This window comes from Dermacentor andersoni, chromosome 9, assembly GCF_023375885.2.
Source record: "Dermacentor andersoni chromosome 9, qqDerAnde1_hic_scaffold, whole genome shotgun sequence".
In the NCBI taxonomy this organism is placed as follows: domain Eukaryota; kingdom Metazoa; phylum Arthropoda; class Arachnida; order Ixodida; family Ixodidae; genus Dermacentor; species Dermacentor andersoni.
The window spans coordinates 85,616,365-85,669,013 of record NC_092822.1 but is presented as its reverse complement, the minus strand read 5'-3'; the positions used below and the strand labels follow the sequence as shown (position 1 = coordinate 85,669,013).

General features: G+C 45.3%; 1 protein-coding gene across 1 annotated transcript; it reads left to right on the top strand.

The window, feature by feature from the left end:
- Positions 1–1,323: 1,323 nt before the first annotated feature.
- On the top strand, positions 1,324–10,039 carry LOC126528354 (uncharacterized). The gene is made up of 3 exons (XM_050176254.2): positions 1,324–1,436; positions 2,102–2,264; positions 9,246–10,039. The coding sequence occupies exons 2-3, from the start codon at positions 2,102–2,104 to the stop codon at positions 9,569–9,571; spliced, it is 489 nt and encodes a 162-aa protein (XP_050032211.1). The 5' UTR covers positions 1,324–1,436; the 3' UTR covers positions 9,572–10,039.
- Positions 10,040–52,649: the final 42,610 nt, after the last annotated feature.

Here is a 52,649-nt window from a genome sequence, read left to right as displayed (position 1 = left end):
GCAGGCCTTATTCGGGAGAAATAGGGTCGGCTAATTCAAGGGCATCGATGTCTTAGCGCAAATTTTACATTTCGCTCATAATTATAGTCACTTTATATTGCATATATAAAGATTTGTTGAGAACCAGAGTCTCAATGTTGACCGACAGCAGTCTATCTGGAACATTAAGTGCACAACACTCCGTCATGTATCGCAATTGCCAATCGCGCCTTAACCCTATATTTTTGCAAAATCTCATAAACACTTTCCAACAAGAATATTTTTTTTTATTGGTGTTGGCACGAGGCTTTTTTGGTTCAGCGCGTTTTCGGGCTGCCGGAAACCGCTCGGTTAACGTCACTTTATGAGCTTAAGAATTAACATAACTATAAAGAAAAGCAGGAAAAAAATCTGCCAACATTTTATTGAGTCTTTGTTCCTGTCCCCCCTGCCCCCCTCCCCCCATTTTTCTTTTAGTGGGTTTGAAGAAAGTAACGCCAGCACTCATATTCGGCCAATTGTCCCACCAAAGAACTTCTCAATTTCCTTGTCTTAGCTTCAAATAAGCGTCACGCGTTTACAGAACCAGCGCCTCCTCCATATTTGGAAATGTAGAGGAGGCGATGACAAAACAAGATATATTTTTAAAAAACATCATAAGCAGTGACCATAGTTTAGTGAGGTATAGGATTTCTCACAATTTGAAAAGAGGAAGAGCAAAATTAGTCAAGAAGAAACAGGCCAACCTAAACGCAGTGAGGGTAAAAGCAGACGAATTCAGGCGGATGCTCTCAAACAAATATGCAGATTTAGAACAGGAAGATGAAGATAACATAAACGTAAACTTGACAACGACGAAAGAGCAGCCTCTGTGGTTGAGATACGCGTGGTTGGGAGCCGGTGCTCCGGCGGAATCCCATTCACTGCGCTTGGATTGTGTGCAGTAAATGTGCCATCACTGACACGCGCCCGAAAATCGAAACGCCGGTGTTCTGCTGCGTGCTCTGACTGCACAGGACTACGTCGCGCCCACCGTGGTCGTATAGCTGCGATCAAGTTCGCAGCCCCACTAGATCAGTGCGTAGGAAATGGCATTCTGGACATGTCGAGGCATTATGCGCGAGTGTTGGTGTGCTCCAGACTCTCACATAACTGTAGTGCTCACATAACTGTCGTGTCATGGAGTAGGGAACCAAGGGTTATCCGCAATAGCGACAACCACTGAGTCGGTGGCGCCACCTTGCGAGCTTGGAGTTAACACAATAAACTAGCTAACAAAGGACTTCGCGCGGTTTTTCGGAAGGCTCCGCCGATTGCAGCGAGCGCTGATGCATGCGCGAGGCTCGCTAACGGTCTCTCTTCTCGAGCCGTGCAATTTGAAACCGGCTTGCCTCGAAAAGGGCGCGTATATTGCACCGCAAGAGCTCTCAATCCGGAATTGAGAATTCGCCCTAGACGTACGTATTTGTGGATGCCTGCGAGCAAGTCAGACAGCCAGTGTTCGCTTTCTTTTTTTGTGTTCTTCGTGTGTTTCAGCACGCGCGGCAGTCGATCTTAACACACTAGCTGCGGCCTGTGCGTGGTTAATCGAACGGCAGTCGTGCATGCGTGTGAATGAGTCGTGTCGTTGCATGTGTACCTTTGCTCTCGCGGGCGTTGTTTTTCGTCCAGCTGCATGTGTTGGTTAGTTCAATTCTGTGGCATTGTCTTTGTCTGTTCTTACCCTTTCCGCGCCGTCTTAAAGCTCTCGCCGCGAGATCGCGCCGCCGTTCAATCGACCTTGCAGTGCTTTATTACCTTGACGAAAATAAGGCGCCTTGTCGAAACGTTGGTTGGGCCAGCCTGAGGATTTGCTTATTTATTTACTATTGATCACTCACTGTGAATATGAATTGCTTGGATTTCTTAAAAGTGGTTGTTTTATCCGAATTACACACTTGCATTGTTTTGAATCAATGTGTGCCTCTGTTTCCTCTGATTCCAGTTTTCGCTATAGTAGTGTCACGTTGAGGTGGAAAGCCCCGCGTTCAGAGTGCGTTACGTACGGATTACCTCCCCGAGAACGTTGTCCTTCTTCCTGAGTTTCTTTTAGGGGACAAGCTGCTTCTTTTTCACTACGCAGATGGCCCCTTCGAGAAAGGACGGAGCTGCCACAGTGCCGTCGCACGCCCCAGGACAACCGAGCACGAGACGGGCCGCGCACAATGCTGAGATTACGCCGCTCGTAGGGTTCGCTCTGAAGCGCCTGCGGAAACAAGACCACCAGGACTGGTGGTCATGGAACAGTGAGTAAGACTACATGGATTCGCGAGTACGCGGCCACTACAAGCGGCTCTCATGTCCCCTCGATTGCCATCAATTCCGTGTTTAAAGCGAAGCTTTCTTGTTGAGTTATACCCCTGTCACACGGCAAATCTAGTGTCATTTCCAACAAATGACATTTGTTGCGATTAACGTCATTATAACAGCGCACTCTCACACGGCGAAAACTAATGTCATTTGAAAATGATGACAATGACGATAGTAAAAAAAAAAGACGCCGCAGACCCACTTTTGTCCAATAATTATTTTCCAATATGCTAAATTCCACTAGAATATGTGATCGTGCTTTCAAACCGTAGCGTTCGATCACTAAATTGTCGACATTGCCAACGAAGTCGAGTCAAGCCAAGCCAAAGCTAAGGCAAGCAACAGGGCGAAGAGAACGATAGGCGCGTCCGCTACATCTGCTAAAGTGGTAAGAGAAGGGCAGTTGCATGTCATCGCCGTTGTGATGTGCATGCGGGCTCCTAATATCCTCATTCTTGGCGCGTGCCACAGGAAAACACGCGCATGCTTTTACGCCAAGTCAATTGAAGCGGCCGCGGCCGATGCTCCGGTGCGAACCAACACGACTGCTGCAGCGAAAGCTAAAGACGGCTGTCTGGTCACTGGATTGAGAGTAGTTTTCTGTATTTACGCACGTGATGGACTTCAATGTCGTTAAAGCAATAGTTAGGTAATAAATTTGGTAGAATAATAGTGATTTTTGTTAAAACAAAAAAAAGAAGCATGTACTGTTTGCGAAACACTGGTACACTCATGGTGTCGAGGATACACATTCGGCTCCAAACGAATGCGAATGAGTTTGGCGAACTCATTCGTTTGTAAATGTCATTTTCGACGAATGTCATTACGTTTTACTGTGTGACAGCACACAAATGGCATTATCAGCGAATGTCATTCGTTGTAAATGACATTCGATTTGCCGTGTGATTTGCCGTGTATGTATTTATTTGGCCTCTAACGCCGAACGCACGTAATGGGACGTTGGCGCCGTGTAGGAGCTCTTCAGCGAAGTAGTTTATAAATTACTGTTTCAAGCATAAAGTTTCCTACAATAATTACTAGAGGGACCTCTGCGGTGCTACTGTCTAGTGTTCCTGTATATGCTCCCGCAGAGAGCACAGTTGTGCATAAGTGCGCCGTTGTGTTCCAGCTCTGCAGTGAAGCAACTCCTCGAGCGCGCAGGAGGCAAATGCAGCGCGGTGTTCTATTTGCTTTCTTCCCTGCTGGTCGCGAGCTACGTGCGGCAATTGTTCGCAAGTGTTGAGCAAGATGACACTTTTTAATGCAGGCTACTCTCGAACAATTGGCGCAGCCGGAGGGGTGCCAACCCCCCGATATTTTTAGTTTGTATGTGCATATATACACGCACATATACAAACACACGCACGAACGTACATATATGAGCCCACTCGATCCTCGAAATAAAATCCTGACTATGCCCGTGTCTCGAACAGCTCGAAAATTCGCGTGCAAACGCGCATTACTTTGCAACAAGAGCGGTGCAATGTTTTTCAACATACATATGAAGTTTTCTCGCGGAGGCCGGAGCGCAAGAAATGTTTGAAAGGGCGTTTAAAGAAAACTTCGCTCAGGTGTGGTGGACTACTATGCGAGCACATTTTGGCTGCCGAAAGCACACGAATAATGATCGTAGCCAAGAGAACTATCGTGCCTGCAGTTATGTCAGTGACCGTTAACCGTGATCGTCATTCGCAGCTGCTGCACGTTTTCGATATATGCGGTGCAGACACGTAGATTTAAACGCATTTCGAATGTTCACATGCGCACATTTAATGCAACGCTTATTTTTACGGTTCATACCGCAAACTTAACAGCTGCTTTGCAGCAGCAAATCTGCGAGTGGAAGAAGATTCAAGATGCACGAGCTTCTAGATCAAATTTATTTCGTACCGGGAATGAATGAGCAATGGCTGGTGGCAGCAGGGGATGAGTGCTGGTTCTTGGAGCCTTGGGGGCAGACTTCAAACCCACTGGAAAGGCAACAAATTATTAAGAGTAACAACAGGTTATTCTTATTGCACTAATCACATAATATGGCAAACTTTCAAAGTAATTCACACATTGCAGACTGTAATATGACAACACATTTTTCTTTATCTCATTATACTACTAAGGTTAATTTACGATAACACAGCGCTTATTAAACGCACAAAAATAATTTAACATTCCTCACGTTGACTAAGGCTGATCGAACAAGCAACGTATTGCGGGCGGTAAATGCTGAAGCTATCACAGCTGTCTCATCAGCGGGAGCGCACGATGTTTTCGCATGCTACAAAACAATGAACACGAGTACATTAATCGACCTCACATGAAAAATCACAACGCCGACAAAAAAAAACAGTACAGAAAAGCCAGGTGAAGCGGGCAAATCGTATCTGCTAGTATTTACTCTGTTTTGAACACTGTTATAGAGCCGCGTAGTCAGAACAATCGTACAAGCTACACAGAGATTTGGGCGAGTTGGTAAGTTAACATTCTTGGCGTATATGTCAAGCGCGACACAGGCCATTCTTTGTCCCGCGTCTGTGTCGCGCTGCACGTATACTCCAAAAATTGCACAAATGAACAACCTCTCATACCAGACGTATGCATTTCAGCGTGTACAGGAGTATTACTCCTGTACACGAGATAAATACTGCGTTAGTGTAAAGAAGCCGAATTCACCTCTGTAAATAAGGCGAACGCACCTCGCATATCCTGGTCCCTTTCGGAGCTGGCCGGTCTCGTCCGTCCGCACGGCACCGCGTAAGAAGCTTTGCCACCTTCCGTGCGATTTGTGCAGTTTGGTGCGCTTCACCCCGTCATACTGGAATACAAGTTTCAATATGATGTGTTTCGTGCCACTTCACCAGAGTTATTACCTTAATATCGTCGGACACTGTACCTGCAACCCGGAGTCGATCGGTGCTACGCGCGCTCGACGGTCCACTGATTGCGATTTCGATGGCACCGAGAGAAACGAGTCGGCGCCGCGCCCGTAATGTTGGCTTCGCAGCGTCGCAGTTGAACATTTGACGTCATTTTTTTACCACGTGATAGCGCTCGGCGAATAGCGGTACGAGCGACGCGGGAAAAGTTGTTGTTCCCAGAGAGGAGCAGCTGCGGTAAAGGGCGGTTTGATGAGTTGACAGCTGCGCCGGCGCTGGAGCGTGAGTCATTAGCAAGGATTCCAGCTGCATAGACGCGCGCAACCAATCAGAGCCGTTTCGCTTCCGCCGGGGTGGGGAAGGGCAGGAAACGGTCTCGCGTGCGCTGCGCCGGCTTCGTTTCCTTCCAGTTCAGTCTCATGCGCGATCTCCAGAGGAACGGGCAACCTTCGACGAGCGGCGGCGACGAGAACTCGCCCGTGAAAAGGCTCACTGTCGGCGCGCCGTTACAGCCACTTCAGCCCTGTTAATCAGACAGCAACGAGAAGATCTCGAGCTGAGGGAGACGGAGGCCAAAGCGATCCAGCACCGTTACCTGTGGGTTACTTAACCGTGACGAAGGTCAGGTGCACGCAGGGCAAGCTTCGCCTACCCCCATTTTCCGGTAGGGGAAGGGTTGGTGATTTTTTTATACCCCACACACAATATTCATAGGTGCACTAGCCGATTGATTCACTTATTTCCTTGACGTGAAACAGTTTTGCGTCCTTAAAAACGACTTTTTATACGCGCGGATCTGTCTTTGTGCCACTATAGGGTGAAAGCTGAACGTCTCGTCAAATTTTATGGGTGATCCTGACGTCACTGCCCAGCCAACGACAACATCTTAGGTCGAAGCAACAAGCTTTTATTTTCCAATTGGCTATGGAGCAAGATTACCTATGCTGTGAGCATATAGAGCAGCTGGCTCAGCTCTTTTGCAGAGGGGAAGGGCAGGTGCGCTGCCTTTTGGTGAGTGGAGTTGATTCTCATTCCTTGGTTGTCACCAGGGAGATTTGAGCGAAAATTGCCTCCTTGGTTTGCCAATTATAGTCACGTGTGATGGTGAGTGACGTTGGTGGCAGCTCGTTTTACGGAAAAGCTTTTGTGCCTGCGATCTTGACTTTAGCCTGGACGCGACTCCCGCGAGAAGGAGGGAGGGCGCGCGGCGCTTGTTTTGAAATTTTAGCGGTTATCGGCGGGCGCACAGCGCTGTAATACTTTGCAAACGCTATCGTTAGCGCGCCGTGAATGTACTGTGTACTCGTTTGTTTAAAATGACCAAACCTTCCGAGAAGCGCTTTAAAGGAGCATCAGTTATTTAATGTACGCAGGGCCAATGTCTACGCTTCAGTGCCGGGCGACATGTTTATATTAAATCGCGATGAAGCATGCTACCTGTAGCCGCAGTTACGTAATGTTGTCCAGTGCTCGACGGAAACGCTTCTAGTCAGCAAGGAAAATAATGGAAGTAAAACATACAGTCGTCAAATGAAAAAAAAAGAAGATATCATGCAGATCCACCGCGGTTAATTAAATGTTTAGCAGGTAAGTGCGATGCGTGAAATTTAGTGGTGACAGGTGTAGGCACAGAAAAGTATGGCACGTATCGAGTAACATTTAAGGGATTCTGTATCTTCTTGTGTGACGTTGCGACGTGCCCATTCTGGGGGATTCGCGAAGAACGGGAGAAACCTCGGTGGCACATGCCGAATGGGTAAATCAAAGAAAGTAATGTAAATAAACTAAATCGTTAAATATAATTGAGCATTCTAATAACATATCGATGTGCTTTAGAGAGATCTGCGGGTCGACATTACATCTTCATGCTTTATGTAGGAATCGTACACAGTGGGACATGCCCACTCTGGCCGACCGACCGACAATAACGACCGACCCACCAGCAGCCGTGCCAAAACCGGGCGTGAAGGCAAAAAAAAGAAAAAAAACTTCGCTTTAAGACTAGAGCTTTTCATTGAACTATTTATAAAGCGGCTAGTTAGGGGGCAGGGTGAAGAACAAAGGAGGCAAAAGATTGATCGATTGATTTGTTACTAAGGCGAAATCCCTAAATTGCTCATGGCTCGAAAAATTGACTGTCCGGCGTTATGGCACCAAAATTGATGGAAATCGAACCCACCACATTTGGTGTTAAGGCGAAGTTCATTAAGACAGTTAATTAAAAGTGTTAAGGCACTTGAACCCATGATCTTTGGTAAGAGTCGAACCCGCGACTTTTAGTGGGAGTCAAACCCACGATCTTTGCTGTTAATTAAGGCGAAATTAATAGACACACAGTTATAAGATATAGTTAAAGCATTCGAACTCACGACCGTTGGTGGAAGTAACAAAATAATAGGAAGTAAGAACGCACTCTAATGAGAATGTCAAGAAAATTAATGAATGCCTCTTGAGCGCGCAGACTTTTCGCCTTCATTCTCTTTAGCGCATGCTAAAATGACTGTCAACTTGTTTTAGTGCAAATGTTGGCAATAGGTATGCCTCCGGCCTCCCCAGGATAATAAATTGCTACATGAATAAGAGAGCGATGAGATGTTCTAAGTGCATCCGTAAATACGACGCATTACCATTCGTTTTTTTTTTTTTTTTTATATATATATATATATATATATATATATATGAATCATATTAGCTACAGCGGCAGCCGATATTCTTTGCAAGTAACCTGCTCGATGCAGCTCGGTGGCTTTCGTGCTATGCAGCTGAGCGGAAAGTCGAAGTTTTGATTACTGGCTGCACTCAGATGGAAGCGCAACACAAAAATACGTGTACCTTGCTTTGAGTTCAGTTTTTTTTTTAACTCGCACAACCTAAATAACCCAAAGCCTCCCGTTACGGCATCACTTATGCCCACATTGACTTTGGAACATGGACCCCAGTAAGTTATCTTTTCGCTAAGACTAGCCCGCCTGTCAGTGACTATGAGGTATGCTCTGTTATCTGCTGCTGCACATTTATGTGTAGAAAGCTGTAGATGAAAAAACGTAATGTGTTTATAATCACAGCTCTGCTCGTTTTGGAAAATTAAGATAACCATCCAAACACCCTGCGTAGCTTGATGTTAAGATGGTTCAAATGGAAGTGGGTGAATTGACCGGCTAACGCTCGAGCTTTGAAGATCTTATTCTACATTGATTAAGTGGAAGACGTCGACGTCAAGGTTAGCTGAGGCCACGAGATTTAAATGATGGCAAACGTATATACTCGTATATCGACTATCTCATCCACATGCTCAGCATAATTGTCGTCGCAGCTACTTTGCCCCTACCCTCCTTATTATTCCGAATATAACACTCGGAAAGACCAGACCAGCGTAGGACAACGCGTTGAAATAGCAACTTAAGTCCCGTTTGTCGAACCAGTCAAGGGGGAGGGAAATATGTCTAGTTTAGGGCTACAGTGAGTGGAGTGTTTCTTCAGCTTTAATCAGAAGACTCCAGTATCAGAAGCATAGCCCGACATGCAAAGCAGAAATGTCTTCTCGTCGCTTATGTGAGCGAAATTGTTGTTCACTCTAGTCTTCTATGCACACTCACTTCTGCGGAACTGAATCCACGTTATACCTACTACGGGCGGTGGTTGCCACAACACTAAACCGCGCTCTCCAAGCCATAGCCAGTCTCTGGTAAAGTTCGACCACCGGTGTTCTCAATAGTGTGCACCCAAGCCACGTTTTTGCATGCCGCCCACAACGGAATGCGGCCGGTTACCGAGCTCGCGACCTTGTGCTCAGCAGCACAATGTCATAGTAGGTGGCGTCCAGGTGTTGTCCGACTCCAGGTGGTATCCGAATCCAGGCCGCAGCTAAACGGCCGCCTCCGAGGCAACAGAAGCGGATCTCGAAGGCTTTGCTTTTGCAGATTGCGCGCACCGTAAGCGATCGCGGAGCCGGAAAACACCTCAGGGCTACCATGTTTTAGACACCAGTGTGGCGAGTCCGCAAAACGTTTTCTTCTCCCCCCCCCCCCCCCCCCCGCTGCATTTCAGGCGAACAGGAGCGCAGCTCGAAGCGGCAGAAGAAGCCGGCCGGCGAGACCCAGTGCAGCGTTTGCGAAAAGCCCACGGCCACCAGGAGCGAAGAGGTGCACCACGCGATGGACCACGCGTTCGAGCTCTCCTACCGCTGCGAGGAGTGCCACAGGATGTTCGCGCGCAAATTCGAGCTCGAGTGGCACCTGCGCCAGCACACGGGCGTGCGCCCCCTGCCGTGCGGCCTGTGCCCCGCGGAATTCCTCAACGGGCGCCTGCTTACCGCACACCACACCAGGCACCACGGGCTGCGCTTCAAGTGGCACCGCTTCAAGACCAACTGAGCCGAACGCCTAGGCCTTTCTTTTGGGAGCGAACTGCGCTGAACGCGGCACGCTGAACGGGAGGACGTTAATGGACACCGCGCAGCTTCGTCGCGACGTGTTATGTCCCCTTAGCTACATAGCACAGGTAATCGATGTCCTCGTAATACACTCAGTGCTGGCTCCTGCATTTAAAAATCTTGCTTGCACTTGAGGGCTGCTTTCGTTCTGACAAGCACCATGAAACGCAAAATCGTATTTACGTGGTTGTTTTCTCTTTCCTGTGTTTGGCACAGTTCGCTCTCAAAACATCTATAACGAGCTCAATCACCAGGTGTAATAGCTCAGTCTGTCATATTTGTTTTCTGCGTTATCTTTCTTCGGCACAAGAAAGTACTTGGCATTTTTTATAGTTCTTTCGATGTGTATTTCGTACTCGATTCCACTTTGTCGACTGATTCGTTTTAATAAAGTTCCAAATGTTCTGAACTCCTCGTGTCGCTTGCATTTTGGACGCCCGTATAATTAATTCGGCCGGTTGACTCCCCCCCGCATATCTTTCCTTGAGAGCCCCTATTAATTCCTCATTTGTGCCTAGAAATTCCTCCGCGATCCTGTGCAATGTTGTGCTGGTCGCGGATTTGGACTTTTCCGGGCTCCATGTGTCTGTAGCGAGCTGCAAAAATGGATCCGCCCCTCAGCTAGATGCTCCAATATCCACGGAAGAGGTTTCTGCGGCAGCCCAGGCGGCCTAGAAGAATACAGCCCCTGGCGCCGAGCAGGTTACCAACGCTATTATTAGAAACCTTAACGATAATGTCATAGAAGCTATCGCAACGCAATTTAATGAAAACTATTGGCTTAAGCGTGGTGAGATCCCCGAAGCATGGAAAACTGCAAAAATTATTACAATACCAAAACCCGGAAAGAAGCCATCCCTGCAGGCGCTCAAACCCATTTCACTGACTGCTTGCAATTGGGAAAGCTCTTTGAACGGGTCATACACACTAGGCTTCAAAATTTCATTGAAGACAGGGGCTCGTTCCCGGCCACCATGTTGCGGCCGGCCACCCGCTGCCGGCGGACTTGAACTGAAAAATAAGAAGTTAGGACGAAGGAGGTTGCTTTTATAGTTCAGCTCTGGCCTTGGCGACTTGAAATCAAGTAATCTTCACTTCGCACGGAGCGCCACAATTAGTGGCAAGCCGCGATAGCGCTGTGCCAACATCTGTACGTCACCGTTGCTGTAGCCTGCCTGTCGCATTCGCGCTTACGCTTGGGCGTCGCATTCACCAATGCATATACGTGTTTGATTGGAATGGCTGATAGCACCGAGTGCAATGCCTGCGGTGTCGAGGAGATTATAGAACATCTACTGTGTTGCTGCCCATCTTTTGAGATGGGCAGCAACTCTGCACCTCTGCACAGCTCTAAATCAGTTAGATAGAAAACCGTTCCATCTTGAACAAGGTCTTGGGAACATGGCCTCGCATATGGCAGCTACAAAAGGCCACAAAAGCGCTGCTGCGATACTTGAAAGCTGCCGGATTGAGTCACCGTCTCTGATCCGGACTGAGTGACCGAACGATACCCCCAGTGGGCTTTCTCTTCTTCCTTTAATCCTTCCCTACCATTTTCCCTTTCCCCACTGTAGGGTAGCCAACAGGGCTCAGTCCTGGTTAACCTCCCTGCCTTTCATTTATCATTTGCTCTCTCTCGTTACGTGGACGGGTGGGTCTGTGCGTGTTGTTAGGCTGCCACATTTCTTAATTCTAGAAACGCACTGTTTACCTCTCCGTCAAAAGGGGGAACAAGACACGGTACATTCGGCACAGCAGCATAAGCAACCGCCTAGCTCGCTCAGTTATGCCAACGGTGTCAGGAAAGACGTTCGCTTTTCGCGAGAGAGCAACACGGCCTGTAAATGAGCGCTTTTGCGAGCACAATGTTCTCTATTAATCCTTTGCTGTACGCACAAATTGTGAGTATTATAAAGTGAAAGAACAGCGAGAACCAGTAATAAATTAACACTCCGTAATATATGTATCTGGATTACAGTTGCCGCTGTTTAACTGGCTCGGCCGCTCATATTGACTCGCCTCAGGGTGGAACAACGCGGCTCGTATGCACAGGTATGCATGTTTTGCTACGTTTTGACATTATTTCTTCTCAGCCATGCACCCTTTCCTCCACATTTGACGCTAACAACCATCTATGGCTGTAGATGTCGATGTAAACAAGTTCACCGCTTTGATAAATCCGACGCGGAAGGCTGCGCTACGAGAGTTCTTGAATATGCGAAATGCCTAAATAATGTTTAAAAAGAATACAAAAAGCGAAGTGCAAGTGCAGAAATCAGCGACGACAAGCTCGAAGGCCGCGCGCTTTTGGACGGCCAAAAGCGCGCGGCCGCAATGTTATCGCAATTGGATTTTTAAACCCTTTTTTTCACGGAAACACCGTGAACGCCGCCATGTTTGATCACGTGGTGACGTGACCATTGCTTGCCTCATCTGCCTGCGTTTCCTCCGTGTTTACAATGGATGTTCATGACGGCCAGTGCGGGTCAGCACACCTCCGCTTCGGCAACAATCGTAGATGGTGACTGGGCGGACGACACGAAGCTTTGGCCACAGCTTCCGAGGACGTGCGAGCGCTTTCGGAGCTCATAACGTGCGCCTTTTCCACACGGCGCGAGCAACGTATACGGTGTTAGTCATAAAATCGGGGCAAAAAAATGTACGCCAACCTGTCACCTGTCCCAACTTTTCGCTTATGAATTAATTCATGGTCAATGTGTCTTGATCTTCGGTCTTGATTTGACAAACACATTGAAGCAGCGACTTGTCATGTTTCTGACTCAGTAACGTTCCTCGGTGCGGTCACAATCTGATTGTTTACTTTCTGCCTGTAATCTCTCGTGGCTGCGCTCAAATGCGATAGATTTTCCATTGCTGCGCCTTGGAACGTAGATGTTCTGCACTTTGTAATAGCTTGTAGCAAAGACGTGTTATCGCTGTAGTCACTCGCTTACTCTGTGGACCATCAGCAAACGTAAGGCTGTAAACATTATTGTGCTGTCGGTGCAGTTGCCGTCAACCATGCTTCGCATTATTTACTCAAGTGTGCGCCCATTCACTTATTCTTGATACGTTGGCTATAGAGCGGGCAGGCGTTCGCATGTGAGTTGGTGTGGATGTGTATAGACATGTGTAGATAACGTGCGTTAATATTTATATGCAAGAAAGCGGCGCTACTCATTTTGTCGTTGTGTAACGAGCGACAATCTTGCCGACATTCCGAGGTTGAAGTATTTTCTTTGGCCTTTAGCGATTTTTTTTTCTTTAGGCGCATTTCTTTAGCATATATAGCGGACAACTGATTTGCTTTATCCTCGAGAAAAGTCGTGCATCGCGAAGCACCAGCAACGCGTGCAGTCCTTACGCAGCGGAGGCCCGTGCACCTGGTCGCAGCTCTACACGTGTTTTCATTTCGCGATATATTGCCTGGCGCGGACAATCTGTCTCAAGCGGTAGGTTCCAAACGGAGCCAAGTGTGTCGCATCCGCCTCTCTAATCGCAAGATCACGAGAAGCAGCGCGTGCATGACGCGCGGGTGCGATTCAGAGCAGCCGCCGCAGATAAAGACCTCCCAGATGATGCGCGCTACTCTGTAGCCATATCGTAGCCGTCGTCACCGCACAGCCCGTCTTGCGCAGCACTAAGCGTTTCTTCTCACGCTTTCGTTACACCGACGACGAGAACGGCCCTTCGTCGCGGGGAAGTCGTGCCACCAATGTAAGCGGCGACAACACCCAATGGAGCGTCACATCGAGTACCCGTAGCCGCTCACCATCGCCTCTTGCAGGAGCAGTGATTCGCGTCACACACGCTGGTCCGCGGACCGACACCAGCAGCGGACGCCGCGGACAAGTGTAGCCCTCCCTACCTCACGGCACCCTGCCCGCAGATCGGCAACGCAGATAAGGTCGTCCACGCTGCTGCGGATGCCGTGGCCGCCAGCAAACTATAGCGCATGCGCAGGCCGTCTCCCTTCCGCCCCTTCTCCACTTTCCACCTCACCGTTCCACGTACTGCAACCTCCTCCTGCGCTTTCCTCCTACTCTCTTCCCTATGGCCTTCCTTTCATCTGACACTGCGCTCTTCGTTCGCTTTCATTCTTCGCGGCGCTCTTTCGCTCGGTTACGCGGACTTCGCCGACGCTTGCCGCAGGAACGGGCTATTAAGAGCTGTGCTCTAAAATGTGTCTGCACGAAACATCACGGCGGCGACGTGGGAGGAAATTCGCCTCTATTGACCATATAATTGCTATCGCAGTAAAGGCATGCTACAGAAATTATGAGAATTGTCTATTAATGCGCAAACATTAGTAGACAAATTTGAGTTGCCCCACCACCAAATTTAAGTTGGCCCACGGCAAAATTTAACGGTGGCCCACCACCAAATTTCAAGTTGACCCATCCCCAATTTTCAAGTTGGCCCACCCCCAAAATTCAGTTGGCTCAACCTTAAACTTCAAGTTGGCCAACCCCCGAATTTAAGTTGGACCACCCCTACTGCAGGCTTCCCCATGCATTTTCTATGGCGCCCTATGTATGTCTATCGGTGAGGTGTCACGCTTCTCGCGTTACGGACACAATTTTTCTATGACAATATTGCCGGTGTACTCGCCAAATAATGCTCACGGATTAATATGGCTGATGACAGTAGCGGCATCAAGAACAGAGAAGGTTCTAAAAAATTGGCAGTGGCTTAGCTCGGCTATGCCAGGATATATACGCAGCGAAAGCTAAGGCATAGCATGGTTAGCCTTCGTTAATCTTGATTGCAAGTCCAGGTTAGTCCGGTTGTCTAGCTATGTTGCGGCGTTTAGCCAGTCGTTCGGCGCGCTGTTCGTCTGTTTCCTGGGCGATTCGTTTCCTCTTCATCTCGTTCTGATGTTGATTCCAGGCCTCTTCCTGCTTATCAGAATTGTCGCCGTCCATACTGCCGCCTCAACTGTGGTTGCAGCGCTCGCGAGCTTTCCTTTTCAATCCTCCGACATGTTATCAGGCATGCGACGCAGCTGGCGAAGCGAGCGGAGGCGAGCGCAATGACGAGGAACGCGGTGTGACGTCACACCAAACGGCGGCGGAGGAAAGGCGCTGCGCAGCGGCGGAACATCTGTGGCTCGGTGCTACTAGTGGCGCATGCGCAGTAGTGACTAGGGAGCGAGAGAGAGAGAAATATCCGCGGCGAGGCGCGCTTTGTGACGTCAAGTGCCTCCTCGGAGCACCGCCACGGCGAAATCGCATGTTCGCGGCCACTAAAGCTTTCGCTTTAAAAACCAAGGAAACAAACAAGCAAGCAGTCAAGCGAGCAAGCAAAAGTCCGGCAAGCAAGCAATTTTCGCTCCGTCTTAAGTGCGGAAGGCTGCGATTCTTGCTACAAATCCAAGCTTTTCGAAAAAAAATGACAAGATTTCTGCACATTTAAATAAAACACTTACTTTTAGCACAAAAATATTTCACCTCTATTCAATTGAAAAGGCTGTGACGGATTCTAAAGGTTACATTTAAGAAAAACGTGATTCCGTTAAGAAGTCCAAGAAGGGGGCTCACTTGAGACAAAATGTAAGCATAAAACGCTACTCATTGGAAGTCGTGGCCGTCTAAAGTCCGTCTGAACTTTGCTGGTGTAAAGTACTTATTAAATGATGTGGCGTTCAGATTGCGATGTTCATCGCAGAAGGTCTGACCCGAAAGTTGTAGTAGTGCGTCAGCAAAAAGAAAAATACGCGGATCCCACGCACTGTAGGAATCGATGTAAGCGAACGTTTGTATGCTGTTTGCTTTGAGTGACGAAAATTGGCGGTGAAGTTGGCGGTGAATTTGCCATTTCTCCGGCATATAGTCTAATACGAGAGTTGTGAGTTGATTTGCAACGTTACCTCGCGTGCATCACAGCTGTTTGTCTGCGTAGTACACAGAACACACAGGGGGAACTTGCTTACAGAGCTGCTTGCTTGAGGCGTTGTTGTGTGCCATACTTCATAACCACTGAGAGGAGCATTATCATTGCCTCACATAGCACATCGCACCGTGGCAGAAGTGTTAAAATTTAATTGAATTATGGGGCTGTACGTAATTCAGTTAACTATTATAATTGTTTGTATGCGCACATTCATCGTCTGCACCACGTTTCGCTGCGTAGCGAAGACGCTGCTGTTTCGCGCTACGCTTTTTCGGACCTGGGTCTCCTCGACACTGAGCGCACGCTTCGGAGCCATTTTTCTGGCGCGTGTTCACGTGCTCCTTCTGCGTATACTGTCCATTTTGTGGCCCGCACTCTCCAAGCGCTCTCTTCAGGCTATGGATAATTGTAGTGGTTGCACTACCACAGCCCAGCACGTGACCTCCACAGCCCAGCAGCTGCATTTTTGTCACCTTACCGAGGCGCAGTTAGAACACAGGCAAAACTCTGCGCAAGAAGGAATGCGTCTGCAACAATAGCACCTAACAAACTGTCGAAAGGCTGCTCATTTAAAACTACGTCACACTGAGGTTGCCAGTGTACCTGCGTCAAGTCGCGTCGATGGGACCTAACGGGCACGCAAGCAAGACTTCTGCAGGAGTGAAGCCTACAGTGCATTTCGCAATCGCATCTTGATGTGCACTGGCACAATTTACACATATATGTTTCATTTTTGTTATCCTTTTAGGTGAACATTTTGTTCGTGCTTTCATTTTCTACCGTTCTTTCTACTTGTCCAATTGAGCCGCGCAGTAATATTGTCATTTACGCTGTTTAAATTTATTAAAAGCTCATTTTCTTAGTTTATGCTCTGGTTCGAGGAGCGCAGCCGAAGGTGTGTGACAAATGACAGTACATATAATACAAACATATAATTATATCCCAACTACATGACAATAATCATGTATTCATTCGTCATTTATTGACTGGTTATCTTTACTCTCAAGATCTTCCGAAGGAATTTTATTGCTATTGCTGCGTAAGTATTTGTTTGCAAGCAGCACAGTTTCATTGCGCAAAGCTCTCTGAAGAACAGCAGTGTCTAGTAATATGGTCATTTGACATTCGAACGTCCGTTCTATACGAATGCTTAAGTAAGCGCGTAATTTTCCACCTGTAGAACAAAACAGCGGATGTCATGTAACCTAGTTCCTGTTGGACGGTACACAAGACTATCATACCGACAAACGGTCGTAATGCGCTTCAAAACAATCTCAGGCTACAGCACGCCATGACCAAGTGAGACAGCTTACATAATAGTGCTGTTTGACTGTAAATCCTCAAAAATCTTCTGAACTATGAACACGTAATTATGCCTTTCCATAATATTTTTGTCCACACAAAGACCCTGCGCTGCCTACAAATCGGTAATACACGCGCGCCGGCAACGCGTTCCTCGGAGTGGGCACGGGAATGGTGGACGCCGTAGTAGACGCCGCGGTTGTCTTCACCCTGTACGTAGCGGCTGGCGAGGAAGACATCACAGGCACCCTAGGATGTGCGGAGGCGAGCGCCGTCTCGTGTTGTTGCAATAAACACAGGGACACGCGCGGCAAGACCATATCACAGCAGCAGCAGCGCCCGGAAAGTCGGGAGAAGAGGCAAAGAAAGCTTCGCTTTAAAAGAGAGGGTTTAGCGGTGCCGCTGTCTCTGCTCGGAAGGGTCTAGACGAGGAAGCTATAGCTGGGGCCCAACTCCGGTGCCGCCTATTCAAATAAATGTAAAACACAGACACGCTTTTCTGAGATAACCACAGCGCCGATTTTAATGGAATTTCTTGCATTTGAGATAGGGAGTTAAATTCTAGTGACTGCTGGAAACAAGATTCTGATCTAAGGCCTGAATTTTTTAAAATCATTTTCCAAAAGTTGGTAAGCTTGAAAATAATCGAAGCACGAAGTTTATCAGTTTGTTCGCGAAAGGCCCTGTCAGGCTGCCCTACCACTACCATGGACCTTATTGCCGCTAACGCCTTTTTTTGACACCATCGGTGACAGCCACGTCCAGCGGTTTGTCCGACTGGCTCGCCCGACAGACGTGCCATATCTGCTCTTGCCATGGCCCTTGAGGTGGAGACAGCATACAGGGTGTCTGCCAAGTTGACATGTTCAAATTCCCTTAGTTTTCCAGGTTATCCCTGAGCGACACAGAACTTTATGTCAAGACAGGCCCACGTCGCCCGATGCTGTCACTCCCAAGTAAGCATTTAAAAATATAAACTTAATCCAGTTCGAATAGTACGGAGTAGTTTTTTTATTTAATTCAAAATAGAAAACTGAAGGTAGGGGATAGTAAAATGCACAGCAAATAAAATATATTCGAAAAAGAAAAATCATAAAGCCCATTGCAAATCGAGTTAAACATTCGAAATGCGAATAAAAAGAGATGCATACAAAAGCAAATATTTTCGAAAATGAGCTACTTCTATCGAGTGATAGCAAGATCATTGGTATTAGGCCCGAACTTTGTCACAAGTGAGATTTTCTCAGCAGTTGGAAAGTCAACCTCAACTGTCATTACATACTCTTAGCCCCCGCACAATGCATCCGTTTTGTGTTTCACTCTCTCAAGAGTTTATTTTAGTTTAGGTGAGGGTCACCTGCATCATTGCGTAAGCCAACACTTTGTTTTTTGAGCTCAAGCCCCTTCAAAGAGGCGGCACAGTTCCCCTCCCGATCATTTCTCAATGCGACGGTCATTTCTGTTCTTGTCCTCGTTCCGCCGCGCGTTGGAAGCGTCCTCTTGGTCAGTTGTATAGTCAACGTCTGATTTTTCGTACTCCCTAGGGGCCACGAACACGTCCGAAAAATCAAATCGGGCAGTCCGAAAAAAATGAATGCATGTCTTTTACTGCCCTTAAGAGCTCAGATCCTCACAGGCACGTCCGAAAAAGCTCTGAAAGCCTGGCAGTACACTTATTACGCGTATCGGTGCTCGTACTGTGACAGGAGACGGTGGGTGCACGCGTGTATTGTTATGGAATACGTAGTGTCCCGTGACAATTGCCCCTTCCCACGCTTGTTAAGCTTCACCGCACTACTTCATGTACGCTTCACCGCGTAACATTGCTGTGCTGAGGCGAAGCTGTCTTTCGGGAACCGGCATTGTGCCAATCGCGAGGATTGCAGAGGCGGAGTCGGCGCCATTACTGACAGCAGCGAGTTCTTTCAATGAAAAATACGGCACCGAATGGCAAGGACATTAATAGCGAACGTCGAAGCAGCTAAGCCTAACGTTGCCGTGGTGGTGGCTACGGCTGCCAGCGGATTTGCGTGCGAGAGCGCTGGTTCGAGGCAGCGAGATAATCAAAACGGCGGTGTTGGCTTTGATTAATGCCGTTTCGGACCTGCGGTCTTGGCAAAAAGTCCGGAAAATCGGACAGGGAAGGGCCCTTGCGTCTGAAATTACAGACGCTCTGATGCATTTACTCTATGGGGCACGTGGTGGTGCCGCGAAGCCGTCCGCATTACCGGGCATTTCACAAAAATCGGGCGTCCGGAAAATCCGTCGTTGACTGCACAGTGGCAACTCCTCCAGCCGACGACACGGCGTCAAAGACAATTCGTTGCGATTCCTCTCTTTTACTCGAGACAGCAGGAGGGTGACCTTTGTCAACTTTCATAGAACGTTGATAGACAAACTTCGATAGAACCGGCGTCAATGGGCCGACACACTGCTCCTCCTGGACGGCTCCGTCAGGTTTCGCCAGTTCCCACGTGCTACCGATGCAGCGACGCTGGCCATTTTGTTCGGGACTGCCCGCGAACGTTCGAACCTTCGACGAACTCGGCTACCGCTCCGGAATTTCCCTCGGAAAACTGGAATGCGGGCCGCCGAGGACAGGACCCCGCGTAATGTCTGAAGCACCTGTCCTTTCACTTGGCCCCTTCACAGAGATTCCAACTACGCCGGTGAAGCTCGGGGATCCGCCTCAGCAGGTTGAAGCACTTGTGGACACAGGAGCGGCCTCAGCTTCCTCGAGTTGAGTATTTTGCCTGGGAGAGTTTCGTTGAATCCTGTTCCAGTTGATCGACTCCACTTCGTCCTGGCTGATGGAACCACTCTCTATATAAAGCCTCGGTGAAATCTGGCTAAGTGTGTGCGCGCTCCGGGAAAACAGCTAAACAGCGGTACCTTGTTGTCCAAGACATGTACGCGTCAGTAGTTTTAGGATGTGATTGGCGCACCACGTTTGGGGTCCGTCTGAAGTTTAGAAAAGCTGGTTACGCCACTGAGCTCTCCTCTCTCACTTCGACACCGTCTCCTGCCGTCCCGAATACCTCCAATAAAGCTCACTCTTGGTTGTCGTACGTGCAAGTGCATCAGTTTATTTCCAGGGCTTTCAGCATGTTGCAGGCTGTACTCCACATTAAAAACCTTAGCGACAAAATTTTCTTCGCAATTCGGCATTTTAACAACGAGGCTTTATGCGTCAAGCTTGCCGGCTTTGTGCGCTAAACAAAACGGGGCGGCGCGACCTGAAGCTCGAGAATTCTCACCATTTTTGCAACCTGCGACTACGATAACCGCAAATACATCCGCTTCCTGGGTGTCTGTGCGCTGCGGCGTAGCATCAATGTCCAACGCAGATATTCTGATACAAAGCGCGGTTTGTTCCAAACCAAGAGAAGAATTTGCAGTGTCACGTGCCCTGCTTCGCTCTTCAGGCAGGACCTCTGCTGTACTTGTATTCAGTCTTTCCGACAGCGACCTACCCCTGCGTCCAGACACCGTTCTCGGAACCTGTACCTACCTAGAAGAACCGTCTGTCGTAGCACTAGTGCAGCCAGCCGCACCTTCTGCGCCAACAACTTCCTTCTTAGACTGGAATGAATTCAACTTCGGTGCCGACTTAACTCTGTCGCAGATGTCCTAGATTCAAACGCTGCGGCGAAAATACCGTGTCTGTGTGGCCATATCGCCGAATGAACTCGTTCAGACTTTTGTTCTGTGGCACAGGACCGATATCGCTTCTCCAGTTCCTGTACGGCGCCACCTGCATCGAGTATCTGAGTCCGAACGCGCAGAAATTGTCAGGACGACATGCTTCAGCGTGGTGTTATGTCCCTCTCGTTTACGCCGTGGTCGTAAACCACAGTCATCGCGAAGAAGAAGGACGGCACGACCCGCTTGTGTGTTGGCTACCGACGCCTGAACAGTGTGACAAAACCTGATGTATATCCGCTGTCTCGTCTTGATGACACGCTTGACCGCCTGCACGGGGCTCGTTTTTTCACCACGCTGGATCTTATTTCTGGTTATTGGCAAGTAGAACTAGAGGCAAATGACGCAGAAGAAGCTGCCTTTATAACGCCGGACGGACTGTACCAGTTTGACCACTTGTCTCTCCAACGCTCCTGGTACGTTTCGGAGACATGGACTGCGTACTTTGACATCTGAAATGGACAATGGCTTTTGTATACTTGGACGACATTATTGTCTATCCCCCTACTTTTCCTGAACACCTCAGACGCTTGGAAATGGTCTTGTAGGCTCTCCGAGACGCTCACCTCCGCATTAAGCCTACAAAGTGCTTCTTCGGTTCCTCCGAAGTCACCTACTTGGGTCCCGGGGTCAGTGCTAAAGGCGTAAGCACTGATCCCACAAAGCTCCTAGCCATTGTATTCCATCTTCCACCACGGCAAAGCAGCTGAAATGTTTTATGGAATTTGCTTCCTGTTTCCGCCGCTTTAAACCTGACTTTGCTTCTCGCGCGACACCTCTCAACCGGCTGCTAAAGACGACCGTTGGAAATGGGGTCCTGACCGAGACGCTGCCTTCCGTGACATCCACACTGCCCTCCAGACATTACCGACGCTCGCACACTACGACGAGAATGCACAGACTGGGCTTCACACCGACGCGAGCGGTGCTGTTCTTCTAGAACTCAGCCCGGACGGGCAGGAGACGCCGGCAGTTCATGCCAGCCGCCAACTCAGTGAACCGGAGGTCCGATACCATGCCTCCGAACTTGAGTGCTTGGCGGTAGTTAGGGTGGTTGAAAAGTTTCGCCCGTACTTTTATGGTAAAAGGTTCACTTTGGTTACCGACAACGTCGCCCTTCGTTGGCTGCAAACAAACAAAAAAAAAAGGACCACAACGCTAAGTTCTCCAGGTGGGCTCTCAAGTTTCAAGATCATAACTTTATTATAATCTATCGCAGCAGCACTCAACGCCAAGGTGCCGATTACCTATCTCGTAACCCGGCGACTCTAAGCGACCCCTCACAAGCCCTGGTAGACCTTCACTTACGCACAGTACAGCCACAAGACGCAGAAAGCGTTGGCATCGTCCGACGACTGTCAGGTGAGGTATGCGCCACCAAGCGTCGTTGTGAAGGCCTTCTGGTCTCGTGTGTGGTTCGAGATTGCACCTTTTGTCACCGACGTCGTCAAAATTGGTCGCACCTACCCGTCATGCCGGAGGCCATGCGACAGTCGGTTCTATTTATGTCTCACGACGCTCCAACTGCCGGCCACCTCGGGCTACACAAGACGCTGGCACGCATCAAGGAAACATTTTGGCGGCCATGCGTGCGCAATGATGTCTCCCGCTACGTTTCGTCGTGCACAGTCTGTCAAGCACGAAAAGCCGCAACAAATATTTCACCGGTCCCCCATGCAAACAATCCCTCCTCCTGAAACTCCCTTTGGCGTCGTGGGACTCGATCACTTGGGACAGTTTCCACGTACGTCCGCGGAAATAAGCGCGTCACCTTCATGAGGAAAAAAACACTGCATGAGCGGAGGTCTGTCAGCAGCAGCTGCTGTGAATCGCGCCCACGCTTCACCCACACGCTGCCCCTCGCGATCTCCCGATTAGCGAGGCAGTCGCGCCACACTTCGCTCCGTTTGCAATGTGCCGCACGGAACAGAGTGTCCGCGCCAGCTACGCTACTCACAACGCTTTCTTCCCAATATAAACCGTGTACCTATATAACCATAATACAAAATATCGACAAGCGAAATGAAAACCCGTATATACGTAGCTGCGCTCAAATTTAGCATTAGAGGGTGTCGTAATCGTCGGTGAATTTTTTTTCTCGCTCATCTGCTGAGGTGTTTCGCGAAGGGAGACGCGGGAGTGTCTCCCAGATCTGTACTTGCCACAAATGCGTGCGCACCTTAGAGGGTGGGGTATGCGAAGGCCAGTGGTATGTCCACTTCAAAAGCGCCTCCTGTTACGTTTCAATACGGCGATGAGCATTCCTTAGACATTTTCCACGAGGCAGTACTTTCATCAGCGCGCGTCCAGACGACGCAGGGCCCGAAATAGACCGTGATGCACAAACAAAGGAACTCACTTCGAAATGACAACTACCGCGAAGAACACTCTACCTGACTCTGAAAAGCTGAAGTAATTGATGAAACAGGCGAACGTCGAAGGCTACCATGGGAACGGCTTCTACCTCGGGTTCCCAGACTGATACACGCTTGCGCCATCCAAGATAGGAGACGGAGTCCGGCAGAACGGTGCGACATCATGGGAGGGTTATTACGACAGAGTCGACGATTTTGATTGGCCGAGATACAGTCATCAGATTCATCATCACCATCAGCCTAGTCTCGTAGGAAAGACGACTGTTTGAAAAGCGGAGATGTTTAGTGAGGAGAGGTGCTAACGTGTCCTGATGTGAACTCAGTCATTTAATATGCTCCAACATGGAGTGGGTTTCCGTATATGGAGCCAGTGTAAATAATGTAAACTAAATCCTCTTTCTTTCATTCCTACTACCGGACGTACTGATCAATGTGCCTGGCTGATTCCTGGCTCAAACGCCGCCTCGAGCCGCAACACTCCACACTGGCTGGCGAAGTGGCAAGACTGCAAATTTCTGACATCTTACTTCTGGCCGTTGTTCAACTCTAAGCCTTCACTGGTGCGGCCAGTAGAATTCCCTCCTTCCTTTATTTCATTCAACAGTAACAAGAATAGTCGCTTTTTCCACAACCAGGCGCCCGCTGGCGCCGACGTTGCTGGCGTTTTATTCCGATAGGAATTATATGGGCACTTCAGGCACATATACGCGGTCGTCGTCGCCGTGATGTTCCGTATAAAGTCCAAGGACGATGACATCGTCGCCGCGCGCCGTATGCCGTATGTAAGAGTGAAAGCGTGCGAAAGTGACCTCGACGATGACGTCTTAATCTCAATTTCGCACACGCAAGGGAGGAAAGTGCGGAGGAAGCGCGCCGTCTACTGTCGCGTGCAGGCATCGGGTGGAAAGGAGGGAAGTGAGGGGAGCGTTCTATTGTGGCTGCGATCTACGATGGGGAAAGTGCACGGAGTGCTGATAGCTTCATGTGCGCTGTTTTCGCAGCTTCGTTCGCGTTGAAGCGATGCAGCTCGGTCAATTCGCTCGCTGCTGCTGCCACACTTCGTCACTCCAGCGCTCTGACAGCGAGTTTCCGCAGTCATCGAGTGAGATGTGTTCGTGTTTGCGTGTGCGCGCGTAACACCATGCTTGTTAATTTGTTACAAGCGAATATTTACAAGTTTAAGCGGCCGATAAATCTACTATCTTTTCTATAGCTGCCTACTAATGTGCTATCGCAATCAATGCTTTGCCTTTCGGGCGAAACTGCAATTATTTCTTTTTGCATTTCACGAGCGTTTTTGCATCTCGCCCCCGTCGAGATGAAGCGGCCGCTCGTTGGGATCGAACCCACGACCTCAAGCACTGCCACAGTCATTAAGCTACCGCGACGGGCACGGAGCGTTGATATGCGTGGCGGCCGCTTGTATAGTGCCGTCTTGACGCGGCGGTGCTATGGTACGCCTTTGGGACTGCACGTCCAGCGTCAGTTGTCCGAGTTGTCCGCTAAACAAATGTGCACGATGTTTATTTTACTGCGATAGCAATTGTACGGACACTCCAGGCGAATCTCTGCCGTCGTCACCGGCGTCGCCGTGATGCTCGGTATAAAGTCTACGTGCTATAACATCGCGGCCGCGAGACGTGCTGTGGGTGCGGGCGAAAACTTGCGAGGGTGAGCCGAGAAGTATAGTGTTCTCTCACGATCGCAAGTGAATTCATCGGGAACGGTGCGCGCCGTCTTCAAGAGGGAGAGCAAGGAGATGTGCTAGGAAGGGGGAGGGGAAGGTTGGTGCGCATCTCCTCTTCTACTCCAGCTGCCGCGGCTGAGTGCGGCCGTGCACGTCCCGTCTTGGGAGGCAATCTGCGCTGGGTTCGAAGGCTAGCCGGCCGGACATAGCTGGTGGCTTCGTGCGCGCTTTCTCATGCGCCTAGTTCGCGTTGGAGCGAGAGACAGCACGAAGGGGAATTCGCTCGCCGCTGCTGCCGCTCATCATGCCAGCATTCCGACAGTGAGCGTACGCAGTCATTGAGTGAGATGTGTTTGTGTTTGCCTGTGCGCGTGCGACAACTTGCTTGTTAATTTAGTTATATAGTAAGTAAATTCTTCGTGCAGTTTATTCAGCTGATAAAACGACTAACCTTCGTACCAATATCTAATAACTTGCTATCGCAATTAATGCTTTGCCTGTAGGGAGAACCTGCGAGTTCTTTCATAAATAACAGAAACATACGGCACTTAATCGTACCGTGCATTGAATATACATTTATCTAGTTTGTCTGCAACTCTTGCCATGCCTATATTATGGTGGTAGCATTCTTCTTTTTTTTTAAGTGACGGGACTCCAAACGAGGAATGCTCCACACTAGTGCCCTTTCGCGCTCCTCCTATATATGCAAGCTGTCTCAAGCGAATGACAAGGCTGTTCTCTTGTTTTGCGACTGTGTCAGTTCTGTCCATTCTCTGCCTCCTCTCCTCACCTCCTCCCAGCCATTCGTCCACATGCCTTCTCAACTGTTGCGTGCGAGTACAAAAGTACGTGCTGCAGCTTCTGCAGTGATTTTGCGGGGACTCGTGCATAATTACATTGTTGCGATACGTGGAAAGACCCCCCCAAACACAAACACCCCCCCCCCCTCGCGGTGTATCAGGCAGCAGCAGCAGCAGCGGTGGAAAAGTCGAAGGGAGAGGCAAAGAAATGTTTGCTCTAAAATAATAACATTGTTTTACGAAGGTAATGCTGTTGCCAAAACCTTTAAGGCAAGTTGTTACATGTGTATAGTACTACATAGCATTGCTGTATAAGAATCTTGGCAAAGCTCAGCTGATATCATAATTGCCTAATTTTGTTATTAATAGTCCTAAACAGACCACAGCAGATTACATGGGCACCTGATGGCAGGTAATGATGCAAGTACCAGACCACGACCTCAATAGATTTTCAGCATGCCACGGGTACTGCCCGATTTAGGAAGGCGTGACGAAGAGCCACACTGGCTTTCAACGTTCTGGGTTCTCTGAGACTGCTGGCAAGACTTCAAAATTAAATTACAGGAAAGGTATACACAACTGTCAGTTACGTCATTTGGTATGTGACCGAGGTGCCTAAAAATATAATAGACACAAATTTAGTTCAGATTCATACACCTTAAAATACTGCCAGAGTTACCTTTTAAGCCTAACAATGCAATGCTTTGTCTGGTGTCATGAATGGTGACAAACATGCGAATCCTTTAAAATCCTGGCCTATGGACTGTCTTTCTCCTGCAGTGCTTCACATCCCACACCAGAGCCTTCTCTCAGGTTTTCAAGTCTCTCGAGTATGTCACACAATGAGGATTGAGCATTGCCACTCCCTGTCATCCAGTGCCATGACTTATGACATCAACTACTGTATTACACTGCATCCTACAGGCTTCCTGCAGCGTCTTGGAGGACCCTAATAATGCAAAACCTTAAATCCAAGTATAAATCACTGCATACATGTAAAGGTTCAGTTGCAAATGTCATTACTGAAGGCACAGCATAAAAGCTGTTTGCCATTCATGATATGCTGCTGCTGGATGACACACAGTTTTCTGAATAGTATTTTTTTGGCAGTCCATAAGTGTTATCTATTTTAAACCTGAGTCCTGTGGAGTGTTTTTATGGCATGTGTAGATTGCCCCCTTTAAATGGTCAATGTTTACGGAGGTCAGTGGGTCTTGCAGCGGCACGATGAGCACATGGTTGAAACTTGTCTGCACTGTCTTTCAGATTGCCGCTTGCACCAAATCCAGATGTCTCCAGGAATGTGCTACGTCTGCGCATGATCCCTTTGGCCCATCCTTCGAAACGTTACTCAGGACCGTCATATCGAAGGATGTGATACAACCATCGCATCATCGTTGGACTGAAGCACCGGACCTGCGTGGCTTGACCTTTGGCGAGCCCTTCTGCGCATGGAGTACTACCACAGCGTCACCTGGTCGTTTACACTGCGCTATAAAGCCGAGGACGGATGCTATCCTCTTCAGTGGGTCTTGCAGCGGCACGATGAGCACATGGTTGAAACTTGTCTGCACTGTCTTTCAGGTATGCCCGAAGTACAATTTTCCTTGTTATAGAAGCGATGATCGATGTGTAGTGCTGCTGCCTGGCCCACTGATGAGAGCGTTTTCTATTTTTTCTGTCGGTAGAATGTTGTTGATGTTATCTGGTGACGTCGAGACCAATCCTGGTCCCGATAAGTTACAGGAAGCGCTATTGCAATTGCTCGCAGGGCAGGAAAAAATTCGTTCCGAAATATCTTCTTGGACAGCCAAGTTTGCTTCCATTGAAGGAAGGCTAAATAGGCTTGAGACGTCAGTACTGCCAGTCGCGGAAGTGATTCCGCGAGTTCAGGAACTTGAAAAAACTGTCGCTCATCTTAAAAATGTGGTATTGAAGCTGGAAAGTCGGTCTGACGATCTTGAAAACACGTCCCGCAGAAATAACCTTGTTGTCTATGGATTACCCGAACCCCATTCTGAGCCCTCTGGGCAACTACTTGACGCGTTCACAAACTTGATATCTGATAAACTTGGTGTTCAGTGTACAGACATTGAACGTTGGCACAGGCTTGGGGTGCGTAGAGGTGATAAGCCACGTCCTGCTATTTTCAAATTTTTAGACTACAGGTCAAAGATTGCAATATTAAAGAATGCCCGAAAGCTAAAAGGTACAGATATATATATAAATGAGGACTTCTCTGAACGGGTTCGAAAGATACGCAAAGCTCTTTGGAGACTTTCTGTAAATCAAAGGAAAAATGCATCTACCGTTCGTCTGCACTATGATTCCTTGCTGATAGACAATGTACGCTATGTACTGAATGAATCAGGTGATTCAATGATTAAAACCAAAAAGCAAACCTCTGCAGTACATGAAACTTGACTGCATTCCGATGCTAATTTCTCGCTGGTAAACGTTAATGCCCGCAGTCTTCTTAACAAAATTCAAGACTTTCACCACCTCGTAGCATTTTATCATCCTTCTGTGATTTGCGTGACTGAAACGTGGCTTGGTGAACACATCTTAGATTCTGAAATTATACCACCAGGTTACAGCGTCCTCAGGAAAGATAGAAGTGACCGGCGCGGTGGCAGTGTGGCACTCTTCGTAAACCAAGACATTGAGTTTACAGCATTGCCTGACGTTCCTAACTGCGAATCAGTATGGTGCAAAATAAGGCTTTGTGGATTCACTTTGGCTGTAGGAGCTGTTTATCGACCCCCTGACACGGATCTCAGTGTCTTTTCCGATCTTACCGATTATATAACCAAACATAAACTTAACTGTTGTAAAATGTTACTTGCTGGTGATTTCAACACCCCTGGCATAGATTGGCCAATGCTATCTGCTGGTGGCCGTTACAAAGCCATTTGTGATTACTTGATTAACATGTCTATTTCTTTCGATCTAACGCAAATTGTGAATTCCGCAACCCGAGAAAGCTCAATTTTAGATCTTGTCTTCATAAATGAGCAACTTAGACAAAATGGTTACGATAGTACTATCGTTGAAGGCCTCTCGGACCACAAGGGGGTCATTGTTTATTTGAATTTAGCAACTATGCCTAAGCGCCCCTCACATCAGACAGTATTGAACTTTGAACGTGCTGACGACAACTCCATAACTGAGTTGCTCGCATGCTCTTTTGATGAGTTTTCGAGTTGCGTAAACCATTCCTCTGTTAACGTGTTAGTGAACCGTTTTTACTCAATTGTCAATCAATGTATAACTAATTACATTCCAACCACGTGTATAAAGCGCAATCCCAAGCACCCTTGGTACACACGTGAAATTATACACCTAATTCGTCGCATCAGGCGTCTGCGCAAACAACCCTATGCAAACAATCCAATGAAAGCTTCATTATTGACCACACTTAAAAACAACTTAAAATCTGCTATGTCAAATGCGAAAAGTTTCTATTTTAATAGCACCTTGTCATACTTCATTAAGAACAAGCCATCAAAGTTCTGGCGAACCATCAGTCCACCAAGTCAGAGCTCTCCTTCATTCATAATTGCTAATCAACCATGCTCAGATAATCTTAACATTACTGAAGCTTTTAATAATTACTTTAAATCAGTGTTCACCTGTGATGATGGACGCACCCCCACGTTCTGCACTACTCTTTCGTCATCACCTTTTCCTAGTATGGCAATCACTTCAGCTGGTGTACATAATCTTATACTCAAGATCGATACTATGAAAAGTACTGGGCCAGATAATATACCAGATATGTTTTTACGGCGATATTCTGAATGGAGCTCTCAGTACTTATCCCTAATTTTTTTGAAATCTGTAGAATCATCCACTGTTCCAATACTCTGGAAATGTGCTAAGGTTGTTCCAATTCACAAAGACGGTAATAAGCAGGAAATATCTAACTACAGACCTATTTCTTTAATATCAACATCTTGTAAATTATTGGAACACATTATTCATAAATATATCATTGAGTACTTATCTGAACATAATGTTCTTTCGCATGCTCAACATGGCTTCCGTTCCGGATTCTCCACGGTAACACAACTTCTAGAATTCTCCCATGATATTGCATCCACACTTAACCTTAGAGGACAACTTGATGCCATTTTTATTGATTACAGTAAAGCTTTTGACACAGTGTGCCATAAAAAGCTTCTCATTAAACTCAAGGCAATAATTCATGATTATAAATTACTAGGTTGGATACAGGACTACCTAAGTACAAGAACCCAGTTTGTTGCATTTAACAATGTTCACTCATCTCGTGTCAATGTAACATCCGGTGTACCACAGGGGTCTGTCTTGGGTCCTTTGCTGTTTGTAGTCTATGTAAATGATGTCGTTGAAGTAACCGCGGGCACTTCTGTCAAAATAAGACTATATGCTGATGACTGCGTCCTTTATTCTACTATAAGTAGTAATCATGATCAGTTAGAGCTGAATGAAGTCTTCACCCGTTTTTGCGAATGGAGCAGAACATGGCAAATGTCACTTAATTTTAAGAAAACCGTATCAATGACTTTTTCGAATAAAAAACAACCATTACAATTTACATATTTTAATGAAGCACACAAGCTTGCAAGCGTCCACACGTTTAAATACCTTGGTGTTACTTTCTCCCCTGATCTAAAATGGCATGCTCACATTAACTGTACTATAACCAACAAGGCGTTGAGAAAACTGGGTTTTCTTAAAAGAAACTTACGAGATGCAACTAAAGAATGTAAATTAACAGCATACAGATCACTAATAAGGCCTCTACTTGAATACGCGTCGGTAGTGTGGTCGCCACATCTTTCCAAAGACATAGACATGCTTAAGTCTATTCAGAAAAAGGCCATACAGTTTATATATAATCGTTATGACCGCCATTTCTCACCGACATCACACGCGAGCAAGCTACTACTAAAGCCACTGGCCCATAGACGTACTTGTGACCGTGTTATTCTGCTACATAAAATTGCTCATGGGAAAACTTATGTCAATGCACCTATTGTTTTCACTAACCCTTCTTCTCGGCCCACCAGAAGAAGTCATCATCTTAACACTGATCCTTTAAATGCAATGATTGATTGTTTTAGTTTTTCCTTTTTTCCACATACAATTGTGATTTGGAATGGCCTTGAGGGGTCCTTGCGCGAGTTACCAAGTGATGTATTTGCCAACCTATTACCTAATCATGTTCATTAATCAACTAGCTATTCCTGATATTGTTCTTTCTATTGTTTGTTTTCTTTTTGCCACTCAAATGTATTCTTCAATTGATTGACATACGTATGCACTCACTCCTGCAATATCTTGCTATGCAAGATGGCAGTATATGTAAATAAATAAATAAAGGTCACTGCTGCACACTCATAAGCAAAGGTACACAGGGCCACCATCAGCGAGGCGACTTGACGACTTACCCCCTATTATCTTTCTGCATCATGCAAGCACAATTTTGTCAACTATTGTATTGCCAGGCAAATATACCACACCTCAGACGCTAAGTGAATATCATAAATGAGTTTTATTCAAAGACCCTTTCGGTTTCGAAATTGAACACTGACAACAAGCATCAATTACCAAACTAGAAAAAAAAAGCTATACTAGAGGAATTGCTAGGAATAAGAGTGGTGCAGTGATTGCACGTTAACATATTTAAATGCATCAGCACTGTCATCTCTAAGTGTAATAATGAATATAAATGCTCCTTAGTTCTCGGTTACACACTGCAGGCATCAGAAGATGGACATGTTGCACCAAGACTAGTCCTCAAATGAAATACACAATCTCATTCCTAGGAAATCACCTAGGGCACGCCCTAGGTGGCGTGCCCTAGGTAACAGGTGGCCCTAGGGTTAATAGGCGTGCCTATCTAAAGCTAACCAGGAAACCTCACATGACATTATGCATTTCCACAAAGAAATGCAATGACACTCATCTGAGTGATGCTGGTAATGTTTTTGAAACTGTGTGCAGACACGTGAGTAAAGGAAACAGCCCAGTGCAAATGAATTCTAAAGAGCGAGTCTGCATGTCGCAATGAATGAAAAACACTGGCTCATTTTCATGCTCACGACAATACCACAATAAAAGAAATGAAAGCAACACACTAGTAGCATAGCAGAGGCTCCTGCCAGTATAGACTTCAGCGCCCCTAATGCTTAAATAATAAAGAGCTCATGATGCTTCTTATACAAATTGTTTTATCTCATGTTGTATCATCATAAACTCATCTGTATAAAAAATATCGCGAAGGCTACAGAAGAGTTGGAGCCGTTGTCAATGGAATGTGCCATGCTAATACATATCTTAGTCATTTAGCAATGCCGACCTGCACAATCCCAAAATGTTTGCAACGCTTGAGATGCACCCTGATGAATACATCAATATATGTAAAGGTTCCTCTATGCAACAGTATCTCACAAGCTCGGCTTGAGTGCACAATAAAAGACAGGTAGATGACTGAATTGTAGTTGCAGTGCGCTTACACACCACTGTCAAAAAATAGGAATCAACAGGAACATAACTTGCCAAGGAAGCTTCAACAAGGTAGGCTTTTCAAAAGCTCCTGACTGGAAACGACTATGTGCAGTAAAGTAAGATTAAATATTTTTGTGTACGTATACTGCGATACCCTGCTGCGCATATATAACCATGCTGTCAACACAATAAAAATGCATGTTACAAGGAAACAAAAGGAATGTGCAATTGTGTGAAAAGTAAAACCAGCAAATGCAATTCTGTTGACATTCAACAATCTCCTGATGAGGTTTAACAATGAACCGCTGCACTTCAGTCCACAAGGAACACTGAGTGGGGGCCTCTGAGCGGATTCAAAATATTTGCAGTTCTTCCACAACAAAATTCAGCTTTTTTTTTTTCCTGCCCCCACTAGAATCTGACCGCTGTAGCCACGATGCAATGACCTCGTGATAAGCAGCTCATTGACGTGCTGACTGGCTTAATGCAGCAAGTTGCTGCGGTGATTAAAGTGCATTGAGACTTTATGAACATATGATGCACTGCTGTCAAATAATAGGTAGCAAATACAACTGCTCAATAAAATCATATCTCAGGAGCTTATCTGAGCTGAAAGAATGCAGTTGGATGATGAGAACAGGCTTCCAAAAGATAAGACTGTGAGTATCATGAAAAGCTTAACTATCACACGTGCGTCTTTCCACTTTCTCAAGCAGGTAAAGCCACATTCATCAGTGCACACATAAAATACGCATCATACGTGAAGTGCATTTGAAAAAAGGTGCGGAGTACATTAGATCAACAGCACGACATGTGTTTTCCTGAGAATGATATATAGACAGTCAGCTGAATTCAGCACAAGGACAGATTAGCTCAATTTCTCAAGTCGCATTTTCTCTCACCAAAGCTAGGTGAACTGTGTAGATTCTCAGCTGTCCACAGCAAGATACGAACAGGGTCAGTAAACTTAGTGTCTTTGCAGTGGCAACACTATCAGTTAGCAACAATCAATATCCTCCTGAGACTCTTTTATTATCAGTGGCCATGGGAAACAGATGTTTCCCATGGCCACTGATTATGTACTGCATATCAACAGCAATGAGTTTGACACTGCCCGATGGCCCTATTGGTGGCACATGCATAAACTTCCCATTCTCAGGACTTTCTAACAATGCGCACTGCAAACATTGCTGTACTGGGCACTTTTTGTGTAGAAATGCCATCAACAAGTAAAGATGTATAAATGCTACCTTCAGGTTCCCTCTAGTTCAGGACACATCTGGATGCAACTACAACTAGTGGGAGGCCTCGCGACATGTTGGCTGTTTGTGAATGTGCAGTTGTAATCAATACATAAAAAAAATGTTGAGTGAAAAGATTAGAACAGAGGTATCGATTGGTGGTGGCCCACAATCACTCTTGCTAGCAATCAACTTCCATGCACAGGCAAGTGAATTCGTGCAAAAAGGTAGCATGTCTGCCTATTTAGGCACATCAGAGATGAGAACTTAAAGCAGGGCTAGCTGGTGTTGATTCATTATGTGAACTGGAGCACAACATGAAGGCAAAGGACAGAAACAAAAGTGAACACACAGACCACTGGTGTGTTCGCTTTGTTTCTGTCCTTTGTCTTCACGTTGTACTGCAGTTAATAACGAATCAACTCCAGAGGTGTTGTAAGTCTACCAGCAAGAACTAACATGTTCTAAACAACAGCTAATAGTATGTGCTCTACATGTCAGTCTCTCGCTGCTTTTACATGAGGTAGGCTCCACCAAAGTTCCATGTAAGCAAGAGTCCAGCAAAAGCTCTTTGCTTGCCTTACTCTAACATGTGGAATCTGCTTGATTTGTTTGCAGGGACTGCTCCAGGAACATGCCACGGCAAAAAACAAAAATTTAATGCAACAAGCGCGGCTTGTACTTTCTTGAGTGACTTCATGAACACAGCACAACGCAGACAAAATAAAGGCAAGGCCCATTTAATTTTGCTGTTACTGCAAGTTCTGCACTCTCCTTTTTACTGCTTAGTCATGTTTGCCCTAACGTCACAGTGCTTGAAGCTGGCCTCCTGTTCACTGCAACTTATTAGGAAGTTAGAAAAAGAAATTCTTTTTACATACGACGTTTGCTGGACACAAGGAAAAAAATATCAATGGGTAAATCTATACGTGCGCAAATTCCATGTTGTGGCTGGAACGCATGTAGAAAAAGAGGTAGCCGACAGTCGATGGCTGTTCATCAGTCGCGTGCAAGTACGATGTACATAAAGGACCATGCCACTGAACATATAACTGTTTGTTGTCGCACGCTGGCAACAGGTGAATGCTCCCCAAGGTTTGCTACACGTGGCACCATGAAAAGGCTGTGTGTCTCAAAGCCTTTGTAACAGTCAAAGCACCACAGCATGCGAGAGATCTTCCTCAGAGAATGTCATAGGCTGCCATCAGATGTAAAGCGCAAGATGTCCAAAACTATGTGGCGGGATGTTAACTCGTGCACTTTCACAAGCACACAGATGATGGCAAGACGCTGAGACTCATGGTGCACAACGACAGGAAGCTAGCACAGTTGTTCACAAAGCCTTTGATCACCGTGAATGAAGCACTCAAACAGCAGGAAGGCTTAGCTGAAGCTCCTCGCAAGCTGTCAGTTGATTGGGAGCGGAAGGTGCTCGGAGCCATGTTGCTGAACGTGCTTGGCAAAGGTGCTCTTCCAGGAGAAGGCCATGCGGCAGAACTGGCAGCGGTAGGGCTTATCACCTGTATGGCGTCGCATGTGGCCGATGAGGGTGTTCTTCTGGTTGAAGGCCATCGGGCAGAAAGGGCACGCAAAGGGCCGATCACCCGTGTGGATGCGCACGTGCCTTCGCAGGTGCCACTGGTCCGCAAAGCCCTTGTCACAGTGCGAACACTTGTAAGGCCTGATGTTGATGTTGATGATGCCTGCATCTGGGAGCAGAACGCGTGGCCGGTTTGCAACACCTGCGGGGCGCCCGCGAGCAGGCAGTGGTGCAGTGGCAGCAGGTGGGTCGACCAAGGCTTCTGGCCAGGCGGAACATTCTGTGGTTCTTGCATTTCCGGTGTTCAGTTCTGTGGCAGCCATGAAAAAAGAAGGCATGAGGGTGAGCACACAATGTTCCTGGGAACATTTCACAAGTGAGAACAAGCAGAGGGGCAAAAGTGTTCTGCGGGAGCGAAGCAGGATGGGAAGAGAGGCAACGCTATCTGCTGTGTACCGATTCTAACATATCGAGACAACATAGGGGCAAGGAAAACTAAGGCACAGGCCACAGGGAATCATGACAGCCGTGCACTGCATGACGCAGCATGACAACTGAGGTGGTTACCGGGGCAGTTGTGGAAGAATGCCTGTCCATCAAAGGCCAGTTGAATTTTGAAAAAAAAACTGCACATCTCCTTTAATCGTGATTTTTTCTGCAAATATATTCTGGCACACAACAAATGTTGCGATGCTCCGAGAAAGAAAATCAAGTACAAATTAACTCTTTACTTTTAGTGTTCCTTCCACAGCAAGCCAACACCAACCCCTAAACTTCGAATATTTCCAAAATTACGGTGCATTGCGAGCATGACCAAGACAACAACAATTACAGTGTACCATAAATTTTTTTTATGATCGCTGTGGCTGGGTGTTCTGTCTCTGCGAGCTTCAAGTATAGACTCGCTGAGGTGAAGTCGCAGAAACGGAGCCTCTACACTTCATATATGGGTCTTCTGTGCACTTTTATCTTCGTTTTGGTGAATAAATATTAACACCTTGCACTTATCTATACAGTGCTGGAGTTTCCATGCACGTTGCTTGTGTACGAAATAGTCTAGTTTTTAAACATATCAGAAATGAACTAACAGGATACAACAATAACATAGCTGACATTGACACCGTGAGAATAAAGTCACACAGCACATCTCAATACTGAGTTCACCGAATACAACTTTTAGCTGCTCAACATGATAGGTACACGGCCATATGCTATGCACATGATGCATATCTCAAAAACATGTCGCAAAAAAAGGATATTAAATATAAAAGCATCCACAAAAGCACTGGCTTCCTTGCATTCCGCATTCGCAATGCTGTAACACAAGGATACTAATCACGTAACTTAGCTGCCAAAATGTTTTTAATATTTAACATACATTTTTGTCAGCTAAATCGCACAAAGTGAAACAAGCAGCAGATATTATCGCAAACAATGGAATTAACTTGGAGAGCACCGGCTATTCATGCAATTTTATTCAAGCCCTCATTTGCAGCTTCAGGTGATATTATCATGTAAGGTTACTCGTACACATTGATTAAAAGAAAATCAATGTTCACTACTTTTGCACCTAAATTGTCTTACCAGAAGCACTTATTTTACTGTATAAACAAAGCAGCACGAAAAATACACAGGCAAAAACAAACACGCCTCAACATTTCAGCACCATGACACACTATTTATTTTGCCCATCAGTATATGCTCTGTACAAAGTCAACATGCTCAAAGATAGATGAGGGTCTGCCAAGCTGGTTGATAACGTGCACTCTCCACAAATGTAAACACTGCCCTATCAACATCCACACGTGACAGAAACGCAAGTTCTAAGTCGCTTTCAGTTGGAAACGTGATGTGTAAGTGACATTGACAGCTTCCTCAGTTTCAATATTTCTGACCTGTGTGGTTACCATGCCGGTTCATACTACAAAGGTGACTAAGCAAAAGCAGTATCTAAGCTAACCTTTAAGGTAATTTGTAAGTGTGCCAGACGATTTGCACAAGAACATTTTCCCTTCATTACTGAAGGTTAAAATGGTACCACGAATTACTTCTCTTGGAATGTCATCTACTATGTCCACACTTGTATTACCTATGTATCTGTCTTAAATTAAGAAGTGGGGAAGCTACCCAATAACGGTTGATTTCTTACGCCTTACTTACTGTACCAGGTGTTCCTTATTTTTTTTGAGCTGCACCAAATTTTTAAAAATTATTGGCGGCAGATAGCACAATTCTAACACTTGAGGTAAACTGCTCGATGAGACAAACCTTACTTGTACGAGGAACCAAATGGTTAATTCAATTTACATAACTGCATTAATTACCTTTTTAGTTAATCACTTAGGCACATACGAAATTTGCTAATTGTAGCCGGTGAGCTCACAAGGCATGTCTACTTAGAATGAATTCTCATTTCTACACCAGTTCCAAAATATTCATTTTCAAAGTGTCCAACGAAGTTGTCTTACTTCTGTGCTTCAATGCAAGAAAGTGCATTTTCTTAAAGAGACAGACAACTTCTCAGAACATGAATTGAGATAACCCCGCTGATGGAAAGATTGCCTATCGTAGTGGCTAAAACGAGTCATGTTTTTCTCATTAAACGTGGGTTTATGTTTTTAATTATTCACTGGAAGTCGCAAGAAATGACCTTTGGCACCCCACGCAGAAGAAACATGAAGATGCATAAGTGACTTATCATGTGATCTTCTATTAGTGTTCGCGGTTCCTGATCTTTTTAGTAGTATTTAAATGCAGTACACTTTTTCTGTTATAAGATTTTTTTAACTTACAATGCGCAGATAAGCCTTCATTTGTAATGAGCAGAAAAGCGGCTCTGCCTTCGCCTTCATTTACTCTTACTTCTTTAGAGGCTGCTCAAAAAAAAAAAAGATTCTGCTTAAAGATATTCGAGCATGTTTGGAAGTAACCGCTGCAGGTGTAAACATTACCGAGGGTGAGCTTTGTGTTACGCCATAAAAAACTAGGTCCTTAAAAATCGGTTGCCAGCCCCTTTAATGTAAGTGGCTAAACGTGCATACTTATCGCAAGCTTTACAGTGCATATCTCGAAACTGATGCCATCCTCAGAATTCACTCCAAGTCTATACGCCTCGCAAACTCACTAACAAGAATTTATAGACTGCAATATGTGCCATAAATTAATTAGTAACAAACATCATTAGTGACATATTTTAATTAAGCAATTCCACATCTGATTGGTCATGGAAGTAATGTCTACGTCATCGATTAATTTAGTTCAAGGGTTACAATTGTGCTATTTGCCACAGACAATTTAATATAATTTAATGCAGCTAAAGAAAACATCCAATATAAATCAATTTGCAGGCTTTGACAACTAAAAAAATTGCATTTACTTTGATTTTTGCCTACTTTATACTGCTATTGTATTTTAATAGTCATAATTACTGTTATTTGTTCCAAACCAAGTACCCATACAACAATCAACAAGTCTATTATTTCACTATGTGTTCATTATGCCAACCTACTGAATGTGCTGAAAGAACCTGTCTGCATTCTCTAGTTCATGACAGGAGAGATTCCCTGGACGCCAAGAAAGTCACTTGTGCACTAAGCCAGTTATACGAAATCACAGGCATCAAGCAATGCCAGGGCAATAAAACATTTTGAAAAATCAGGTGCGGCATCACACAAAGAATATAGACTGCTGACACATTTCTAGACAGCATCTGTGCCCATGAATTACAAGAATGTGCATAAATTAGTAGAATGCATCAATATATGAACTTATATAAAGACAATGCACATAAACAATAGCCTCAGAGATCAGCATTGCATTCCATTTAGAGCACATGAAATAAGCATCAATAAAAGTAATGGTTCCCTGCTTTCATTCAATACACCTATACACAAACCTGCATGACAGAATTAACATAAATGGTGAATGCAATAACAATAAGAAATGTTTTTAAACACACTGAAGTATGCATGCAATAACACATTTATGGAGTGGTGCAGAGCATAATGTAACTTACAAAAATGTTTCACTTTCACTTTACAAACACTGGCTCTATGAAAAAAAAAATGTGCAGAACCACTGGTATTCAAAGATCCCAGAAAACCAGTAAAAGCTAGGAGATTACCACAGTGAAGACGTCCCCAGCGCATACTTTCCCATGCGACTACAACTCATTTGCAGTTGCAGTTTGCACCTGTGTCAGGCATAACTAGAAGTGAAAGGATTAAACCCTGTTTTTCACTGACCCCCATCATAGATGCACAACAAACAGTACAGTGGTTTGAACGTTACAGTCAGTTTTATGTACACAATACAGTGCAAAGTTCTTACAAAGCCATCATGAAACAGCTAGTCATCCACAAAATGTGTAGTCTCTTGTTGAGGAACTAGTGTTTAAAACATTGTTCATTTCCGCATAGGCAGACAACATGATGCAGAAATAGAATTTACATTACCAAGAATGGGTCGTAACAAAGCACCTGAGACGATAAGACATAACTGCTTACAGACCGAATAACTAAGTTCAGCCCATGATTGCTATTTGCTAAACGCATACGCAGAAATAACATTTTTAAGAAATATTCAACATGTTGAAGCATATATAGTCACTAAATCATGTGCGCTCTCCAATTTTTTACATTTTCAGAAACAACAAATAATTTTATTTTTTAATCTGCTGGATCAGCAAGATCCCCACACAAGCAAAACATATTCAGTGGGAGATAATATTTCACAGAACGATTTACGAAGGGCAATAAAGAAAGGAAGCAAAAGTTTGGTAGTAGTATGACCACGTCTCGCTCAGTTGTTGCCATATAAATGCAGAACTGCCAAAATGTGTTTTTCGCAGCTTTACTCGGTGTTTTCACTGCCCCATATTTATTTCTCACTAGCTAGCTAGAAAGTTACCAAGCATTCAACAGGGGCAGATCCTTACTAAACTTGTACACACACATATGGTGTTCATCATCATCATCAGCCTCCTAAGCCTTCCCAGTCAAACAGCTTAAATACTTGTTCTAAGCATGCAGTGAATAGTATTGGAGAGATTGTGTCTCCTTGCCTGAGCCCTTTCTTGATACGTATCTCTCTACTTTTCTTGTGGAGAATTAAGGTACATGTAGAGTTTGTAGATACCTACAAGGTATTCACGTATGCTTCCTCCACTCCTTGATTATGCAATGCCTCTATAAATGCTTGCACCTCAACCGAATAAAATGCCTTTTGATAATTTATGACATCTATATAGAGAGGTCTGTTATACCTATGTCGTTACACAAACCCATACCTAGCATCACAAAGCAAGGCTTTAGTAACGCTGCAACTGGTAAAGCATATCGATGAGAAGCATATTAGAGAGTTTTAGCTGGCAAGTACCGTATATTTTAGAGAACTGTTTTAGTGTAATACCTACTGGAACGGCAACACGATTAGCTACACTTATGGTGAAGTGTAGTGTTTAAATCAGAATATACTGAAACATTCTTCTATTGTGCCATACCTCTTGATCTGGGACAGTTACAGCATACGGAAGTTTGCACCGCGGCGAAAACATTTACGTGAGCAGAAAATACACAACACATCAAAAAACCTAACAACACGTAGGAAGATGGAGGCTAGAAGTTATTAACAGTGGTCAAACAAGGAATGTTGCCGGAACCAACATACCTTCTTCGACCACTGTTAATTACTTCAGAAGCCAATGTGGTTTGGTTGCACACAGCATCATCCATTTACGTTTTGATGCTGGTATTCTACCAATACAGCAATTTCAACAATGTACACGTACCAGCTAGATCTCTTTAACTCTTGTTTTAGAATGCGTTAGAACTCCTGAACGTTGAAAAACAATTTACCAAAGCTGTTAGCTGCCTACGACAAATCCAAAGTAGCGCCACATAACCTTATACCTTCAGAAAATTCTCATCTTTGTCAGCAAGACTGACATGCTTATTTAATATGACATTTACCATTAAGGAATACAGATAAGTTTAGCTTACTGCTTCGTATATTTTAGAGTACATTTCTTGCTTGTCTGTCAAACTAAGCATTATTTTTCTATTATGCTATTTTTTATCTCATGTTCAGCTCTATAATACGTGAAACTACATGAAACTGTAAAATTTTTCAATTGTTCTTTTTAATCTCGTATTGTGGAGAACGTTACCTTGTGTTCACACCGTATTTCGCAAATTTACATATTTTCTGAATTGTTCTGGAAAGAGCGCGGCTGTGTTGCACTGCCAAGTGTTGTAACCGTGGGGGGTGCAGAATGTTTTTCAAGCTGCATTTGCAGCTCCTCCAACCTCTTAGAAATGAAAAATAAGCTTCAACACTAGCGGGGTGCCAGTTTGAAATGTGCACCGTCACTGATACGTCGCCATCACGCCGTGCTGCTGCAGGTGCTTCGCCAGCGCACTCTTCCAGGAGAAGACCATGCGGCACAAGTGGCATTGGTACGGCTTGTCACCCGTGTGGCGGCGCAAGTGGCCCATGAGCGTGCTCTTCTGGTTGAAGGCCATCGGGCAGACGTGGCACCGGAAGGGCCGGTCGCCCGTGTGGATGCGCACGTGACGCCCCAGGTGCCACTGATGTGCAAAAGCCTTGCTGCAGAACGGACACTTGAAGCGGCCGCCGCTAAGATGCGACCCCGTCGAAGCGGCTGGCAGGCGTCTCACTTCTTCAAGCACCACAGCCGTTGCTCGATGGTGCACTGGGGAGAGGCGCGGCCTGGTGGTGCTCGCTGCCTCTCCAGTCGCCCTTGTCACATTTGACTGGCCGAAGCTATCCGAAAAGGCCGCATCATGTACTGGAAGCAGAAGCAGACAGGTCTGTTGAGATATGGCTGCAATCAATACATTTTTTCGGACATCGTGCCAGCGCAGTCAAACACTACAGCAGGACAAGTGCCCCATGTGTCTAACATGTATTCTCTCTAATTGTAACGGAAGCGTCAGAAAAAGACACAATGATAAACACGAACAAGAGAAGCATAAAGCTGGGCCTATTTTACAGAAATCACTGTTATCGAGACTTTCTGGCTCCATTTGTAGCAATAGCATGGGTGTTTGTTGCCACTGTAGGCCTTCGTTGTAGCGGCCCTCTGCTAATCAAATTATGTCATCAACACCAAGAACAGACGACACCCAAAAAAGGAAGGCGGCTTACCTAATAACAAACTTTCCCCCTTTCCATTTGGAAAGTTGCGCTCCAATTAACTGCACCATAACAAAAGCAGTAGAGCCATGAAAAGCAGCCATAGTGGTGTGCGCTAAAGTGCACGAGACCGTCAGGAACAAGCACAAAGATCAAAGACGTCAAGTGAAGGAACTAGCAGCGCAAAGTGGAACACAAGATATGGAAGAGAAAAAAGAAAAGCAAACACCATGAGGGTTCTTCAGAGAAACATTAAACAGGACAGTTACGTTAGCAGAAACCAAGTGAAACATTCACATCATGGCAAGCACTACTAGAAACTATGTAGTGCGTAAAGAAGACAAGCACCCATTGCCAACAATTTGCATTGGAGCAGCTTGCTCAAGGTTAAAGTCAGTGCAATGAAAGAGCTGAACCAATGAGCTATCGTTTTGCCAATAATTAGTGGAGAAGCTGGGTAGCCCGCAACTTGTGCACCTTGGGGCTTCTGCTAGGCACCTGCTGGTGAAGGCACCCTAGAAGGTGCCTTCACTAGTAGGTGCCTGCCAACAATGCCAGACAGCACATTCCAGCAAGTCCCATTGCCTCAAGCTGCCATCTGCAGCCATTGTTTTGCTGGCGTGTTCAATGGCACAGACACCAACATTGCCCCATCAGTCGGTGAGCTATCGCAACAATGGGAATGGACCAAGTCTCGAATTGTGTTGCACACCTTTGCACAGACGCAGGCTGACTTAAAAAAACTTGTTGACAATGAAAGGCATTGCACAAGTAGGCGGCAAACAGAATCATTCTGCACCAGTGTCAACGATCAAGAATCACAGAAGTAAAAGGCAGCCTCGACTGTGATACGACGAAAGGCTTGCACATGACATACTGGAGCAGTGCTGGGGTCAGAGCCCCAACTGCATCGAAAGAAAAAATGCTTCTGCACAAAGACGCTGCCAGCATATGATCGAACTAAGACCCCTCTCTTGCTTAAAATTTCAGCCACAGTGCATGGTACCTGCACCATGTGAGAATATCCCCAAAGATCTTTCGTGTTCTCTTGCAAGAATCCAGTCAGGCCTGCAGACTGGGTATTTTCTGTTCAACTGTCCTAGTTCTGCCAGTTTGCAAATGAACTACCACTTAATCCACTGAATGGACTGACGACAAAGCCCGACTTAGGATAGCCTGTGAGGCAAAGACGTTTGCGCATGGTGACGACTGTTTACTACGAGAAATGTTGTGCCAAGCTTTGCATGCATTACAGTGCTCAGCAGTGTGCAACCTGTGACTAGCACTGATCTCCATTTCAGGTGAAACTTTTCACTTCGTCTATCATATATATCTATATATATTAAGTGCTAATGAAGATTCGCATGAGGCTGTACATGACTTCACGAATGCTTGCTGAATATCACAATCCAAAACTGAACCATGCCCGACCAAAACTTGAATTACAAGTGTGACTCATTGTGAACTGTAAACAAAGCTCACATGAGGCACACACCAATTCACAGACCACAGAGAAATGGGAACCTAATAGCAGCCTTTGGAAGTACGAGTGGACGCATCAAGAAAAGCTTACAACAATAGACATTTTGCTATCGAAATTGCAAAAAACGCAGTGATTAATGCTGCCAGAAATGATCCAGAACATAGAACGTTCAGAACCAGTGTACCCCCTCGGCATGAGCTTCAAAATTATGCAACACCTTAAAAATGTTGGAGTCCATGTGTAGAATTGGCATCAAATTCACTAACCACCAGCTACACAAGCTGTCTGCTGACGTGCCATTTAAAGGCTATTAAAAAAGAAAGTTATACAATTAACAGCCCTGCATCTTTGACAAGATTGCTTCACTAGCGTACACTACTCGTCTAAAACAAATTTAGATAAAAAGAAATTTTGTTGCAGTAGTTTTTCAATGCTGACAGTGCAGTAGGGCACACGGGGGCATGGTTAGTGACACTACAAGCATTCAAAGCACACTGTGTGAAGTTAAACCAGAAACAAACAGCAGCCATTTCTCTATCTGGTATGTTCTGAATAACTCATGTTATGCAATAACTTAATTCAAGACTAAACAAATGTGGACTGTAAGCTATATTCTAGAAAATCTTGGAGAAATGAAATTTAAATGGCAGGAGCACAATCAATGTTTTTGTCACTATGTTCAGCAGCCTGTATTAGTTCTCAGAGCATCTGTCTTCTATATTTAGCTCGTAAGTCAGTTAATGCCAAATTAACACCACTTGGAAATGCACACATAAACAAGGAGCACATGACCAAAAACGCTGAACTATACTTTCCATTACTGCTGATGCTATACAAGATCAGCTGCAGCTTTCATGTTGGCAGCGAGTAATGCCTGACACATACATTTTTTTAATTTCAATTAAATACTTAACGTTACGACATGATTAATGAAGTTTATAACACCTGAAAAACACATTTGTTTAGCTCTAGCTGCAGTATTTCTGTCAGTAAATACTGCTAGAAAGAGGATTGAACACGGCACTTTTGCACAGACATTGATGGTTCTTCAGCTTGACATTAACAAGAAGGCTTCACTTTAGCTTGCCTTTGTAAGTTTTCAATTATTACAAAGGTTGTCAGCCTCTAATATGTGAACCACACTGACCTCAAAAATGACTTTTCGTGAAATACTAGCCCTCTTAGCTCCCATTATGAGAATTTTAAGTTGACTGTATTTACCACACTGGAACTAAGAACCTGAGGCCAGCTATGCCAAGCCTTTGTCAACTACCAAGTGTTACCCAGAGTGCAATATTCAAGAAATCTGTCAAACTTGACTGAACTCTAGAGGCCACAGAGCCAGCATAAAAATAAATGCAGGTGTATTGTTCTACAAAAAATTGTTTTTCCGTTGCACTTGTAGACTAAACAAGTTACACAAGGCATGGAGACAGCGCATAGACATCATGTAATAGCAACACAATGTCCAGCTCAGTGCCAATATAAGACCTGGCATCTCTCGAGTCAACAACCCTGCACTATGCTTCCCTGTGAAGCTATGTGTATGCACAATATTTAAAGAAAAATCTATCAGGATGGAAGTCGAGTAAACATCGTTTGACAGAGGAAATAATTTTTTTTTTTTTCACGAGAATGCCTCACACGTGTTCTCAAAACATAAACGAACCATAGTGCCCTGTGCCATGTTAGTTATGTTTCAATAATCATAATAGCAACATTGCAACACACTTAAGAGTGCCAGCAGGAAATTGGTACAATAACTTGTTTCGGTTACAGCTTTGCTTATGGCCACGTAACACACTTGCCAACATCCAATATTGCACAGATAGCAAATAAATGCATTCCAGAAATGAGACGGACAATGCCAGATGTCAGTTGTACCCAGCTTTAGCGGTGCAATCAAAAGGCGTAGCATCCTTTTGAAAGGGCTTTTCAAAGAAAGGCAAATAATCTTCAGGAACAAAAATAAGTAGTACACGTGGGCTTGGGATACAACATCACATTTGATGACATCTTGCTCGTTATGCAGCAACACAATCCAAAACTTTCACAGTACAAATCGTAGAAACACACCATCAAAGTTTACGCCTCATACATGTCCTGTCCAAGTACAGTGGTGCCTTACAGAACGAAGTTAATTCATTCCCTAGGTGGGTTGGTTCTGCGAGAAATTCATTCTGCAAGACGTCTCTTCCCCAGTGTTTCCCATGGGAAGCCCATTAATTTGTTTTTGTAGCTTGTTTAATCGTGCGAAAGTAAAGAAAAAGAACTGCACGACACGTTAGAAAAAACTGTCAGTGCATTTACCAAGGAAGGAGGATACTTGAAAGAGAGAGAGAGGATTAGGGAATTTTAGGAAATTTAGGAATCCAATTTAGGGAATACGGCTTAGCGGGAGAGATGTTGGAGAATGCAGTAAGGCAGACTGCTCACACTACTATTAACAACCAACTGCACTTTTTGAAGCACTTCTCAATGCAGCCTACCAGAGTCAGTCTGCCCAAGCTAGATGAGGTGGAAGACACTCCTGTCTCTGTCTGGGCCTTTTCTAAATATCCAGAACACAACTTTCTCAAGCTGTCCTGCCTCTCCCTTCTAAGCATTTCTGAATGTGAGACAAGAGTGATGCCACAGCAAGACTAGTTGCGGGTATAGTATAGGTATTACTACAAGAGAAAATGGAGGCCCAGAAGTGAGAAGGTCAAGAAGGGAACACACAAGTGGACCTGCACATCGCCTCAGGCCTCGTGTTCCTGGGCCACCATTTTTCTCATTATAATACACTATACCCTCGGCATGTCTCCACCTCACCTGGTCGTCCGGTTCGTTCAGAGAAACCGGGTTAGTTCTATGAGCTGAAAGACCGAGTGGGCTTGGCTTGCTCTTCGAAATGTTTACTGAGCAATCCGTTCGCGAAGTGAGGCACCACTGTATAATGTCACGAACTCTGAAGTGATCACACTGGCAGAATAAATGGCACTGGCCAAACAAAACAATGACATTCTTCAGAATACAAATTTATTCTGAGCACAATTGCACAAGAAAAATGTACACTTCTGCACTCGCATTGTATATCAGTCCAACGGGCTGAGGTACAAGCACTGATAAAAAAGTCACATGGTCGAGGTGGAACACGGACTACACAAAAAATAGAAGCAATACCAACTGTAAAAAAATCACACCTAAAGGTAAACATTTGGCACCCACATGGGAGCTCTTCACTCATGAATATGGCTTTACATGCAGCTCCTTTTAATAGGTTTTAACAGGGGATGCTGTTAAAGGAGGACACAGATGGATGATCAGTTTCCAGTTCACTCCGTGCGCTGTAGCTGGTATCGGCTATGCCTTTGAACAAAGACACCACGCTACCCCAACAATTCAGGAACGCACCTCAACTCAAACCTCCACCTTTTCTCCAAAAGTAGCAGCAACCCACATGAAATAGTCCCTGCGTTTCCAAAACGCTGCTCAGTGATGTCCGATCTACAATTTTGTAATCGGGCATTCCTGCCATCTACTAAAGGAACCAGGTTGAAAGAGTGTTGCCCAAGAAACTTAAAACACTGCAGGAATCGCTGAGGAGCATTACAAAAGATCTCCATGTACTGCAGACAGGTTAACTATGAATAAAGGTGCATTCGTGAACTGTGGGGCCTCTCTTTTACAATTCTGGCTGTAAAGGGTTTCTTTGCCGTTCAATATGTCCACAAAAAAATGCCACAATGCTACTTTTTTACACGAACTCTGCAGCTGCTTCAAGTATGCAGCGGTTCTCAACGCATTTCGTCATCACCTACAGCAGCTACAAAGCACTGAAATCATCAATATAAGCAATCCTAGTGCGAGCGTACATCTCTTAACCTTGTATCACAGTTGCCACAAAGATTGTTTTTACACTTGGTAAACGAAGACATACTGTCACATCAAAAGTTATCCCACTTGTGATGCCCCAAGGTAATGGAACCCAAAAGCGATTTTAACTGAAAGTAAATCTAAGTACTCAAACAATGCCGTACTCACAAACAACTTTATGTCGCAATAAAGGGAAACCTTTTCAAAGGTGTGAACTCAAGCTAACTGGTACCGATTCATCGCACATATTGCACTGTTTTTTAGCTATGAAGGGAAAGCTATGAGGGAAAGCTATGACGCAAAGCTTACAACGCAACAGAACTGATTAAAACAGTTCATCTCATTTGCATTTATTCAGGCTGGAAAACCAGAAATATAAACATCTCACTTATTAGCCCTGCATACCACTTACTGTAGTGCTAATATTTAAATGAGACACTTGGACATAAAATACACAATCCAGTATTAGATTTTAATTTTCTTCTGTTCAGTTTGTTACTCCACATTTTAGTAAGAACAAAGCCGTAACGAGTGAAAGTCATGCTGATTCAGAATCTGCTCCACTAGACGGAAACAGACAGCGCCATCCAACTTAGCTCAAATACTTGGCACATTAACGCATTTGCAAAAGCATTGCCTCTGTAGAGATTGCTTTATTGCCACAGAAAGTCGTCCATGAATAGACTATATTACTGTGAATGGAAATGGCACAGTGACATGCATTGTTTAAAGCCACACCCACAGAAAACCTCTGTGCCATGGTTAAATGTGGAAGTTGTTTCTTGCTACACATTAAGTTACCATGGCAATGAGACAAACGACACCAACAAGTAGTAATAACAACCAGACAGAAAAATAAGTTTTTAAAAAGCCAACCAGAACAGCTGGCACTTTTAGCACTACTGCCGAATTTCTGCTTCGATGGCCTCCTAGAATTCTTTCACTAACACATGCTTTAGTGGAAATACTTGAAGCTTGAAAACGGACTAAGCGAAGCCACGCCTGACTAGAAAAGCGATGCAGAATTTCTGAAAATGCGAGCTATACCATGCAGCCCAAACTGCAAGGGTGTAATTCTCTAATCTTCTTAAGTCATAGCCAGCATCCTAAGTTTATATCTATTTAAACAATTCACTTGAACAATTATATTCATTTTGATCTGCAATTTTATTTAGTATGCTGTTTCTTTTTACAGTAGAATGAGAAGGTTAAATTGATGTGCAGACTTGCTTGTCTGTTTACGGTGACGGCAATTCACCAGCTAACAAATGTTTAAAGGTATCGCTCAGCACAAGACGTGCCTTTCTGTATCGGAAGTTTCTCGAACGTTATTTCAGGTTCTATGCATTGTACGCTGTCACCGAACCTTATGTAATCAGATTGTATGCGTGACGCGAATTGCGTCCTACTTTCTGGAACGCACGCAGGCACCAACTATTATGCTGGAACCTCCAACGGGTCACGCATAAATGCCGACACACTTGAACCGCACATCAAATTTCAACAATCGACAAGTGTGCTCGCCACTACCACTATTCCGAGTGTTACTTGTTTTGCTGTGTACAGGTTCGCCGAATAAACAGTTAGTTCCATGACTCGTATTGCACTACTATGGCTGTTCAACGTCGCTACAAAGTGACAATATAAAGCAGCATGTCCCATTTGCAGTAGGACCTCACCGATGCATTCCCACCCTATACAATTTCATGGTTTGTACATTCATGGCGCACAAGAATGAACGTAGCCATTTTAATAACACATTTTCAAAGATTACATGTTTGGCATGACGCCTCTTAAAGTGCTTTAAAGGTTCAGTCTTTGGTACTAAAGTAGCACATACTAATGATCTACACAAATAAGGGCACACAGGCATTCTTATACCCTATGTCAAAAAAAAAAAAAAAATCTAAGCCCAACCTGCCACCAGAATTTGGGCATTTAATTCCCACTGTTGCAACATCATCAGCCCCATGGCCTCAGCACACTGAATCTGCTGTTGCTTTCAGCAATACACAGAGCTCCATAAATCTTACCCAACAAATTCAGAGTTTGCAACTGTCACACACAGTAGTGCCCCCCCAACGCAGATTGCTTCCCACAGCTTCATGCTCTGCACAATGGGGCCATAAAGCAAACCCAGTGACCTGCTGGCTTAACACCAGAAAATACACGGCAGATAGTTCGTAAGAGTGGTTCTAAAATGGTGCTGAATAACCAAGCAATATGCCTTCTAACATTTAGGATCTTGCAGGCCTGCTTCCACAGAATTCATGTAGAGCGTGTCAGAGCTATTACACGAGAATACTGGGTACTTGCGAGGTCACCTCTATAAGTGCAGTCCACAGTTCAAGAGTCGCATCAGGCTTCATCAAAAATTTTGATTATGCACTGGAATGTGCAGAGTGCCACCCATGAGACATTCTACTGCAAGAAATTTGAAAAAGGGCTTAGTAGTACAAAATATTAAAAGAAACACGAAATTCGCGAGGCGATGATGCAGGAACACGGGCTACCCTCCCAGCAACAGAGGCTATCTGACTGGCTTGACTAGTGTCGGCACACAACATTCCTCCCTTGCCTGCGATCACATCAGAGCCGAGGGTGCTTTTTCAACAGGTGGCGTTTGAGGTGGTGATTGCGCTTGAAGGCCCTGAAGCACAGTGGGCAGAGGAATGGGTGCTGGTCAGAATGTGTCACTTGGTGCAGACGAATGTTGCCTCTCCGGGTGGTCATGTAAGGACACAGCGAACACTGGTACTGAACCGAGCCGTTGCCTTTGTCCACAGGCACCACAGAGCTGGCCCAGTGATGGTCCCCTGAAGAGAAATGCATGCAACAGCTGATTTGTGGGAAGTGCGAAACTAAGCAGTGTCATGTCTCTGACACTGCCATGTGGCAAGCAATACTTCGTAAACTTCTGATAACTAGCCCGACATGTGGTACAATTTCACGTGGTCAGGAAAACTTGACATATTAGGAAGAAATTTCAGTCAGTAACAGTGTCAGAATGAAATGCTACTGCAGACCCCATGCATGTGCTTGACCACTGCAGAATATGGGATGAGGCATTGATCATAAAAAAAAAGGAACCTGAGAACCTGCCTTTTGCTAAAATCCGTCCTGATTCAATTGACACCTAATGCTAATGGGACTGAAGAGAACATACCATTAGCCTTATATGCACTCACTGTGCTGTACACAGATTATACAGGATGATCACTTTAAAGTTTTACAGCGTTTTAAAAATAGCTGCTTGGAGATAACACAATTCTAGTCCTTGAGCTTCATTATTCAGAGAGGCGGACATTACTTGCGCAAAAAATTGAAACACATATTTGATGAATTAACAAAAATGTCTTAATTATATTCTGAATTAATTACTTTGTGGCACATATTGCTATTTACGAAATGTAGCCGGTTAGATTGCTAAGCGTATCCACATTGAATGAATTGTAAGAATGACGCCAATTTGGAGATATGTACAATCAACTTGTAAAAATGCACAGTTGTTCCGCTTACTTTTTAAACAAAACACTCCTTTATGCATTGACAAACTAAACTAGAACACCCACGTATTTGGTTTCACACTTTACAAAATGGCATTTAAAAACTGGTGTCATCCTGAAAATTCATTTTAAGTGGACACGTCTAGCAAGCTCACCAGCTACAATTTGTATTTTCAATATATGCTGTGAAGTAATTAATTAAGAATTAGTGAATTTTGGTTACCTAGCCGAATATGTGTTTCGATTATCCACCTCATCGAATATTGCAGCTCAAGGAGAAGAATTGCGCTATCTACCACAGGCGATGTTTAAAAATTGCATAACTTAAAAATGATCACCCTGTGTAGAGTAATGTCATCTTACCCGCAATGGGAAATTAAGGAACTTGTATAGGTTCCAAAACATACGCTATATATAATGACATGGCCAGTGACAACTCTTTCTCGTGTTAAAAGGAGTTCAAACAAAAAATGTTTGCACATTTTAAAATTGATCCTCATGCAAATTCCTCTGAGTGGTGGATTTCATATGCAGCAGCATGCCATAAATAACCTTATATTCGAGACTTTGTATCATGCTAATTCCATACTTCAGTTTCTCACCAGAAAGAACCTTTTGTGTGTACATAATGTGAATTGCACATATGCGACGTCACAGAAATTCTACAAATCAACAAACCTGGAATAGCAGCTGGCTGCTTGAAAGAGCCAAGTCAAACTGCTCTCGGCTAAGATCTGATAAGCTATTTAAAGCCCCCTTTTAAGCTGCCTAAATATGCTCACTTCAGGGGTGTGCTACTAGTTGTGCCCTTTACACAATCGTACCCCAGCAGTGCACAAAATTAAGGCATGATCACAATATTTTTGTACATAAGAACGGTAACTTTGAAAAGCCTGCCATCATCATGACTATGCACATAAAGAACATGGCTATGCACATTGTAAAAGACGAAATGGCTGCAAATTCGTCAGTTACATTTGCTTGGTGTAGCTACTCTTTTAGAAACCCGTGTACCCTGACCCACATGCGTGTTGGTGGCACGCTTCTTTTTCTTTTCTTCTCAACAAAATTTCCACCCACGAGAAACAGACAAGGTGGTTTACGATGACAGCGGAACCACGTCATGTTCTTTGCTATTTTTGTCAAAATACTGCAGTGCTGGAGCTGTTCAAACTGGCTTCCAACAAGTGAAGGTGCTGGATCGGGCACTTGATCTTGCCGCCTCTCGCCTTTCTTCTCTCTGTAGAATCATCGTCCAGACAAACTATCAGTTTTTCTTGCGTATGGCATTCTCCATCTGGCTGTGGTCAAATTGGCGCAACTCGTACATGCCCTTGTCATCGTTTTACGAGTCTGCAACAACCTGATGATGCAGCGGTGGTGGCTGCAGTTGCTGCTGGCGTCCTACCAGGCTGGAATGGAAGCCTAGAATCCTCCGATGCCACGTGGGCGATGACTCGAGCAGGCTGGAAAAGGTTGCTTCCATTTCTTCTTGGACTTGTGTATCATGAACAGGTCGTGCATGTCGTCATTCTCGATCTCAACGTAGATGCCCCAAAGGTGCCGGTTAGTACATCAGTGCAGCTGTTCGCAGCAGGTCATAACAGTGCCAGGAAAGATGCACACTTTCCCTTGACCTTGACTGAAATCGTCAAACTTAAGAGCTATCAGGCATCCCCAGTGGTCGTTCACTCTGTGGTTTAGTTGGCAGGAAACAGCTCTGTCGGTCGATGAAGGTGAGCTTTTTGGTCGAAGACATCAGCATTGTAGCGTATGACCGGGTCGTGGTTGTGACGTTTTCGACGGAGTAGTAGTGCTCACCCGAGTCCTACTTGAGCCTGAGTGGCTGCCCATGGCTGTCCTTCACAATGATAAAGTAGACATTGTTGTGACTGTTGTTGTGGCAGCTTGTCCTTTTTGTCATTCAACAATGTCTTAGAAGGCCTCATCGCTGCCAATATGTTGGACTCGGGCTTGTGGTTC

Coding starts and splice junctions, on each gene's coding strand:
- LOC126528354 (XM_050176254.2), top strand. CDS start 2,102: ATGGCCCCTTCGAGAAAGGACGGAGCTGCCACAGTGCCGTCGCACGCC. Junction 2,265..9,245: donor GGACTGGTGGTCATGGAACA/GTGAGTAAGACT, acceptor GCTGCATTTCAG/GCGAACAGGAGCGCAGCTCG.